This window comes from Pollachius pollachius, assembly GCF_949987615.1.
Source record: "Pollachius pollachius genome assembly, chromosome: 5".
Taxonomy (NCBI): Eukaryota; Metazoa; Chordata; class Actinopteri; order Gadiformes; family Gadidae; genus Pollachius; species Pollachius pollachius.
In genome coordinates this window covers 15,743,757-15,815,845 of record NC_136938.1, presented here as the reverse complement: position 1 = coordinate 15,815,845, position 72,089 = coordinate 15,743,757, and the positions used below count along the sequence as shown (strand labels likewise).

At 41.4% G+C, this 72,089-nt stretch overlaps 3 protein-coding genes across 4 annotated transcripts in view; 2 read left to right on the top strand and 1 right to left on the bottom strand.

Moving 5' to 3' along the window:
* Positions 1 to 14,053: 14,053 nt before the first annotated feature.
* Positions 14,054 to 66,577, top strand: itga11a (integrin, alpha 11a). 2 transcript variants are annotated; one of them, XM_079736794.1, is made up of 30 exons: positions 14,054 to 14,193; positions 22,061 to 22,175; positions 29,813 to 29,925; positions 30,473 to 30,564; positions 31,340 to 31,454; positions 31,577 to 31,704; positions 31,923 to 32,071; positions 32,617 to 32,761; positions 34,638 to 34,803; positions 35,000 to 35,070; positions 39,148 to 39,292; positions 41,619 to 41,767; positions 43,960 to 44,103; positions 48,803 to 49,006; positions 49,383 to 49,513; positions 50,373 to 50,539; positions 54,767 to 54,906; positions 55,965 to 56,075; positions 56,212 to 56,297; positions 56,537 to 56,747; positions 57,735 to 57,833; positions 60,702 to 60,778; positions 61,264 to 61,347; positions 61,648 to 61,738; positions 61,825 to 61,938; positions 62,391 to 62,474; positions 62,665 to 62,775; positions 63,165 to 63,260; positions 64,556 to 64,669; positions 65,113 to 66,577. In XM_079736794.1, the coding sequence occupies exons 1-30, from the start codon at positions 14,145 to 14,147 to the stop codon at positions 65,173 to 65,175; spliced, it is 3,564 nt and encodes a 1,187-aa protein (XP_079592920.1). In that variant the 5' UTR covers positions 14,054 to 14,144; the 3' UTR covers positions 65,176 to 66,577. The 2 variants fall into 2 exon arrangements, with proteins under 2 accessions (XP_079592920.1, XP_079592919.1); XM_079736793.1 differs by having other exon boundaries at positions 65,098 to 66,577.
* A 2,919-nt stretch (positions 66,578 to 69,496) lies between these two features.
* LOC307076185 (relaxin-3 receptor 1-like) lies at positions 69,497 to 70,657 on the bottom strand (the record flags this gene model as incomplete). The annotated part of the gene is made up of 1 exon (XM_079737079.1): positions 69,497 to 70,657. The coding sequence occupies one exon, from the start codon at positions 70,655 to 70,657 to the stop codon at positions 69,497 to 69,499; it is 1,161 nt and encodes a 386-aa protein (XP_079593205.1).
* A 1,165-nt stretch (positions 70,658 to 71,822) lies between these two features.
* Positions 71,823 to 72,089, top strand: part of adamts7 (a disintegrin-like and metallopeptidase (reprolysin type) with thrombospondin type 1 motif, 7) — a gene marked incomplete at its 3' end in the record, with an annotated part of 100,288 nt that continues 100,021 nt past the window's right edge. The window contains 1 exon segment of the mRNA XM_079736330.1: positions 71,823 to 71,932. Coding sequence (XP_079592456.1) covers positions 71,824 to 71,932 — 109 coding nt within the window. The 5' untranslated portion in view covers position 71,823.

Here is a 72,089-nt window from a genome sequence, read left to right as displayed (position 1 = left end):
GCAAAGGGCAAGAGACGGATACAGAATTACATTGTGTATTGTTGTTTGAATATGGTCAGAGCCGCTGTTAGTTCATTGTGGTTAAACCGCTCCCCCACTGTGTGGTCTTTCCCCTCCTTTCCCATGTCTCTTCCTATAGGAAATCTCAGGGCTGTCCTCTGTGTTTATACTTACAGTGTTTCCTGTTTGCAATAATACTGTTTCCTGCAGGCAGAATATGCTTTCAATTCAAAACAGTTGCCATTAAAGGTTCATAGATCCTATTGTAGCCTGCACAATCTGAAATGATTTCAATGTGTTCATTAATTGTACTGTTATTTTATTGTTTTATTTCACTGGACACTACACCTGCCCTACATGATTTATGTAGGGCCAATGGTGAAGGTCTTATAACAGTGATCATTGCTCTTTAGAATATACCTACTGAAAGTTTACATTACGTAACATTAGTTACTATGAAAATGTATAAAACGTCCCTCCGAAGGTATCCCCATTTGTGACCCCGCACTCCGTATTATCAGGTCTACTCCAATTGGAAGATCCATTATTTGTTGTAAAAGATTTGTGTCAACCACATTGAAATGTACAATTCTGCGTTACAACGCTAAACATTATTTGAAATTGAGTTTGAAATGGTGATTCTGACTGATTAATCAATATGTCAAATCACAATCCGATATCATTGCGATGGCGGACGCTGCCAGTTTTGATTTACACAGTAGATGTGTTGTATTTTGGTTCCCTCTAGTGGCTAAAGTACATAGTTACGTAAAATTAACTTGGAGGCATCGTCGTAGGACAAACACAGGTGTCGCTCATTACACTTATGGGTCTGTACAATGAACGTGTCGTGCACCGAACTACTGAAGATATCGCACATTGATAATGGACCATAAATCTTGGCAGTTGAAAGTTGCATACTATTTCTATTCTTTAGTTACACGTGTTTCTCCTGATGACCCCAATGTGAAAAGTGTTTATACATGGTCTAATGCCATAAATTACAATATTTTAGATAATGTGATAAATCCTTCACTATTGCACAATATCTTTAAGATTATTACAAATTTTCCATATAAATTACCATAACCCCTGAACTCAACCCTTTATATTCTAATACCCCTAAAATCCTGATTTCGATTTTATTGTAAGGGTCTACATTTATTTATTATTACAAATATTACAAATAAAAATATTTATTTTTGGTGTATCCATCCATCAACAGGAGGCACTAGCTTCCTGTGTGTAAAACACATTACTCACCAACACACACACACACACACACACACACACACACACACACACACACACACACACACACACACACACACACACACACACACAAACACACTATCATTCTACTGAGATATCTCCTCCCATCCCTGTCCTCACTGTCTATCCCAGTCAGTAGACAGCTGGCTGACAGCCAGCTCCCCCATCAACCACTTTAGCTCCCAGTAGAACCCCCCTCCCTCCTCTCCTAATCCTGCACGCAAAAATTGTTACCCTAGTGGAACTTTTAAAGATGTCAGGCTCAGATTTCCTCTTCCCAAGTGTTCCAGCCAGCCGCAGTCTGCATGCAAACCACTTCCTCTATCTACCAGGCGAATGAATCAGAGAGGGGGGTTTGGTGTAGACTACACGGGCTGACTTCTGTACCTCCACATATCAGCGTGGTTTGTCCCCCCACCACCACCTTACTGTCTCAACACCGGCCTACTGTTTCCAACACCACCCTGCTCCAGCCCCACCCGAATGACTCACCAATACCCTACTCTCTCGCCACCACCTTACTGTATCACCACGATTCTGAAATCTCACCACCACTTCTCACCTTTTTCCATTACCTGCAGTCCAATCCCCAACACCCTACTGTCTCACCACCCCCCTACTGTCCCCTCACTACCCCCCTACCACCCCTATACGTCTCAGTCTCACCACTACAACCCTACTGTCTCCCCACCACACTACTATCCCCATCACTACCCCTCTAGTGTCTCACCACAACAACCCTTTTGTCTCCCCAGCACCCTCTTGTCCCCTCACCACCCTAATACACCACCACCCTCACCACCCTACTGTCCCAATTACCACCACTCCAATCTCTCACCTCCTCCTTACTGCCCCCTCACCACCCAGCATTAAGTTTGTGAATGTCCTATCGAGTGTAGACCTTGGTTTAACATGCACTGGTTGGTTTTTAAATTGCTTAAAAGATGATCTATTCAGGTAACCACTAAAACTCCCCCTAATTGGTTCCCATGGGGGCTCCATATAAATCCAGCTATAAATGTGATCAAGCAAACCAGTGTTTGTGATCGTGTGTGTGTGTATGTGTGCCATAGAAGAATTGGTTAAATAAATAACTACGAGACCCAATCAGTGCACAGCCAAGTGCGAAGGACAGAAAGTAGACACTGTATTTATAGATCACATAGCACAAAGTCACTCCGCTATGAGTCACTACGTTTTTTTCTGCTCATTCTTAGCAATTTCTGAAGCGAGTGTATAAGCCCCCTACGCTCCAAAAAACTCTTTCCCTTCCGAGAAACTCGTATTTGATCTATTATTTCACCTGCGGGTTAAAGGGGCAGATTTATGGATTCTTCCATTGGGAAGAAGGAGAAGACCGAAAATAACATATCATGTCACCACACCCCCACTGAGCCCACCTCTTGTCCAAATGGACCTTGACTCATGTGAGAGAGAGACAGAAATTAATTTAAATTATTTTGTTTTTAGATGTATTTCAACATTTCGTCATTCTCAGCAGCCGCCTCTGTATCATGATGTCTACTATAAAAAAAACATAGTCAAAAACACATGATATGCAGATGTGCAGACTACTAACACACACAAAGCACAACACACACACACACACACACACACACACACACACACACACACACACACACACACACACAACACACACACACATACACACACACACACACACATTCACTGTCAATGACAGCAGCAGCATGAAAGCTTGACATGTGGAAGCATTTAGGAGTAGTCGTTCAAAGCAGTAGACCTAAGTAGAGGAAAACATTGGAAAAGCAGTTTGCCTTTGGTTGAATAGAGATATTTCTAAAAAAAAATAGATAATGGCTACTAATTTAAAAGTCCCTTAAAGGCCATTTCAAGTTACAATAATATGCTCCTGTCTGCTTGTGTTTCATAAGAAGGTCACCACTGGAAACAGCAGTTAAACTAAAAACCTTTTACTATCTATCTAAGATTCATGAGACTGTGTGAATAATTCAGCCAATAAACAAAGATAAATCATTGTTTGACATTATAAACATGGGCTTTTTGCTGTTTCTTTGGTTTTGTTGAGTAAACATGAGTCAGATTGGCTGATGTTTATTTTTTTCTGAATATGTCCAACACAGACTCCGCTCAGGAATATGTAATAGTATTAGAAGTGGTCTTGGTAACAGTAGCAGTAAGTATAGTCTTCATGTGGTATTCATTTGGGGCCCAATTGAAAGGGTGTGTGTGAGAATACCAGTCTGGTTATAGAAGGTTAACTCAACTAACGTTTTCGATTATAGCCTGGATTAAGGAGTAATGTAAAACTTCTGGTGATTTGGTTTCTGCAATTTACACCCCCTGTCTCTTGCTTGAAACAACAAAAACAGATAAGGGAAGGGAAAACCTTAAACTGGGAGTAGTGGTAGTGTATAGTGGTGTTGGTGTTTGGGGTGAGAATGTTTGTGTGGTCCGACAGACTTTTCACCTCAAAGAGAGTGCTGTCTTCAGGCTCCAAGTAAGAACAGCATACTTGTCTTGGGGATCCAAGATAAGTCTGCTGTTCTTACTTAAATTAGTGTTGCTCCTTTTCTGTGCTTACAAAGCTCCTGTTGAATCCAGAGGGTTATCAGTAACATTATAATAACTGGACTGGGCTTATCACATACAGCCCTGGAATGCTGTTGAATTCTTCTTCCTGGGGTCAGCCTACTGGTGACCCCACGACAATGATAAAAGTCCAACATGATAACAGGAAATAAGTGCCAGTGCTAAGAGGAAGAGATTTTCTGATTGATTTTGATTGTTGTTGCAATTAGAAAGGAGTAAGCTCTATCTGTTTGGTGCCAGCCAACTTAAACCAATGGCAAATATCTATCACACGAGCCAAGATAAATCAAGAGTTTTCGCCGTGGACAGATTTGATGTGGTGGGCTATGTTAATATTAAGTAAATCTGTATACTTGAATCAATATTTCAAATACTCTAGTTCTCGGCCAAATCCAAAAAGTGAAACCTTGCTTCTGCTTTAAAATGTCAAGACAAGCGTGAGAGATTCATTGGTGCCAAAACCTGCATCCCCCAAAAGGCACCATGTATGCATATTTGCAATGATGCATGGTTATCAATGCGAAAAAAAATCCTTTCCCTTTCTCAGTGCATTAAGGGATGCTCCACAGATTTTCTCCACTATTCCTCCACTATTCAGGCAGAGGGAAGTTAATGCCCTAAAAAATGTTTTTCATAATTGGCTGTTTTGCTGAAATAACTAATCACATATATCATATATATGGGTGCAAACTCACTTGACTAAACATGAATGCATACGCAATGCATAAAGACCATCGATTTCTGACAACTTAACCCCCTGTGAGCCTACATCGTATCCCTGGGGTTGTGCCGTTGTTCAGACAGTGTGTCATTGAACATAAGTGTGGGTCATATCAAAGCTATCATACAGAATGAAGGCTGCTGGGTGAGCACTGTTCAGAGACTAGGTAAACAGGATCAGGGCTCTACTTCAGACAACAGTAGGAGGTCCAGTGCAAAAACATTTCTTACAGTCTTTAGTAGATATTTCCATCCAAACATCTCATTCCTGGACACCGACTGTCTGTCTAGCCCTGCAGCACCATGCTGTTTCCGTTTTGATTGTTTTTGGATTGGCCTGAAAGTGCCTAATCTTGTTTGTTAAGGATTTCAGGAAGACAAATCATCGCCACGGTGACCATAATGTTTATTATGCAGCGTGTCTATTGCAGGATTTATCATGTCTGTGAGATCTTTCTCAGTATATATGTATATACAAAAAGGAACCCAGACCAGATGATTGATATTCAAGTTGAGGCCCACATACTTTATACAACCTAATGAAGAACAAAAATGATCTCATGCTATAGTTATTGTGTTATTGCATTTTATTATTATATTAATTATTAATTTTGTTCTCCCATATTCTACCAATAAAGCATTATACTTTGCTAGTGTTACTTGACTTTATGTTACAATATAGCCTGGTTATTGCCAGACCAACCTTAATCGTAGATTACACGTTGGTCTGAGGAGGCTGCTGTCATTTTCTTCAGCACAAGAAGATTGATCGACGGGCCTAGTTCAACTGACTCTGTACGCAATTGGTTGCTTGCCGTCGCTTCCCTGTCGTCATCGTGTTAAACCAGCCAATAGCACACCAGGGGGAGAAGCCAGCTTGGTGATTGGCTCCCGCAAAAATGTATTGGAAGCAGAAAGAATTGTATTGCTCTTCTCCAGACCCTTCTGCAGCAGGGCGAAATCAAATCATTGGGGCTCAATCAAATTTATATATAAATTATAAATTGTTGAATATTAATCACAAATGTTTTGTTTCTATGGAGAGTTGTCAAATGGAGGCCAGATTAATCAAACATTACCATCTTCTTAAAATAATTAGGTGACAATTTGTGGTGATATGTGTGGAATATCACTTCACGTTTGCATGATATTCTGTTTCAAATTGGGTGTACATGAACCTGTATTGTTTTTTTATTAATCTAAAGAGACTGTCCTGGAGGAGCTATCATTAAATACCTCAGAAAGCGGTGCCTTGCCCAATGACATCATGCACATGAGAAGAAACTCAAGGGGAAAATAATCTGTCTTTTCCATTGCAAACTTGCTGCCAAATCTGGAACAAAAATAATCAGGTTTCCGACCTCAGTGCTAACAGTAGCGGCTACAGTTTGGGAGAACAGAAAAACACTTATTCAGAAAGAGCTTCACGCTAGAAGCCGCCCTCCACCTCTGCGATGTGTGTTACTTCATCCCCAGATGACTTGTCACTTAAGAGCATAGTCCACAATGTTAATGTATATATTTAAAAGGGGCACTTGGCATCTTAGTCAGCAACCTGCAGCAGAAGCTTTTTGAAAACCTAATAATTAATTATAAAGAGTGTTTGTTTTTCCATTGCGAACCAAGAGGAAGAAGGGGCTAGAAAAAAATGACATTTTCCTCCAGCACAGTTTTTCCATCTGTCTGCAAACGAGCGTAAATGCAAACGCACTGAAACAGGAGTACGTGTTCCGCCACACTGATGACGTGACGGAGGTGAAGGTTTGTTTTAGACCACACTCCACAGCTCATGTGATCCACCGAAGGCCTGAAATGAGAACCTCAGTGCCTCAACCCTACTATACTATAGTAGGATAGGTATTATTACCATTATTACACGGGTCTTCTCAATGCCGTGGAACGCTCCGTTCACTTGCATGGGCCCTTCACAACTTCCGGCGGTGAATTATATTCGATAATTCACCGTTGCTGTGTAATTGACCGCTGTCAAGGAAAACAAAGGACTTTTGCCTCTAATAACGTCTTTGGTATCACTCCGCAAGTAGTCCGGTGAATTTTCAGCGCAAGCGTCTTCTGATGCTAAGCGACGTCAACGTCTTTGGCGGACAATTTCTCTGCTGATCAACACTACGAATGCTGGTAACAAATGAATTTTAAAAAGACACACCATGTGAAGTTATTGTTTCGTTTTGGCAAGTAGCTGTGTAATAAGCGGAATAATGTGAACGTCGCAGGTCATTATCGAAAATAAGCCCCTTCAGGGCGAAGCAAGACACCTCCGCTGCGCGTCGGTGTCCTGTTCGCCTTGTCGGGGCTTATTTTCCAGGTAATGGCCAGCGTTCTATACATTATCCCTTGCATAATAGTGCCATATAGGGTCGGTGATGCCACAGGATACTAGTGTGGTGACTTAGGTGTCCTGGCCATCCCGGCAAAAAGGTTCTGCTTAACTCCTAGTCTGTAAAAAAGTAAATAATAATTGTAGTAGTGGTATAAGTTAGTAATGGTAGAAGTTAAAGTAGCAGTAATAGTAGTGTATTCAGTTGCGGACACTGGATAAGTGCTCCAGCTACTGAAAATCAAAGCAACAAAACCTAAGACATCAGAACAGCTAAGTTAGCTAATGGTGACGTCCGTGTGAGGCCATTATCGGCAGCATACACTGACATGTGCTGACATTCTGGGGAAGTTTACATTGCGGTTGAGTGATCGGGAAACTGCTAGCGTCTGGCAGCCGGACAACCACCAAGGTGCCAATTTCTCCGGTCTCCTGTTTTGAATGTTAAGGAGGAGGCTTGAACCAGGTTGACCAGCCCTGCTGAAACACAGGTCACTCTATGGCTCCTAGCATGACTGCACCTCTCAGGCAAAAGAGAGGGTTTGATTGAGATTGCTACTACAATAAGCTATCTACGTTTGACAAAATCATTACTAATCTGTATATTTATATTGGCATATGTGTTGTGTCTCTTTTTAGGGCGAGATGAGTGTGTGTTGAGAGAAAAGGCTTTGCCTCTCGGCCTGGTTGTGAAAGAGCGTTGTGATGTTCCATTGTCATTCCTCTTGTGGTGTGTGGCTTCATTTTCCACATTAGTCTATATCCCACTATTGCTACTGGCACAACTCAAACTACAAAGTCCTCATCCAGAGATCTGGAAAAGTTAGAGACTCACACACACATGCTCACACACACACACACACACACACACACACACACACACACACACACACACACACACACACACACACACACACACACACACACACACACACACACACACACACACACACACGCACGCTCCTTCTCCTTCTAATATCTGCCTGTTAGTCCCATTTCACCGTTGATTACTGTTTGTAAGAGAAATATTGACTCATGACTTGTGAATTCACCAATTGTAAAGATGCTCTTTGATGGGCTCTTTTTAAGGGCTATACAAAAATAATGTACATGACTAGACTCTTCATCTTGGGATTTTACAAATTCATCCAAACAAAAGTTGACCCTGGAACCAGTTGATATTAGCCTGGGTCCACAATTCTTCTGAAGATAATATTCCCCTCATTTAGTAATTCTTATATTCCTTGGACCTCCACCCTTTGCAGATGGGAACTGTAGCCACCTCTCAAAAATGCAAAGCAAGGCTCAAGGAGGAAGATGGGTTCATGGTCCCTGAGTAGGCCTATGTAACAAAACATAAGGGAGGCAGGCACAATCAAATACAAAGGAAGTTAGTCAGGCAATTTTTGTGTATTTCATTAGTAATTCATTTAGGTTTTATGCAATAAACAATATAGACAAACAATATAGGTTATGTTGTTAAGTTGCAGGTTATGTTGTTTCCATGTTGTCTATGCTGTTTGTCTATTTTTTAGAATGATGAAGATTTGTGTGGATTATAGTACAGGTTGTGGTACTTTAACTTGGCACTGTAGTGCTTGAAACACTGCTTGTTTTATGAATTGTATGTACTCGCATGATTCGTGCAATATCTTGGTTGTATCTTGAATGAATGCACTTATTGTAAGGCGCTTTGATAAAAATGCAAGGTAAATAAATTTAATGTGGAATGGAATGGATTGGAATGGTAGAGGGATACTTTTACGTCTAAGACAGTTTAGAAAATAAGAGGAAAATTTATAACCGAAAATATAATGGTGAAGGTGTTGATAAAAAATCCAGATCCAAGCACTCAAGGCGGTTGACAATTAAAAAGCCTTTCATGAGTGGGCTGTTACATTAAAGAATACGAATTAACAAAAAATGATTGTTGTTAGTTGAAACTGTTGAATGGATGGATCCACTCACATTTAACTAGTTGCTACTGCTGGGAAGAACAATAGAATCCAGGACTGTTCACGTGTCAGCTCTAAAAAGACTTATGCATGTTTGTGTTTCAGCTTCCCAGAAGCTGTTCTGTGATCTCCACAATACTGTTTATGTAATGTCAACTATTGTGTATTTCCCCTTTTGGCCTTACCCTGGGGAATGGGAGACTCTAAGCGATAGATGTCACATTGAATTTAAGACCATGATAAAGTGTTTATTCTTCATGCCATCCTTGGGAAACATCTACACTATGCGCCCAAAACCATTTAAACACTAACTGCTGAATTCAGTCTCTTGTTTTGAAGCACATGCTGTACTAGATATCCAATTGGGAAGAATTACATCTTTTTTTTTAATTTAGGGAACTATTTGAGTTTTGGGTTGAGGATTCTGCTGGGTTCTCTGAGATGGACAAACTGCAACGTTCAAAGTAATTAGAATGAATATGAACAAATGTATTGGTGGAGCACAATTTAACAGATAACCTAGTTTAACCTAGTTTAGTACACTAATAAAAAAAAAAAGAGCGAACCACTGCTCCTTGAACACACCATTTCTCATGTACAGTCATCCACCTTGTCCAAACCCTATCCCTTGGCTTGTTGATCAAATGCCATTACTATTGGTTGCTTATCTCAACTCTGGTTCTCGAGGGATAAAGTCATTCACCTACACAAATCATTCCAACATCGGAGCATAAAGTATATAATGGGACTCTCCCATGTGAACCATAACTCTGGCTTAACCTATATCCATGATTGCACAGTTCATACAATAGTCATTGATAGCTTTTGATTCACTTTGGTTCACTTAAAAATATTTCCAACTGATATTTAACTGCATATCTTAAACATAGATTACTGAATGAAGAATGTGCTGTACTTGAGATTTGAGAGCTATTATTGGAGCATATTTGGCATAACCATTTGTCTGTTATTTGGGAGTGAAATGTGCTTTGAGAGTCTGTTTCTAATTCACTAAGCCTGCTTGAGACAATTTAGATTTTGGACCACTCCCTGCTTATTTCTGACCAATGAGGGGATCTCTTTCCTGATTGGTTGAGTGAATGAACTTGCCTATGAAACACAGGTTCATGAATGCAGCACTTCTCAAGGGTGGACAAACGTAGGGAGGTTTAATGATTTGGGTTCAACTCTATCCTGCTATCTCTCTTTAACTCTCAAATCTTACCTACAGCACCTTGAAGGCAAAGAAAAAATACGTTTGAAAGAATACTATGTATCTATTATTAAACCCAGACCAACATGCATGTTTACTTAAGCATAACATCCCTTTGTGGGCTTTTATATGCAGCAATTGGAAGAACCTAGCATATCTGGTTACATCATGTTTAGTAAATGTTTCCTACTGAGCTCTGCAAAAAGCCACTGGATGTTACTTATATTTATTCCAAGTTGATGATTTCTACAGAACCACAGGATGGATATGTGGTGGGATTGTCCCTTAACGTCCTCACAACAGGACACTTGCACTCACTCACACACACACAGACACACACACGCACACACATCACACATATATTAATATAAGATAAACCTTGAGAGAGCATGCAGTACTCCTGGCAATAATCTTAATTTGATTGGTAGTACATTTTCAGGAGATATACGCGGCAGGATAGCATGACATAAGCCGCCTATGCAGATGGCACGCGTCATGGTTCAGCATTTATAATGAGTTTTGAAGCTGGTTGGGTAATTTATATTGTTACAAATGCAGGGGTTAATACTAGTAGTTTATGTGTGGGATTAGGGATGCACATTGACTTTGGACTCACTCTTACTTACCAACTCATCTAGCCCATTTTTCTTGGCATGAAAAAGCCATGTTGACACTTAATGACAATCAATTACTGTGAATTAAATTGTAATGCGAAAGCAACAATATAGGAGAATGCAGGAAGGTGGTCACAGCCAAGCCATCTGTCATATGAACCCACATGACTTTCTGACTTGCATGGCTTTGGACCAAGGTCTCGGTAACTCTTGGGCCACTGCAATAAAGTCCGACCAATTTGGGTTGATCGGAAAAAAAAAAGCTATAATAAAGCGGCGGTAAGCCCAGTGCTCTCCGTTACACGTTCAAAACGGTTCACTTTTTAAATCACTGTTCAGGCCCATGTGCAGCTGTCTAACGAGTTGGAGCTCAACCACTGGACATGCAGCTCCCTCTCAGCTCTCATGGCCCAGAAGAAACAGAAGCAGAAGGCAACGGGAGGCCAGGCCTGAGAAGGTCTCTCTCCTGTCTCCACAATGACGGTGTTTCGAGCAGTGATGGATGTGTATCTCAACATGTGGAGGGCCCAGAACCTCCACAGAGCCTGCAAGCTATTTGTTGCTTTTCCATCTGCTCCCTGTGGACTTGACCCGCTGGCCGGCTTTTGCAGGAGAAAAGGGGAGAGGGTGGAGAGGATGGGGGGAGGGGGGGGTCTGTCCCTGAACAGACATCTATTTATTCGCACACTAACCCTTAATCCACAGGGTGAGTTTGGTAATTGTTAGCAGTCGCACTTGGGTGTTGAAGGGAACTCTGTAAAAGGTAAGGTAAGCGGATCATAGCTCCTGGGCGCAGGATCAGATTACAAGTCATGGTGAAGTATTGAAAAGGTATTAGATCTTAACTTTCCACACGCAACTCTACCCCCTTTATTTATCCTCCCCCGCCACCCCCTTTATCATTTATCTACAACCATTCACGTATTGCCCTTTCCTGAGAGAAAAAATATAGAACATTTTGGTCAGCAGAACAGGGAGAACTCTATCCCACCCCCTTTAGTGTATCCTGGAAACACTGACAGTAAGAAAGTCCAACTCCTTTGACTGCGTTGGCCCACCGCCTCCATTCAGACCTTATTCATTCTTCATTTGTCATGCAAGCTGATGTTTGGAGATTCTTAAGCTCCGAGTTCGTAACCCACAATACTAGGTAATGCGGTTCTTTTGAATTAAACGTACTGTTTATGCTCTATAAACTGTCATACAATTATTTTCACTGTAGATCTTTTTATAAATATTATGTTCACACATTTATGGATCTTATCCATCTTTATATGTACATATACATATATACTGATGAGTAAATCAGAAAAACAAAGATCAACATTATGCTACCCCAATGCTAATCTCTCTCTCTCTCTCTCTCTCTCTCTCTCTCTCTCTCTGTATTCCTCAGTAAATAGGTTTTATTGCATATGTTGTGTGAACACAACATATCTTTCCCCTGGACAGTTGCATTGCCACCCAAGAATTTAGACTTTTACAGTTGTCAACCCAGTTTGAGGGTTGGGACGAGGGGGTCAGAGGGTTGGGACGGGGTCCAGTATTAGGTGCACAGTTAATGTCCTGAGTTTAAAGGGAACAAGAGAGCCTGTAGTTTTCAGAGGAGAACAAAGTGATGAGGAGCAGCGGAAAGAAAACCCTCAAATGAGCTTTTAAGGACCCTGAATGAAAGAGAGCTTTGATACCTTTTCCTTGTTTTCCTTGTTTTTTTTTAGCTTGGTTATTCTAAATGTTTGGTTTTACTAATGTGCAGAAGTGTGTACATTAAAGAGAGACTTAATCTTCAAAAATAGAAAGAGGAGATTTCCGAAATGTCACACTTTGCAACTGGGTCAGAGGTTTATTTATTATAGAAATATTGCAATTATCTGATTCAAACCTTGATAGATAAAACAGACATCAACGTCTTCCTTTCTAATTGGACCCAATCATTTTTTGGTGCTGCTAAATCATGTAATCCACAATGTTGGCCGTCAGCCTTGACCAAGCCTCTCGGCTAAGGAAGGTAATATGCCTAGGTTAACATACATCTGTAAAGCCCATAAACGTGAAGAGAGCAGCACCAGTCTGGTAAAGCAATGCTAAGGCAAATCAACCATGTTGATTAGCCTCATGTTCAGCCACCGAGACGTTCCAGTCTTCTGTTGTATGTTTTATTGATTATTTTCCTACTGTTTTTTAACTATTGCCTCTGTTACTCTGCACTGTTGACTATTAGCGGAAACTACTGCAGCTAGTTCCTCTTATAGCTAACTTTACGATATTACGCAATTCAGATCATTATGCATAGTTGGGACTGGATGGTTGAACTGCAAGGGTATGAGGTAACATACAAACCTCAGATTTGAATGCCACTGTTAATATAGTGGTGGGGTTGTGGTCTAACCACAATGATGCCATGTGTGGTGCACAGCGTTTCAGCTTTGTAATAGGCCGATAGTTGATTGGCTTGATGCCGGACAAAGACTTACTTTGTTTTTAAAATATGGTTTGGCTCTCCCTTTGTATGTACTCTCTTCCTAAGGCACACAGCTACTGAGCCTGATGGATTTCAGCCTTGAATAATTTGTTTTGAATTTTACCAAGGTAATGAGGTAAGCTAGTTTGAATTCCTGATGCAAGTAGTTCCAGATTTATTTTGTATTGTATTGTATTAATTAAACTACGTTTCAGGTGTCCATTACGTATTTTTTATTAATACGGAACGCGCTGTTCTCGTCTCTGGTACATCCGTAAACACGCCTATGTTCAGATGTCTCAACCAAATGGTGCAAACCAAATCCAGACCACCAATAATGTGTCATATCCACAGCATATACCCTATTTTAACTCACTGTTTACATTCGCCTTGTAGGTGTCAACTAGAGCTTTTCCGCACCAAAACCAAGACTAGAACTGCTACATTTACTATTTGTGTGTGTGTGTGTGTGTTTGTGTGTGTGTGTGTGTGTGTGTATGTTGGATCTAGTTTCACACACACACACACACACAAACACACATACCCATACATATATACGCGCACACCCACACACACACACACAAATACACACAGACAGGGACACACACAAACACACACACACTCTCACACTGGATCCTGCATGCTGGGGTTGAGGGGACCTCCTTCTTCTCCTACCGCAGCCTGCCTCTCGTCTCCTCCTTCCAGCAGGAGATATAGGAGCCGTCTGACTAGCAGGGCAGTCTATGAGAGCCGGGTCTTTAACAGTGCATGTGGCTGGCTCTCTCTGTCTCAACACACCCTGACACACACATACACATACACACACACCCATAAATCTGCACTGCCCTTCACATTAACAAACGCTAACACACATACAGATACCCATACATAGAAACACGCACACAAATACATACAAACACACACACACACACACACACATTAATACTGTATATATAATTCGATAGACACTGGTAAACTTATGGAGTACAACTGCTTCCTCGTGTTTTGGATCTGCATTCAGCTGCTAGGTGAGTGACAATGTGTGTGTGTGCATGTATCTGTTTGTGTGTTTATGTGTGACTAGTTTTTTTGTGTGTGTGACAAGTTCTTCACTTGATCCTGTCATTTTGCCTTCTGTTTTTAACTAACTCAGTGTCCTCACATGGCACTCATGCCCACAATTATACATCCTGAATAATGGGTTAGGTTTAGGGTCAGAAAAGAAAACAAACAATTCAGTTTCAGTTTAGTTTTTAGTACTTCTTCTTTATGTGTTGTACTGTTTGGACATAAGGTCCAGATCAACCAAAAAATGGAAATAGATAAAATAAGACTAAGTCCTGAGATGTGTTTGATTTAAAAGAAACGGAGGGTTCGATTGTTGACTACTGAGCTTTGGGGCCCTTTGGTGGACACTGCAGCAGCCACAAATGTTTTCAGTGAAAATAAAAAGGCTGTATCTTCTTCACATCACCTTACACTGCCTTTAGCTCCTTCTCCCGACGCCACATTGGCGGGGGATGTAGAAGGCGACAGCTTGAAGGTGTGTTCTGCCTCTGCCTTGGGATAGCGTTACTCTGACTGACTTTCATTGAAAGCAGCCGTCTGATTCTGGCAGGAAAGTTGATGCTATCTATTCACAATCAGGCGGCGCAGAGTTTCCATTGACCGGGAGAGGATGGCATGTGTCCCAAACTGGGGTCAATTACCAGGGAAATCACAATAGCAGCAACACGTTGAGGGAGAGAGGGAGATTTTTCCATCAACCATAAAGTGCTGAGTATTAGAACCTGATACAGGACTGGGTGTTATTAAAAATGTGGTCCTAGTTTATTTTTTGGGTGTATTTCCACTTTGCTATACATTATCTATTGCTCTCCCTCTCTCTCTCTCCCTCTCTCTCTCTCTATCTCCCCCTCTCTCTCTCTCTCTCTCTCTCTCTCGCTCTCTCATTGGGGCTCTGGTCATATGGCATGTGTTGGCAATGCTATCGTCAGGAAAATATAAACGTTGCTTTTCTTGGAAATATAACACATTCTCAGCTTAGTTATCTTCCGTACAGTTCAGAAGAGGACTTTACAGATCCCAGAGAATAGAATTTCCTGGTCAAAGAAACACATTCATCTTGCCTTTGGACGTGTAGGACAAAAAAGTGTTTGAGGGGGAGAGTTCCTCCCCTGTTCTCAGGGGAGGGACACGTAAATATTTGTTTCATTTGGTGGAATTTCTTGGAGCAGGGTCCTCGATTTGCAAGATAGCTGGTCTGGGGTGGGAGAAATGTTAAAGCTCTGTGAGGACAAGTTGCTGGCTACAAAAAGATTGTATACACATATATCACCCAGTCAACTTTCCAAAGACGTTGCTCTCCACCTTCCGGGTTGTGACGAACCTGGTTAGGGATGTCTGATCCAGCCTTGGGAGGCAGGCTGGGGAGATGAACAGTCAATTTAACAGCTGACTCGATGTTAACTAGCTTTTAAACAAGCCCTGGGTCTCCTGCATTCATGGGACTATACATACTTTTTAATACAATTTGCCAGATGTATGTATGCATCAATGTATGTATCTAATGAGTTATATATTGATTCTTGAAAGTCGTATAAAATATATTTATTGATTTAGAAATCAGCCTACAAGAGTAGCAGGAGACATGACAGGGGATGCACGGCTCCATAATACAATTATTAAACAACAATAAAGAAATCTGCTGACTATGACGTAACGTCAAAGTCATCAATAAATCACAAGTCCAACTGACCTAAACAAAATTGTTGGTCCTCAGTGTCATCAAATTGTTTAGCTAGGTCCACTGTGTATATATAACAGCTGCTTCCTACACAGAAAGGAACAGTGGCATACAGCTGTTTGTGTGTGTGATAGCTGGCCCTTATGCAGTGCATCCTGTATTGCTTGGCCTCATTCACTATCAGAGAGCAACTGTTTGAAACACTGGGAGGGCTCTTGGATTAGCTAAAAGGGTTGGACAGCTTGCTAAGACAAGCCCAGTTGGACGTTTTGTATCAGGAACATCTGCTGTAAGAACCCCTCATGCATTTACCTTGGCCTTAACTATTGTATCAGCCTGCCAAAATAGTCAGAAGTATATTGTCCATTATGGCGTCACTTTCCAGAGGAAATTGTGCGACCGTAAACCCAGAATGATGTTAAATCAATATGAAAATACTCATCAGATTGAGGAATTAGAACAACATATGTTTGCTAATGTGAATCTTATGAGCTAATTAGCTCATTCTAATCTTTTGCTTGTTGCAAATACACACCTCTGGCTATCCACCACATTTAGTTGCTGCAACGGAAATATCTAAAAAGAAAGGAAAGGGGAAAACTGGCCAACTGTGCATTCTGCACACTGCCTTAATCCCGTAATTATATTCTGCCCTACTCTAATTCCCCATCTTGGCCCTCTATGTGTGGAGCTGGTTCTAAAGCAGCCGGGCTGCTCTATGTCATTGGGTCTGTGGTCGGAGCTCCTGGGGCTTGGTGCCGGGCCAAAGGCCGCAGTGGACCAAGCGTGGGTCGCACCAGCAGCCACCGGCCCTGAGGTTTATTTATCTGGGCACCGCAGCCAGTACACAGGAAACCCAACATGGCTCTCTGACCCAGCATCAGAAGCCACTGATATTACTTGGGAATATTAAATTGCTGTGCCACGTTAGGGTCTGGGATTGAAAAGTGGAAAGCACTCCATTCTCATGCTTTAAGCCCCTGTGCCTCGCTCTAGCCATGGTGGTTCTTCCTGCCCTTATTTTCTTTGTAAGACAAAATGGGTCTCCAACGTCTATTGCACAAGCCCCCATGCTTGAAAGTCATGGTAGAACTTTCTATTGGCTGAATACTTTTTGCTTGTTTGTGTATTTTATCTTGCAAAACAGAGTTCCTGAGAAGTTTTTAATTTTTTTTTTGCTGGGTGGAATCAGAGGCCAACTCGATCTGTGAACCATTCATGGAACAGGAAATGACCAGTGTAGAAAACGAATCAATATTTAGACTAATGGAATGCACGCAAGGTGGCCATGCCATGAATATAGGTTTTCATAAGGTGGAACAAATGTTGGATGGTTCCTTTCCACACAAAATATCCGACTAGCTGTTCATAGTCATATGATGACCAGTCAGATGACCTACTCTGCAGACTTTTTTTTTTACCAGAAGAGAAACTTGCCTACAAAACTAGGGAATATATATGGAATATAGATATATTGAGTTTTTTAAATACTAGTCATTATTTATAGTTGATTCTGAGTATATTCTTTGTCGACATATTCTCTACTACCTCTGTTCCTGTATCTGCGCTCCTACTGTGGGAGTATACACTCCTTGGTTCTGCAATTTTAGAGCACTCCGAATGCATCCCCTAATTGAAGAATGTGGACTACTTCTGTTTTCTGTTAAGAAAACCCTCTTCTCAAAGAAACAGTTGCTTCATGTAACACCAACTTTGTAGCTCAGAAGAGTTTTGGACTGAGAGACCGCACACAAATACCACAAGTTGTGGAATTTTATTTGCTGTTGTTTTGGAATGTATATGGGATTGTGAGGTCTTTGGGGCTTGTCAAATCATAGATGAGGTGAAACTGCATGAATATTCATGGGTGTTCTCAAAAAGTCAGGAAAATGTTTGAAACACTTATTATTTTCACATTTTCTATTGCTCTTTGCTTTTAGGTATTGTTTATTTGCTGACCAACTAGCAATAGTAACTCAATAAGTAAATAAGTAGATGCATAAAAAAGTAGAATCGATCTCATCACATTTTAAAGTTGCAGCACTTCCAAATGTAGGTACCCACTGAACCAACTTTGACTTGACCTTGTCTGTATGCAATTTTATCACAATCAAAAATGATGATTGTTGGTGGACTGTAAAAGGTTGTTGATCATTCCTCCCTCTTGTTGCTTACATTTAGCATAACATCTCCTAGCAGTGGGAACAAAAAGAGACTCACTTGACTTGTCTTGACCCGAGATCCTTGACACTTCAAAAGCTGCCCTGCTCCATGTTCATTTCCATGTCCTTCACAGTAGGCCTACTTGCAAGTTTCTACTTTTACACAAACTGAGAAACATAGGGCTAGTGGGTGTCATAAATATATTGCCTTTTCAGCCCTTTGACACCTGTGATTAAGGGGTATACAAATGACATTTATTTGATTTTAATATAATTTCAAAAATGAAAAAGGGGCATCCTTTAGCCATTATAACCATGCGTTCACACCAAAAGCAAATCTGCGGCGCGATTACATACAAAGTCAAGCATTAGCAACCTGGCCAAAGTAACAATATTGTAACAACTACATTTTCCGCCCGCTCGTCGCGCTCGCTCAACCTCCAGTTGTAATTATACCCATAGCTATAATGTGGAAACCCCATTCGATAATGAAACAAATTTCTGAGAAAATGTTATATAATAACATTTTGCCTATAATGTAATGTTTTGGTTCACCTATTTCTTAATGAAGCAAGCATAATAATTTCTCCATACGTTATGAAGCAAGCATAATAATTTTCCACTTATAGGCCGTTTTCACGCATGTCTTCCGCATTTTTGACGCATTTATATATCAGGAGACTCGACACTGAGGGTGTTTCACACTTGATGGTGATTCATGCTTTATATGCAGACATCCATGTCATTTAGACATCAGTAGAATCAACGGGGACTTAAGTTTGCAAGAGGCGGTATAAGTGCGGCCGCTGTCACTGTAGTTTGTTTTGGTTTGAACCCAGACAAAATGGAGGCAGAATGGGTAGAACTCATCCCAATCACCTTAAATGTGGCTAAAATGATGCATCATATATTCCGTTGCATCCACAAAATCTGAAGTATCGATCGCTGAAAGATTGAAGCATAAGTTAGAGACAAATAGAAGAAACGACGAAGAAGTAAGGTGTCGTGAACGACTGCGTTACCTGAGAAAAAGAGCGTATTTTTTTGCTTCATTTCACATATAACAAACACGGGGACAAATGTAGTTGATTTCTGTGCTTTCCTGAGAAAACAGGGAGTGGAAGGACTGAACCCTATAATGTTCAGCCAACTGTTGTCAATAATAATATATATTTTTTTATGTACGCGTGCAGCCGTGAATTCATACATTGTTATTTATTGTATGATGTGTACTTTTAGGGTTATGATAAGACTCATCTTTAAGCGTTCACCACGAATGACTCAGCAGCGCCAACATTTAAATATTTTTCAACCATTCAGTGAATAAAAGGCAACAGGCTGATTATCATTTAGGGGGCCACTCAATGACATGCAGAAGTGTCATCAACACGCCCACTTAAGTGGTGTGAGAAATACAGACTTTCTTCTCCTCATTCACATATAAGGTAATTTACATTTCCTAAAGAGAAAATACTATTTCATCAGTAGTATTATTGAGGAGATTATCAATCTACAAATGACAAGATATGTTGTTCACACATACGGCCCATCAGGAGAATAGCCGGAGAAAATCAGGATTTACACGTGTGTCTGAAAGCAGCTAGTGTGAGAGTATTTGATTACATTATAAAATTAGTCAATTTATGGGATACAAGGGTTGTTCATTTGTTCAATGGAAAGTCTAGTATGTGCATGCAAATCAATTATTCAATAGCTTTAATTGTTATTCAGGGATCAATGTGGTTATCAGTTGCTGAAGCATAACTTATTAGCCATAGGGTTACTTCACCACCAAACAAAGAATTATCAGTTTGAAAGTTTGTACTATTTATATTCCGGTTTATTGTTGCCAGAATATCAATCCTCATCATCCCTTCCCTGACCTCAATTCCCATCCCAATCCCGAAATGTAATACTTAACAAAAAGCCTTGAAGCCTCTTTGCGTGATTACATTTTATTTGATGTCGGAAGTCATTGACCTGCCTCCAAACATACACACACACACGCACACACACACACGCACACACGCGCACACACACACACACACACACACACACACACACACACACACACACACACACACACACACACACACACACACTCACACCTTAACTTGAGCTTTTATGTTCCCCAAATGTTAGTTGAAAAACTTGTGCTTATCATTGAAAAATATATTCAATAGAGACTTTAGTAGGACAAAACTAAAATATATATATATCGTCAAACATTCTGCTCATTACACTCGGTATGTTTGGCAGTATCAACAGATTTTCTTTCTTTATCTACAATCCACAGCTTCCTAAAAACAGGCAATTTATTCATTCATATTCCAGAACAAACCCTATTTAAAAACTACAAATGTCCTTGTCGTGGTGATTACAGAATATAATATGGTTACAGTATACAGTGCCATGATGTAAAATACACGATAAGTGGTACACATCCTCATGATTGCGAAAAGTGACTAAGTGACTACTATGAGTACTACGACTTTACTTTTCACTATGACTGAGTTATGAGCAGGATATTGGTATGTTTTTAGATAACAATAACGTCCATCTTTTGTATGTGATCCTGTTTGCCCAATTTCTGTCAAGAGGTTTCTGCTTGAATCAATGATCAGATTTTAGCTGCTGGCTGATCACCATTCAACCTTTAGCTAAGGCAATTATAATAGATGTCTCAGCAACCGTGTCAATCAAATTGAATGACGTACACCTTCTGCTCTGCAAAGATTTAGGGATATATTTGTATCCCTTCAAGGTGTACGTAGGGTCTGGGTGTGGTTCTGACCTTATGTGCATATGTGCATATGGGGTGTCAGAAAGAGAGGTCAGAGAGGTTACTAGAATTAGGATCTCTGCTACATATGTGTGTCTTCATGTGTAATATTTGTGGGTGTTTGTTATTCTAAGGAGCTTGGGGTCAGGTGTTAGGGCCAGACCTCCATTTAGAAATGGGGAACGTTATCTTCACTAAATTATTCCAACCTATTCCAACCAAAAAGGACATAAATGTTACGGATACAAAACATTGGTCAGGCATGATCCAGCAATGTGGGTCTGATTGACAGTTCAAACAGCAGATTACAACACCTTCTCCTCCAAATGTGGCGACTTCCAATAATGGAGGATATTGAGCAGTATTTGGCAAGTATTTTTGCCCTTGCTTTTGTAAAGCCAACTAACCTGAGACCCCTAATGACAAGCCTATGCACGTGGCCCAGGCTGCCAAAGATAAGTACCAGATATAGACTTGAATCAAAACAGTATCCTATCTCCAGAATGAACACATTTCTATTGTTCTGATCAATGATCGTTATAGCAGGCCTGGTGGCATTTAAATGAGAGAACACAGATGTTTCTGCCAAGCACCTAGAAAACATTCGTTGTCTAACAACACAATTTATATGCATTGACACTGTTGGAGAAAATAAGGATGTAAACTCTTTGATACGGCAGCCGTTTAATATGTGTGACTGGATTCGATTACTTGCGCTTGTCCCTGATGTACTGTATACATAATGGTGAGTGGGAACAAGGGTACCAGATTGACAGGTTTAACTTTGTAGGGAATACCTGAAGCCTCGCTTTGACTGTGATCATTTGTATGTCTTCATCAGTAGAATAATTTACACACACACACACACACGCACGCACGCACACACACACACACACACACACACACACACACACACACACACACACACACACACACACACACACACACACACACACACACACACACACACACACACACACACACACACAGCATGGAAGTAATTTTAATTAGCAGCTATTTGGGTGGCATATCCTATTTCTATCTATAGGTAGTGTGGTACTGTATCTCTAATGGTCGTTTAGGTCATAATTGGGCTTCAGTTCACTGGTCAATATAATGGCCAATCAGATGAATAGCTACATCGTAGTTCATCGTAGTTGCTCCACTAATGTGACTACGTTTGTCTGATTGCTTCTTCCTTCTAGGATTCCATGACTGCTTCAACATTGACGTAAAAAACTACAGGATCATCAAAGGTCCAAAGCAGGCCCAGTTTGGATACACTGTCCAGCAGCACACATCTGCCGGAGGAGAGAAATGGTGAGTGGTTTGTTTTATGACTTAAATCTGTCTGATAATTATCTGGTTAACAAGCAAGAAAGTTATCTTGCAAGCTTGCTAGTAAGTAAGTTAGTTAGCAAACAAGTTTGTTTGTTTCTTAGATGATATGCTCCCTAATTAGCGAGTTGATTAACACTTAGTTAAGCTAGTTATTTTGTTAGCTTGCTAGTTAGGTAATTCATTTTGTGAACTAACAAGCTCATAATTAGTTAGCCTATTAACTAGCTAGTAAGTTAGTTAGTCACCTACCTAGTTAGCTATTTGGTGAAATAGTGGGACTTAATTGCAAAGTCGTGAGTGGATCGGGATTCAGTTGAATAGCAGTTGGTTGGCACATTATCTCCCTGTGGAAACACTATGGAAAAAGAGGCCTTCTGCCATCTTCAATTTCTGTCAAACAATCATGGCTTGAGCAATTCAAAATGTTAACCTCAGGGTTACAGCTATTTAAGCACATGTGCATGAACAACACACGCACACACACACACACACACACACACACACACACACACACACACACACACACACACACACACACACACACACACACTCGCCAGCACTGCTGTCAAGTATTTTGCTTGGCTAACGTTAACAGTCTCACCTGGTTGTCACACAAAAATTACTATTGTTGATTTAATCAAATGTTCCAGTGAATGACTTCTCGTGCTGTCATCAAGATTAGATGCTTCAGCTTTGCTCTCGCAACATTCATCTTTGGTTGTGATAATTCCATATTTCACATTCAGCATATTACCTCATAGTGGGCCTCAGTCTCCTGCACACTATTATTAGTCCAATCGGAATCTTGAGGAGGCCAAACTGTGTTTCTGGCATCTCCAGTATGGCTGCTGGCCAGCACACGATGGAGCAATGCCCAGATCCCGCTAGGCTTCTGTGTGTTTGGATGTGTGAGGAAAATGTTTTATTCATTGTGTGTGTGTGTGTGTGTGTGTGTGTGTGTGTGTGTGTGTGTGTGTGTGTGTGTGTGTGTCTGTCTATGCATGTGTGTCTGTGTGTGTCTGTGTGTGTGTGTCTGTGTGTGTGTCTGTGTGTGTGTGTGTCTGTGTGTGTGTGTGTGTGTCTGTCTGTCTGTCTGTCTGTCTGTCTGTCTATGCATGTGTGTCTGTCTGTGTGTGTCTGTGTGTGTGTGTGTGTGTGTGTGTGTGTGTGTGTGCTCATGCTTACGCACACACATACACAAACCACACATACGATTCGACTTTACTACTTCAGTGGTAACAAGAACCATGCCAATGGTTCAGCCATCTAGGCCCTCCTCACCTCCGTGACAACATCAGCTCACGCAGCGCAATAAATTTCCTCTAAGGATACAATATGTGATACATTTGACGGACATAAGACGCACGGCCCATACAGAGACAGCAGTGTTTAACCTCAATAGAGTTCATATAAAGAGTGTTCATTGTCCTGGGCCAATGTGCTTCAATGTTCTGCTTGGCACCTTCTCCTACCTCTTCCATCCCCCTGGCGGTCTGGGATCAGCATATGATGCTCACCCTCCGTGTGTGTGTGTGTGTGTGTGTGTGTGTGTGTGTATGTGTGTGCGTGTGTGTGTGTGTGTGCATCTATAGAGTAAACTGCCCAAATGGGATCTTGAGACGGTTGTAGTTGGCATTGTCTATGTATAGTTAGTAGATTATGAGCCTACACATACAGACCCTGATGATCCATGGAAGCTTAGAAGCTGTAGGTCACTTCTCCACTCTAACTCTTTATGTATCTCTTTAGATCGCGACGGAGAGTTTTCTATCATTCACAAGTCATTTAATTAGGCACTATTAGGAAGAAAGAAGGAAAGAAGGGGAGTTTCAAGTTTTAAAATACATCCTAATTGTAAATGTATTCGATTTTAAAACTTTTCCTATTCATAAGCAACTTAAACATATATTAATACAGTTTTAATTATGTCTCAAACAACTCATTATCCAAGCCCCAGTTTTTTAAGGCTTTCAAGATCTTCTTCCATTTTGTGTGAGAATAGAGAAGAAAGAAAGGCATGAAAAGGAAAGCGGGGAAGGAAGTAAAAAAGACTGTGACATTGAATGGTCGAATTAGGTTGTTTCCTGTCACATCTTTAATTTTACATCAGAACGACAGTAAAGAGGTCATGCTCCAATCTAGCAGGAAGGAGAGTCACGTGAAGCTGCAGGGACACTGACTAAAATCCAGGCTTTATATCACGCAGAACTAAAACTTGTCAACCATGCTTAAGGATCCCATGGGCTGGATCTTAATGTGGCTGTCATGTGGGGAACAACAGCCCAGGGGAGATACTCACTGGTCCAAAGTCAATGTCCACAGAGAGGGGAGAAATTAAAACATTTCAGCACTGAGTACAAAACAGATTGTGGTTTGTTGTCAAGAGCGTGAAACCAATTAGAGATGTTGACTTTTGGCATAAATTCAAATGCTAAACAAATACCACTATTAGGCTTAAAAGCTATGGGATCCGTTCAGGAGAGATTCCTTGTGTCTCTTTTAACTAGATGTTGTTACATTTAAGTTGAATAAAAAGCTATTTCAACAATAATGATACAGCCCTGATCACTCACAGCAAAATTCTACATATCACATGAGCCTCAATCTTGTATTTTATTAATATTTTAAGCCCTTAATTACAAAATGGCTTACCCTAACTTACAATGTAACTTATCTATATTCAACATGACCTTGGCCCATACCCCACACTGTGTGTGTGTGTGTGTGTGTGTGTGTGTGTGTGTGTGTGTGTGTGTGTGTGTGTGTGTGCGTGTGTGTGTGTGTGTGTGTGTGTGTGTGTGTGTGTGTGTGTGTGTTAATGTGACAAAATAACAGTGGTAGTTTGTAAATTGTGCAGGCCTGGCAGATGATGAGAAACAGACTTCAAGGTCAACGCCAAGCGAGTTCTAAGTAGTTTTATGAACTGTTGTCTGTGTGCTCGATTCCCAGTTCATATGCATCCGTCATACTTGTCTAGTCCAAACAAACCTCAAGAGTGGTGTGTTTGTACGTGTGAGTCATATGGAAATATATGAAAGAGAGAATGATAAAGGGAGTGGGCGATTGAGAGGGCTACTAATGAGAAGATAAAATTCCAAGGGTGATTGTGCATCTGTAATTGAAAACCAATTTGGAATGTCTAAAGTTTCCTCCATATTGACGCAAGTAATGTGATATATTTCACTCAAGGACTTTCACCCATGAGTTAGCTACCAATAAAACTGAGATTTACATTGCTAAATTATATTGTCCATGTGGATACAGATATTTGCCAAGCAGCACCTTCAACCTCTGAACTTCAACTTTTGACTACCAGAAAAAACAGCGCTGTATTTGGATAGCAACAGGATCATTTCAAAATAGGAGCTCTTTATGTCCTGAACTCTGAGGCAAGACAGGCAAACCAAACTAACTAAGAGCAAAAACAAAACAAAAAGTGATGGGAAAAGCGGTCTTCTTTAATCCTTTCATCCCCGCTGACATTAACAGAGGACATATCCCTCTCCAGAGTTCTTCACTTAGCGCCTTAAGCAGCTCCTGATGTCTTATCAAGGTATTTTGACAGATGCTGTCCTTAAACACTAGAGCTGTCCCATCCAGCCAAAGGGTCAGCGGTGTGTCAACAGTATGTCACTGCCTTGCTGGTCCGCCTGACATGACGGGCTTCTAAACAGTCTGGCAGACGCTGTCTTCAGGGAGCCAACAATCCTGGACCCATTTAACCCCCCAGAGAATACCTGAATACCTTGACCACAAAGATCCAGCGACCACCTTCTATTCCTGCTCCCTTTTGTTTGTTTTTTCAGAGGGTCAGTTCTGGGTCCCTCCGGTAAAGCCCTGACCTTTTACTCCTCTGCACTGTCAAGAGTGGAAAACCAAAAAGGAGGAGGAGGAAGTGGTGGTGATGCTGTGCTCACCTGGTCCCAAATAGAAGCTGCTTCAAGGCTTACTTAGTTTGTCCTCTTGAACGGCGAAAAGCACTGTCTGCACCAAACATAACGGGGAGCAGCTCAGATGGAGTTTCTAATATTATATAATATAGTCATATTTTGAATTTAATAATTATATATACATATGAGTTATTTATTTTTCTTTGTTCATGCCATCGTATTATAGATATTCTGATTCACATAACCACACTTCTGACTACAAACTCTCAGACGTCTGGGTCGATTTAAGCCAAACTAGCACACATTGTGCAGTTGTCATACTTGATACAGATGGAAATTCCCTATGAAGAACAAAAAATGGGTAGAGGGGGCTGCAGGTGGGGGCTGGCACATGTCCTAATCAGACTGATTACCGTACAAAGGTTCCATTTCCCTAACGTTTTTCTATTTCGCAGCCAAGCGAGTTTCCTTCGAGTTTCCTTCACATTTCTGAGGTCATGTTATGCAACATTTTCTGTCAAGAGCTCTGGTCCAGACCTCAACCACGGCATCTTGGGGGGATGGAGGTCTACCGATGCATGATTAAATGGTACTGAACAGCAAAGCTTGTAATGGGGACTTTCAGATTGCATGGAAGAATTCTCCCCCTGTTGCTTTCTTTATTTCTATTTTTGCTTTTGAATGTGCATAAAATAACGAAGGATCACTGAGCTACAGCTAATGGGGTTGTAGCCGTCATAAGAAAATTTCTTCCTCTCTTTACCAACATGGAATGTGATGAGCGAGGCCCTAATGAGGCTGTACACACAGACCTGGGGTTTGATGAGCGGTTTTCTTTTTTTGGCCTGGATGTGGTTTCTCGGTGCCAGTGGTATCCACATTAATAACAGCATTGGATGTGCACATCCTCAAACCCTAATCCTCGGTAACCATGGTAAATAAAAATATTCACGCACCAATGTTATTTTTTTCTGTGTCATTACCATGACCTCAGCTCTGATTCCTGTTCGACCCTAGCGAGGGGAAAAGATGATTGTTTGAACAGATTCTGGTGAAATCAAGAAGGGCAACTCTAAAGAATAGTCCAAAAAGCAACAATGGTTTTCTTTCATGAAGGTGGACATGTCCTGAACTGAATTACTGTTCAAGTTTATTTTCGTGCTTGAGGAAATCCAATCAAAAGTACAGTTATAATTCAGATATTAATAGCTATGCAAATATTAATGCTGATGTCTGGGCCTTCAAGACTCTGAGAGATGGATACTGTAGGGTCTGCATTATTCGTTGTATGCCTTGATATAACAGGATGTGACTGCAATGACTTTGTGTGATTCAAGTCCACACGAACTGGAGATGACAAATGCTTCTGTCAAATAACTTTCTGATAGGAGATGTAATCTGTGCCTGACTTCTCCCTATCCAGAGTTAATTTGAGTCATACTTAAGTTTAATACATTTTTTGTTAAGCTTTCACAATCTATTTGTGTCTTTGATCACAACCACCACCACCTAACATGCTGTATGATTATCGACATGGAGAACCAAATTAATATAGAAGTACTGTGTTCTATGTAATGCTTATGATTTATATGGCCCTGATTGTGAATGTTGTCGTCAACTGTCAAATGCTGTTCTCTAGGCTTTATTAAGGGGGCCTATTTTAAATAGAGCCAAAGGTGTAGGGGTAAGATTTAGATACATTTTGAAAGCTTGCCATGCGGCGCCCTTAAAGCCCTCACTAGCGATTGCCGGGCGTCTGGTTTTGTTATCATGGTGTCGGGTGTTTCTCGTTTGGGGGAAGGAATTTGGTTGTTGCCTGCTACCACCACTTGTATGATTTTAGTTGGTGGTATTCCAAGTTGACCTTTGCAATGCAGCTGTTCAGGTACTGTATTGAGTCTCAAGATACAACTTAGAATCTGGTCATTTGAGCATGGTGACACAGTTTTTAGAGTTCTTCTATGGAAAAAAGTCTGCTTCCTCACGGAGTTCGATGGTTGCAAGTTCCTTGTTTCCCTGCCATACACACACTCATATAGTCGTGCACATTTCACAAAATTACTCTGCGCTGTTTACCCAAGCCTTGAGTCATTTTTCAACACTACTTGTCAACTTCTCTCATAACCAGACCGTCTACACATTGTGAGTGAGCGTAAGTTTGGTGTTGTATTGACTTCTTCTGTCTGTATCATTTTTTTTCACCACAAGCAAGCTGCACTTGAAATTTCTTGGAATTGGCAGTTTTACGGTTAATGCTCAGCATTGCTCCATTCTCAGTTCAAATGCATCACTCATACTAATCTAGGCCAAACCTCAAGTCAATGTGTTGGTGCGTGTGTGTGTGTGTGTGTGTGTGTGTGTGTGTGTGTGTGTGTGTGAGAGAGCATGAGTGTGTGTGTGTGTGAGTGTGAGTTTGTGTGTTCGTCTGATTGTACACGCGAGTGTGTGTATGTCTGATCGTGTGTTTGTGTGTGTCTCTGATCATGTGTGTCTCTTCTTGTGTGTGTGTTTGTGTGTCCGTCTGATTGTACACGCGAGTGTGTGTATGTCTGATCGTGTGTTTGTGTGTGTCTCTGATCATGTGTGTCTCTTCTCGTGTGTGTGTCTATGTGTGTGTTTGTGTGTGTGTGTGTGGACATGTGGCTCTAGGGTCTAACCCTAACCCTAACCCTGACTCTGTAATGATGAGGGCTCTATGATGGACACCAATGGTGTCAAGGAGCCTGCAGAAGTCAGCTAAAGTTAGCCTTTCTCCCCTGCAACTTTGGATGAGAAGTTACTCTAAAAATGTCATTTGTGGTGTGGCATAGTATGTTGATTACTTCAGTAAGAATGCTATCAAGAGACTTATGAGACCGACTATTAAGCAGAGTGCATATGAAGACCATTAGATACACTGATACGAAAAAGATGTAGACTTTGAAACATCTGCAACAACAACAACAGCTGGTAAACATAAAAAGACACAGGCCAGATTAAATCCTAAAGGAAAATTGCTAATTCCTTTGGAGGCTTCCATCGACCCCCAGAACTCTGAGGTAAACACTCGGGCAGTTTTATGTGCTCTATCACATCAAGTAAAACCTTATATTGATGTTTATACGCACCACACTGACCTGGTCCTAGTACACAACTACAAAGACTTCTTCCAAACAACATCACCGTACAATCATTTCCTAAGAGCTGCCGTTTCCTCTATTTGAGGAAAAACATATTGTTTGAAGACCATTAGCCAGTTTGTTTTGGATTAGGTTGTCTCCTGGGGACACAGGGTCATTCCCTATATGTCTATTTAACTCCTCCGTGAATGCTTCTGTGTGATGTGTATATCTGCATGCCTGTGTTGGTGTGCGGTATGTGGGTCGGTTGTGTAAAAACAGCGATGGCTGACCTTTAAAGCTCCCTATGGGATAGTGTGTTTGACCGAGGTCCTTGGCACAGCGGGGTACCATCCATGCGTTTAGTTTGCGTGTCACTGGAGGTAATGGACATCTGGTTTGTTTTCTGAACGGATATTTAACAACGTAGATGGCCCAGGCTTGCTCTCATTGGTAAACCTTTCTAACTCCTGTCAGGGATATTGACGTGTTCGGACACCAGGTCAGCTTCCCCTTAACCTTTGGGTTGTAATTGAATAGTCTTTGACTATTGAGTTCAAATCCTTTGTATTTTTTTGTTGATACTGACTAGTTGTATGTAATTATTTTTGATGTTTACTTTTGGCAGGTTATTAGTTGGGGCTCCCAATGAAATGAATGGACCGTACCAGACAGGGGATATTTACAAGTGTCCACTGAGCAAGAAAAACAATGGAAACAGCTGTTCCAAGCTAAACCTAGGTACAGTATTAACACTCTTGCACTCATCACACGTTTTTTTTAGAGGTGGAGAAATCAATATGCATGTGTACATTGATATAATATGAAATACCATTACCAATAACACAATTATATCTCACATCCCCCATCATTTGTCATATGTCCTTCTATCAACATGCATTGTTACTTTATTGTGTTTTTCTGTGTGCATGCATCTACGTGTCCCTGTCTGATTGGTTGCTTAATTGTCTTCCTGCGTTTTCTTCTGCATCCAATTTAATTCATTATGGTGAGACCAAAAGACCACGAAGCATACCGTAAATTCCGACCTATCCCTGCTATTTTCCAGGTTTATTTACACATCTACATCTGTGTTCTACCGCATCGCACCACCGCATGCACTATCAAACACGTGTGCCATATATTCATACACACATACTGCTCTGTCAAGTTAACTCCGGGATCTAAGGGAGGTGGGTTTAATCTGGAAACAATCAAGAACCCAATTTGAGGGGGTTTAGCTTTGTTTTACAAAGGGATGACACGAATGCTGTTGTTTTTCCTTAAGGAAGGATATCTCTGACCAATGTTTCGGAGCGGAAGGACAAGATGAGACTTGGCATGACCCTCACGTCCAACCCCAACGACAACAGCTTTGTGGTGAGTGCCCCCTTTGCCATTTCGTTTTTTAACAAGCCCAAAGTTGTTGAATGTCTTAATGGAGCCGACATGTTCAACCGAACGGGGGCCCACGAATCTCCTAACCTCATGATACACTGTACGCCTTTCCATGATCTGTGGCTGAGCATTAATCTGAGCACTAATCCAGCATGCTTCTAAATATTAGACTACAGTGGCCTATGGAACTGGGGAGTCCAAATGCAAAACACAGACAAGGGTTGAAATAGTTTGAATGTTTGTTTGATGGGAAAGGAGCAGCAGCTGGTGGATGCAGGAGGCCAGCCGGGTCAGTGTAGGAATCAGGAAGAACAGCGCTGCGGTAGTGAGATAGCCTGAACAGGAGCAAAATAATCTTGATTACAGGAATTAAGATACATAGGAACCAGGAACCCTACTAACGGAGTTAGGCTCTTTGACGATCTAACGATGAATGATTGAGAAGCCGGGGTATATAAACAGGAAGTGTTGATTAAGATGATCATCAGGTGTGTCTGGTTGAGGTGCAGAAAGGAGGACTCCGGAGAAGTTGAAGTCCGCTAGCTCCGCCCATAACTTGATAAACAAAGAAAGACAAACCACACAGAGTGATCCCAGCTCCCACTAGGATCCACGGCAGACACTGTAACAGATACGATATTATAATAATTTTGAGTGAACCAAAAACAAGTATGACATTGAGAAAGCAAAGAATCGGGACACTGACATGAATCATTTCTTTCCCCCATCCCTATGTGACACATATTTGATCTCTCAGGCCTGTGGGCCTTTGTGGTCCTACGAGTGTGGCAGTTCATACTACAGCACTGGGATCTGCTCCAGAGTGAACTCAAGCTTTAAGTTCTCCAGAACCATTGCTCCAGCCTTTCAAAGTAAGACCAAAGCCTTTGTTCTTTATTTTGTTGTCTGGGGTTTTGTGACAATGATTTTGGTGTTGTTTTGAGATGAAATTGTACTCCAGGCATTACTCCATCTCCATATTCTTCCCATTCAGGATGTGAAACCTTCATGGACATCATGATCGTTCTGGACGGCTCCAACTCCATCTACCCATGGTATGAAGTGCAGGCCTTTCTCATCAACATCCTGCAGAAGTTTTACATCGGACCGGGACAAATTCAGGTGTGTATGCTTAGAAAGGATTTCCCGCATTGGATGTGTTGCATTTAGAAAAAACTATAACTATTATAACGTGATTATTGTTGCCTAACTCTACTTGTAATTCAAGTTGTTTGCCTATCTGCTACTATAGGATAATTCTATCAACATAAAAAATATGTATTGTTCGAAAACGTTATCAAGTGAGAGTCACCTCAATGCAGCTGTTTCTCTACCGACAGGTTGGAGTTGTTCAGTATGGCGAAAAGGTGGTGCATGAGTTCCAACTGAGCGACTACCAGTCTGTGGAGGAGGTGGTGAAGAGGGCGCGCAGGATTGAGCAACGTGGAGGAGAGGAGACTAACACAGCTCTCGGCATTAAAGTTGCGCGGTAATGCCTTCCACAGCCCCCACAATCCCCTGCTAAACACCCACATCAATATCATTCATATTTATTCAGAAAAGACCATCATATATATATATATATATATATATATATATATATATATATATATATATATATATATATATATATATATATATATATCCTATCCTATAATGAATAAACCTATATATATGACTCACCTCGGTAAACAAGGGACAGCAGTCATACAGGCATTTTGATTTTCCTATTTAGAAAAATTCAACGTAAAAGTTGTAAGCCATTTTAAAAGATTGTTTATTATTGTCAGTGCTTTCTTAGTTTCGGGGAAAATTGGGGATCATTTCCCAGACCAGATCCTTGACCGCCCATCGGGTTAAATTAAGTAACTGTTGCCTCAAGTAAGGCTGTAAACCAGGTTTTGCTGGGGGATTGAGGAGTTGTCCGAAGTATATTCCCTTAACATTTCAAACTACAGACAACATACCCTTTTTTTATGTTATTCAAGATATCTACAACTTGAAGGTTGCATGTTTGAATATGTATCTGTACAGCTCGGAAGGATTCAAACAAGGCGGCCGTCGGGGTGCAAAGAAGGTGATGATCGTGATAACAGATGGAGAGTCTCATGACAGCCCAGACCTCCAGCAGGTCATCGAGGACTGCGAGAAGGACGGCATCACTCGCTACGCAATTGCCGTAAGTGTTCACTGGTAATGTTCTAATCACCTAGGCTACCAGAGACCTTTTTAGGGTCACAATCACAAGATTCAATGGTTGATTGGTTCACGAGCCTAGCTCTAGCACTAACACAGTTAGGTCTGCAGCAGGGGACTTAACGTCAGTGGCTGAGTATTCTTCTCAGTGCTCTGAGAAGTTCCGTTCACTAAATCCACCAGAAAAGGTGGACATATGCTGCAAAAGTGTCATAAAGCCATAAAGCTACACCGCAGTAAAAGCTGTAGCTGCTCCAGACCACAGTTGATGCTTGCCATTCAGTATGGTTAATGACATTCTCCGTCAAAGCTGCTGGTGACGTTGGTTTATTGGCATCTAATAAGTGGTCTGAAGTCATTTTGTTGGTGAAACCAGTGGAATTGTTGACCGTATTGACATGGTGCCCTTAAATGGCTGTATCAAACACAGAAATAGTCTACGCATACCAGTGTTGGTAATAACGCCGTTTTAAAGAACGGCGTTAGGTAACGCCGTTATTTTTCATTAACGGGGTAATCTAACTAATTACTATTTCCGTCGTTACGAAAAATGCCGTGCGTTACTATGAATTGATTGAATAAACTGCGTAATCCGAACGCACCCCTGGCTCCAAACACAAACCGCTAGTGAGGAGGCCGGGTGGGTTAACAACGAGATAAGCGATTATGATTGGCTAAGGCAGAGTCATGTTTCATGGTAGCCAATCGGAGCCAGTGTTTTTACACACAAGCCAGGACACGCGCGCCACACATGCGCAAATGCACACGCCAAACAGATTCGATGAAGCAGCAGAAATGGCGAGTCCGAAGCAATCCGATGAAAAGTTGGCATTTTCTGTAGTATTTGGCAGATGTTCCACAGCCTTTGCAACCAAGCAAAGTGAAATTCAGGCCCGATCCACACTAACCCGGGTAAATGTTCGGAATGTTTTGCATCCACGTTCCACACTGAAATTATTTTGATTAACAGTTGTTATGGTTACGTAACCCCGCCACGCCTCTCTGTTTGGATTACAGGCGCGCGATCAGCTGATATTTACAGTTGATCAGCTGTTAAATCATTTTCGACCCGGTCTTGTCCAGAATTGTCGTCTTTCGGTTTTTTTTACCATCACTGAAGAACATCAAGTACAGCGCTCGACTCCGACGTTGGAGCAACAAATATGTTTGAGCAAATATGTCGAGTTGTTTCTGCAGATAAATTAGTACATTGTACAGAGATCATCATTTGCATTTCACCTGCCATTTTTTTGATGAGCGTCTCGGTCTCGAGCGCAAGCTTGTGGCAGTGTCATGGCAGTGTCATAGCAACCGAACGTCATCGTTTCTGAAAGCCTCCGTCTACCCTGTCCACACTACAACCCGAACCCAGCGTTTTCACATTTATCCACCTCAGCGATTGTTTTCGGAAAGCATCGTTTTCAGTGTCGGAATTCTCGGGCTAAACGGATAAATATTTATGCGTTTGTAGATTTACCCGGGTTAGTGTGGACGGGGCCTCAGTTGGAAGCATACCAGGGCCTTGAATGGGCAGTTTAACCATTTAACACATTAAGGCCAAGTGAAAACTGCTCAGAAAAATCCAAATTCTTTGACATATAGCAACTTTATATATATTTTTTTACAGTAACGCAAATAGTTACTTTCCCTGGTAATTAGTTTATTTTATTATAGAGTAATTCAGTTACTAACCCCGATACTTTTTGGAACAAGTAGTGAGTAACTATAACTAATTACTTTTTTCAAGTAACGTTCCCAACACTAACGCATACAAACAAGGTACTTCTTGTGATTGAAGATAGCTGACAGTAAGGATATATTATATGGATTGGAATTCACCTCTGTATTTTTTTGGATAGGTTCTTGGCTACTACAACCGTCGAGGAATCAATCCTGAAGCCTTTCTCAATGAAATCAAATACATTGCTAGTGACCCGGATGACAAACATTTCTTTAACGTGACGGATGAGTCGGCCTTAAAGGACATCGTGGATGCTCTTGGAGAACGCATCTTCAGTTTAGAAGGTATTTGCAATGTATTTCCACAATGTTTCTCGGAACTTAAGCATAACATTTAATAAAGCACTATAAGCTACCGTATGAAAACGCCAATATCCCTTTTACACATGGTTCAAGTGCACTTGTGCTGTCATGTGTTTATGGGAGTGAGGAATTCTCTGTTCTTACTGCTAAACTTCCAAAACCTGTTGGGTTTCCTCAGGGACCAGTAAAAATGGGACAGCGTTTGGTCTCCAGATGTCCCAGGCTGGCTTCTCCTCTCACAACATAGAGGTAAGGTTCATATCTGCCACCACATCTCCACATACCAACTGCTAATAAACAACGACAAACAGCATCCTCCATATGTTTTACTGGCTTTTCTTTTTTCTATTGAAGTAAATCTGTCTCATCGGATTTTGAAAATAAAAAGTCATTTAATTTCAATCACTAAATATTTATTTATTGAAATAATGTTTCTGGATTTTTTGCAACTGAATTTAACTCTTTCAATTTTCAACAAATCATTTTCACCTTTATTTTTCAATGTTAACTAATTCAAAATCAAATATTAAACATTAAAAAATCCAATGTGCAAAATTCTGACGCAAAATTCAATGTATACAATTTTACTTAAATATTTTCAACATCCCTAAATTCGATTCCTAAATTGTATGAAATTCAGTGTTAACATCCGGGACCCAAGGAAGAGCAATCAATACTAGATGCCTGATGGATACTCATTGGATACCTGACTTTGATGCGGGAAGGCATGTCCTAAGCAGGTTTTAGCTATGTCCAACAGCAACGGCTGTGATGATGGGTCTTTCTTTCTTGATACAAACACTAATTCTAAACAGCAATTTACACAGTAGCCTATAATAGGAAATGCTAAAAGGTAAATCAACGTCATTAAACACTGACTGTAGCTTTTTATGGGGAAAGAAGCAACGACGGTAGACCGTTCTAAGCGCCCTAGCCATTGTATGGGTCTGTAAAATGCTCATCAAATCAAATTTATATTTATGAAACATGTTCAATAAAAAGGAGGGGATCTTATGTTTTATTTATGTTTTTGTTATAATGCACACTGGGTTTTTTTTAACCCTTTTACCGTAGCTTATGAAATAAACGATGAACTTATGTCTGTATGTGAAATGTGCGTGTGTGATTGCAGTGACTTGGCTGGATTTGCATGCAGCGTAAGAGTAATTGAACGAGCCGACAGTATTGTGCACTGCGTGGCCACTGAAGCGGCAGCATCCTGTAGTTAAAGTGGAAGCACGGTATGCCTCAGGAAGAAGCATCCGACAGCAACCAGATTTTAATTTGTCATCCTCATATCTGTATCATGCCACTCGGTGAGCCACTTAACGTGTGCCTGGTAAGAAAAATCGAGATACGTTATTTCAATGCATAAATATTCAGTGCTTAAAATTCAATTGCTTTTTTGTGTTCATAATCCAATGAGGCAGATTTTCTATTTTTCTACATTATGACTAATTCACATTCTCCTCAAGACTATGGCCTCGTCCACACGGAGCCGAAACGGGCGAAACGATCCGGTTTCGTTTTATGCGGTTCAGGAATATCTCCGTAAGGATGGAGTCACTGCGAAATCGCATCGAGCTGTAGAAACGCTGTAGTAAATATACAAGGCGCTGGTTCTCCACAGAAAAAAGTGGAGAGCATCAAGCCTGCGCGCATACAGCCTGCGCGCTGTATACAAACATTCAGTCACGACGAGATTCAACCTTTTAAATTGAGCAGAAATATTTTTAATGTACAGTTAGTAATTACATTTATCAAGGGGCTTATTTAAAGCTACAAAAATGATACAAATAAAATAGTAAATAAAAATTCAATGCAACTCTGACGTCCCCCAGCTGGTGGGGGAATCGAATCCTAACACGAAACCGCATAGGTCCGGATAGATTTGAAACCACCTCCGAGGGTGGTTTCAGAAATGTGCGGTTTCGGGCACCGGATTCACCGACTCCGTCTGGACGGTCGGCCGAAACGCACAAGACTTATGCGGTTTCACCAAAACATCAGCTTCGTGTGGACAGGGCCTATATTGTCTCTCTCTCTCTCTCTCTCTCTCTCTCTCTCTCTCTCTCTCTCTCTCTCTCTCTCTCTCTCTCTCTCTCTCTCTCTCTCTCTCTCTCGCTTTCAGTGCTTCAGGTCATGCTGATAATGATTTCAGAGCCCCCTGGCAGTAGATCCACCACAGTATTTTCCACCTCAGCCACCCAACAAAGAGGAATAAGATACAGTGGTATCCCCAGGGAGAGACATATTAGTCAGATGTTGAGAGACGCTTGAGACAGCGGCCCATTTCACTTATTTTTGGTTCCCAGACTATAGGCATCTTTTTCTCTACTTCTTCTTCTTCAGTTCTATGATTCTTTGATGCTATCCCAGAGTGGATCTCTGCAGGTGTGTTGGCTTGCAGGCTTGCACTGACACATCTTAAGCAGAGCAATATGACAGGGACACGTTGAAGTATACACAGTGTACTTCTCTCACAAATTCCTTATTTTTTATGACTCCCCCCCCTTCCCCCTCCCCCTCATCCATTATTCCACAGTTGACTAGCGCTGATGCGACAGCTTTGATATTTTATTTCCAGCTTTCCTGCACAGCGCTACTTGTCTAGGGAGCAATAAAGATATCTGGTGCTTTAGACCAAAAACAATAAATAGAGACCAGAGGTTGCAGCTGGGTGGCAGGAATGACTGGAAACTCCATCCTCAAGGCTGCATTCCAGGGATGGCGCTGGAGAAGCTTGAAGGCTGGTGTCAACCATGAACTTGGAGTGTTGAGAGTAGGATCAAATGTTATTTGCCAACCAAAAATAAAAAGTCGGGTCTTAAATAGGGAAAAGCATGCCATCACAGAGCCCAGATGGTTTCGTTGAATGTGACATGTGCCAGCTTCGGAATATTGCTTATGTCATATATCCAGATGTGGCATGTGTCTTAGCAATTCCTCTATGTACCGTTTTACTATACCCACGGCCCCTCAAGAATAGTGTTTAACATTAGCTTCTGACCATACATGTGGACTACTGATTTTATAGAGCTTTGTATCTAATAGGGTTTGATTCTTTCATATAACAAAGACTTTACGTTGAGCATGACTTGGATTCAATAGGTTACTGGGTGTACCCTGTGTGCATTTCATTATGCTCATTCATGTTTCTTGGACTTAGCTATTATCTCCCCGCACTGATGTCAAATTGGCAACCGGAAAGGCCTCTGAACCACAATTATGGCCTGCTCTGAAATAATGATGACTGAAAAAAGCAAGCAAGGACATATTGTAGAATTGCTCGGTACCTTAAATGGCAAAATAACTGGTACATAATGTTGTTTTGGAAGTTGATTCAATTACCATAGTGACCAATTGCGCCAAACAGAGAACCACAAAACCTTACATTGCTGACAGACATTTCACGTTGTGCTAGAGCAAGTTTGGTAACAAGGCTTTTCCATTTCTTGAGAAAGAATAACAAGTGATTCAACATATGCTAACATTGGAAAATACTTTCTCTGCATATTGTGATCGGCATGAAACTGAGCCGATTAGCGACCTTTTAAAGTTTTATTTTCATGGATTCAAAGTGTGGTTAATAAAGCTAACCACGTTAGTAATTCCATTCTACATCTCCACCAGCAGGCAATTATTTACCAAACTAATAAAGCATTCACTTTAGGGAACTCAAGATGATGTTTCCCACGAGGTTCATATATTTGCCTCTGATTCTTTACAAATGTTTTTATTTTCTGTGTGTCTGTTGATACTGCCCAACTGCTATTATATATTTCATCATGACATTGTTATTTAAACACATTTGGGAAAAGGATGTAAGTCAGAGTCAGTAAAATGTGTTTGTTGTGGATGCATAAAGTTAGGTTCTGTGTCATTTAATGCTTTAAAGCAAAGGCTGGCAAAAAAGGGGCACAATCATTCAGCCAATGTAGACACATGTCTTGGTTGCGTAGTAGCACCATCGTCTACCCTGGACTGGTTGGCTCTTCTCCAACCGTGGAGACCATGTAACTCGTGATGGTGGAATGTTGCCAATTTAAGCATTTATGTTAACATTCCAGGGATAGTCACTTTCTCTGATGCCATTTGTTGCTTTCATGATAGCCTTCAAACGACTATCTTTTGAGAAAGCTGTCCCATAAATATCATATACAATTAAATAAACAAAACAATAGAACAATAACAGCAGACCTTTCCCAAGATGAGTCTGCATACATACAGTGTGTGAAGGTGTATGGCGGCACAGCGTCCCATGGACTAGCTGTGGTATCTTAACACAATGTAGTGTCAGCCTTTCATCTGTCTCTTTCCCTGCAGGACGGCATCTTGGTGGGAGCCGTGGGGGCTTATGACTGGAATGGAGCTGTACTTAAGGAGACCCGGCAAGGGAAGGTGATCCCCCCTAAATCCTCCTACACTCAGGAGTTCCCTGAAGAGCTGAAGAACCACGGGGCCTACCTGGGTGAGTAGGAGGGTTGGCCGGGTCCAGTGAGACTATATCATGGGTGGCACTACTAAACAAAAGGTATTGTTGTGGGACAGCCCAAAGCCGTTGTCGATGTATGCCTATTGAGTTGAGGACTGGAAGTCCAACCTAGTGTTTACGCTACCCTGGGCACTGCCAACAGCTACTATTCTCCACCTTGGTGCTGTGCTCAAAGTTCAAACCATTTCAACATGACCCCGGTTATCGCTGACCTCTCGAACATTGTCCGATAAGGTGACAGGTTTGTTTGACATTCTAAAACAAACAGAATCTGAACGCCAACAGCTTTCTTTAGTTCTAAACGTAAATACATTTAATGAGTTAAAATTGCTGAACACACCTGTTGGCTGACTATAATCTATAGCAGATTGCTGGACACTCATCATAGTGAGATGATGAGGAGCTGATGCCAACTAACTCCTAGAAATACCCAAATGGAAATGAATTAGCAGAGTTGGAAATAAAGGGAGGGATCACGGAACTGATATCGCTGCATAAAAAGAGCAGTTTCTTACACTTTTTGGGTTGCATCTTCATGGTTGAATGCATTTATTGTAAGTCCCTTCAGATAAAGGTGTGAGCTTAATAATTGCAATGTAATGTAATTGCTAAAGATTACATCTTGTGACCCTTCAAGAGGCAGCTGAGGATAATATGTTTTATTAGCTTAATACATTGAATATCCCCATATCCTTGGGCAGAAGAGAGCAATATTTGTTAACTAATCAACCCATTCAAACTCAACCCTCCCACCCTTTATTTTCTGCACCAATAAGAATATAATGCTGTATGCGCTAATTTGATTGACAGACCAGATGGATTCCCTGATTGGTTTGGAATGGCCTAAAAACAAAATGGTCTCATATAGAAACAGGCACCGTGATCTCTAAACAGATATCTTCACAGTATAGCTGATGGAAGACTATGCCATTTCAAACTATATAATCGATATAACGTCCACAGTCTCAACCCATTTTGCCTATATGACCATTTTGTTATTGTATAACTACCATACGGCTATCATTAGGTGGATACCATTAACAGTGCAAATTTTCTGATCTGTACTCTTTTAAGAAAGCCCTTAATTCTCTTGTGAAATGTGTGTTTGGAGTTTTATTGATGGTGTGTGCTTAACAATCGACATTTTCACCATGTGAATGAGGATTCACGCAGTTCAGGAATGTCAGTGGATCAACGGGATAATGCAGTGTACTGGTGATCTTTAGGTTGAGAGTTCGAATCCTGATTAGAGCATTATGAACAAGCTGAACATGACATTCTGTCATTGCCACTCATTTAAGAAACACAACATTGAACAGCACCTCAAAGTCATCAGGCAATCAAAATTCTGGCTCATTAGTTTCCAAGAATCTGACTTCCAAGACACAGTATGGCATTAAGGGGAACTTCTTCATTAACCATTTTTCCTTCATAATTAACTCTGTCATATTTATATTTCTTCCGTTAGTGTTCTTGAATACAAATGTTTAATTTCCCCAGAATTTCAACGATTTTTCAGGTATATGCTTTGAAGAAAGCCCTTAATTCACCTGAGAAATGTGTGCTTGGAGTTTTCTGGATGATATGTGCTTATCAATAGACATTTTGACCATGTGAATGAGGCTGCAGTTCAGGTTTATAAGTGGAACATCTTCCCTTAAATATGACAATTATATGTTATATTTATATATCTTCCATTAGTTTGTTCTTGACTTTTCATTTTGCTCGGACCCCGTTAATCACCGCTTGCGGTTATATTTTATTTTATTTCTGCGTACCACTGCTGGTCTGTTTTTTAAATGTGTGGATAATATACATTATTCTTCACCTTGAGATTAACACTCTGCTTTGGGGATTGCTTATATCATCTATGTATAGTATATTTGGCAATTACCAATGACATATTTATGCATCTGACATTGGGGTCAAAGTTAGTCAAAGTGAGTACCATGAGAATGGTGCTTTAAATCACTTTAACATGTGCAGGGGAGAGAATACGGCACCCTTTTTACTGTTAAATAAACTTACCAATAAATATATATTTACATTTTGGGATTATTGCTGTCATTTTAATAATGCAAAAGTTGTAAATTGTAGGTATTGAGCTATACACGTTCCATCTTTCCAAGAAGAGAAGCATGGAAGAGTATTATAGGGCCTAGCAAGAGGAAAAGAGATAAACCCACAAATACCTTTCCAATAAATTATGGTAATTGTACCATCACCCATAAAAAATGCTTTTAAAATGTCCATAGTGTGTTAGTTATGTTGGTCTTAAAGTGTGTTCTCCCTGTACTGCCAGGTTATGCAGTAACATCTGTGGTTTCGGCCAGAAGTGGTCGCCTGCTTGTTGCTGGAGCCCCACGCTTCAACCACACTGGCAAAGTCATCATCTTCACCCTGAAAAACACCGGAAACCTCACCATTCTGCATTCACTCAAAGGCCAGCAGGTATACTCTACATCATTTTGATGTTATACTAAGCTAAGTGTTTCTCCAGCAACATTGTACCACTATACAATATTGTGAATGCTCCATGAGAAAAATGAATACTGTTTTAACATTGTCCCCGCTGTTACATCTTTGAGATCCCTGTGTTAGAATCAAGCTAACTACTGCTCTATGCCAATAGGTTCCACCGCACTCGGTTTAGGTACTCATGAGGTCTGTACTGTCTGACTTAGTTTATTTGGCATTGGGGGATATACAAACTCTGGGAATATTCAGACTACAGTATGTCCGTCTATGTCTATTCTCTATCATAATATAACCGTGTTCCATTGGTTCCCATTTTTAACGATTGTGCCTCAAGGATATCTCTAATAACCCCTTAAAGATGCCTTTGAACCACTTTCTCTCCTGCACAACAACTAAATGAACCCCCTCTAACCAATACCTAAACGTAACTACTACGAATTTTTTCCCTAACACTAACGTGGAAGTGTGAACCCCATTCTAAACATAAAAAAGGGCACATCCCTTACCGTTACTATTTTTGCTCTAATTACCCTCAATGCAATAACTAAACCTAGCTAAAATAAATTGTTATGCAGGTTCAATCCTGCCGTTGTTATCAAAGGCAAGCATTCTACCCAACTCAACATCTGTGTGCCCTTATTTTTACTTGTCACCGTGGAGACCAGTTACCAAGCGACTACATCTGGCAGTCTTCAACGGTTACACCACACGCTCATAAATGTTTCATAATCACATTTTGCCATCCAAGGACACTGAACCTTCTGTGAAGGTGTCCATAACAGTCAAACTTGACATCGGAAACTTGACATATAAAAACTTTGTTTTTATATCCCTCTTGATTTGGCTCTCTTCAGCAGACCTTTTTATCTGTTGCAGTTCAATTAAATCAGTTTTTCTTCATAAAGTTACTAGTAATACAATTTTAAATTGAAGACGCTTCAGTCAGTATAAGAAATTGTATTGTAATGAGGCCACAAGGCCCAGACGGCCATGAAGGTTTTGGTCCAGGCCCTTCTCATCTCGTGTCTATACTACCGCAACTTCCTTCTGGCTGGTGCCCCTACATGTGCCATTAGACCTCTGCAGCTCATCTAGAAAGAAGCTGCCCTGCTGGTCTTCAACCTACTAGTTCTCTCACAGTACTCCACTCCTCCGCACCCTGCACGTGTTGCTGCTTGATGTAGATTTACTACAAGGGTGCAGCAAACCTCACTACCATGCCGTTAAACAAAATATTGATTTTTTTCTGGCCTGGCTCCGCCATGATGGATTGGGCTCCCCACCGACTTCAGGACAGCGGAAACGACTGAAAACTCTTCTGTTCAAACTGCGTCTTGACCCAAGACAAAAGCAACAATTTAAGATGCCTTTCTCTATCTCTTGATAATGTATCTATAATATCGCACTTGAAGCTGTTGTCTTCTATGACTAATTTTATGTATTTGTATGATTCTTTGGAATTTCTGAGCTGTATCTTCATGGTTAAATGCACTTATTGTAAGTCACTTTGGATATATGTGTCAGCTACATAAATATAATGTAATGTAATGATTAACAGTTTAGATTTAGTTAAGACAATAGACAATTGTATATGAATATATATGGATATATATATATATATATATATATATATATATATATATATATATATCAGCCTACTGCTACTAGAGCGATGCTCAGCACTGTCAGCAGAAAGGCCTTGTCTCCGAGAGTTTATTACATCCCATCCAAGTTATTGCCTGAATAATTTTATCCTGCAAAAAAGGATGTTTCTACACACAGCTGTTTCCTGTTTGGAAGGCAGTCACTGACTCTCTAGCCAATGGCGCTCAGCCTTACTGTAGCGTCTAGACAGGCCTCCCACGCTACCAGCACAATACAGAACCGTATTTCACCTTCCCTTCCTGACTCTATTCGTCATCAAACAGCTGATTAGTCAAGCATTGAGCATAAATGCTTTGTTTTTACAATATGAGAATAGGCCATACTTATAGTGAATTTAATTTGCCATTCATTTGGCCAGTAATGGATGGACTAACTACTATACAGTGCAGGGTTAACACAGAGGCACTTAAAAAATGACTGTGTGTGTGTGTGTGTGTGTGTGTGTGTGTGTGTGTGTGTGTGTGTGTGTGTGTGTGTGTGTGTGTGTGTGATTCCTGCAGATCGGCTCCTACTATGGAAGTGTGATAGCTCCTCTGGATATAGACGGAGACGGAGTGACAGACAGTCTCCTGGTGGCGGCGCCCATGTTTTTCAGTGGAGGAATGGAGAAGGGAAAGGTCTACATCTACAGAGTCACAGAGCTGGTGTGTATACGCCACCCTACAGACACACTCACACGCAGGTGTGCATTTACACAAGCATTTGAACAGACACACCTCTAGCACATACAGAACTTCACATTGTTCAGGTTAAGCAAAAGAAAAAACATTAAAAAACCAAACCAAATTGCTTCCCTTTGCAAAATAATTGCCACGATTGATTGAAGAGGAAGCATTCCCACAAATACCCAAAAAATAGATACACATGTATATATGTATATAAACCTATGCACAACAAGCAAAACAACAAGGAAAATGTGTACATTTTTTAACTATGTTGGCAAAGTAAGGCACACATATGTATGAATGTGGTCAGAACCTGTGCAAACATACGTTCTTGGGCCCTCCAGTTCCAGACACTGGTAGAGACCAGCAGGCCCTGATCAAGTGTCCTGCGTATTGTGAAAATGAGTGAATCAGACTGCCTCACTCTATGTATGGGGCAGTCTTGATGTGTATGCAATACACACCAAGACAAACTCCTGGTGCCTTCCAGGTCACCAGTGAAATACTCTGGATCTGCAGGTAGACAAACCGCTCCAAGTCATGCAGGTCTGATATTCTTGCCAGTTGACACAGTGCTAGTTGACATGCTTTATTATACTTGTATGAATTGAGAAAGGAAAGAATTCACCTCTTTGAGGAACTCTTCCAACCCTTTTAATTCAGGGTTGGAAGAAAGGAGTTTTTTTAACACAGAAGAAATGTCTGGGCTGTCCCTGCTCATTATGAGACATGAATGTCAGTTGACCTGCTCCATTACTCTTCAGGTTTCAAAATACTCCCAACGTTGGCTCGATAGAGCAGACCAGCTGCTTGGATACTATCATCACTGTACTACCAGTACAGTCCACAGTATTTAGTTCTCCTGCAGACACAGACTGACAAGCAGAACTATGGTTACAGGAAAAATACAAGGACTCAAAAAGCAAAGAAACAATGGGAAACAATGATCAATGATCACTGATAGAGATTGATTATTCAAATTATTACAATGTCCATATCCAAGTGGAGGTTGTTGCACTTATGCCTGCATCATGATTAATAAAGTAACATTCACGTTTCCCTAATTTTGCATTGAAATGAAAATATGCATGAAAATATTTGCCATTTCTCATGGAACATGGATGAGTAAAACTAGCTTTTTTCTTTTAAATAGTGCAAGGCTGCTGTAATCCTCATGTGTAAACTTTGAATACACAAAATGTCATTCGAGAGGGTAACCTTTTTTATTTACTTATTGGAACTCATGAAGTGATGGTGATATTCTCCCCACGTTGTCATTCTGGCAGGACAAATTACTCAACCTACTATCTTGTCTGACTCCCTCAACCTCGATGTCTCGCTTGACCACACAACCATCAGATCAGTTTGCTCTCTGCATCAGCAATTTCCTTTCGAAATCATGGCCATTATTTTAACTTTATAGGCTGCTGAAACAGAATTATTTTTGAATAAATCATTATTGGAACACCAAGTAGAAAATTGATTTCCACAGTCACACGCATAAGATTCTAATTTCAAATACAACTTCATTCTTCAGAGGTTTACTATCCAACCACATCCCCCAAAGTCGCTTTATGTTGGACATGCAATAAGACAATCTTTATGGAAATCCAGCGATTTTCCTTTGATTCAGCAACAGCTCAGAATAGCTTTTACAATCACAGTGAAAGACCGTAAAATTAAAGATTTCCTCTGGTTGAAACAAAGGAACATAAAGCAGGCTTAGGCGCTCATTTGATCTCCGGCTTTCATGGCTTTTGTCTATTGATGTAACAAATGATTAGCAGACTGAGAACAAATGCAATGAGGAAAAAGAAACAGCTGAGTTTGATAGCTGCTAAAGATTTCAGGACAGCAGTCAGAGCAGTTGTTTAAATAAGTTGATTTCAAGAGAAGACGCGTCCGTCAGCTGAAACTCTGAAGAAAGCCATGGAACAAGGAGTCATAACGCACCCACAACCGGAACTCATCTCCTGACCATATGTGCCAGCTTGATAGACTTATTTTATCTTCTTGTTGCAAGATCTCTGTAGTCTGAACATATTGTTCATGTTTATGGCCGATATGCTGAGTTTGTATGTGCGCATGATGACCAGGTTATGAAAGTTGTGCAAGGGGTCCTGGGAGTGTTTATACCTGGTTTTATGAAAGCTGTCCCGAGCACTTGTCCGCTTTGATACTGAGATTGTTGAGGTTGAGAAGGGCTCAGTTGGAAAGATTAAGGCCCTGTCCATACGGAAACGATTCTTGTGTAAAAAATCAAGTCTTTCACATTTGGGACGACCGTCCAGATGGACCCGGCGTTTTCGGTGCCTGCAAACACACTTTTTTGAAACTAGGTCACAGGGTGAAATAGAGAAAAAGAGAAAAATGTCTCCCTGCGTTTTCGTGTTAGGATTCTAAAGGACGCCATACGCAAACGATGATGTCGTTGCCCGCCCTCCCCAGGTGGGCAACGTTAGCTTTCCGTCTAATTCGTTTTTGTTTGATTTGATTTGTATTTTTTTGTAGCTTCAAATACAGCCCCTTGGTAAATTGAATTGCTAACTGTACATTCAAATGTAGTTTCTGCCCAATCTACAAGTTTGGGTACAACTGCTGATGTTTGGTTTCTCCTCCTCATCTGTATGTTTGTATACAGCACGCAGGCTTGATGCACATGCTCCGCCTCGTCTTCTTTTTTTTTTGTTGGAGAATCAGTGCCACATATAGGCCTGGATTATGTACTACAGCGTTACTACAGCTAGATGCGTTTTTGCAATGAGTCCATTATTAGGAAGAAATAATGAAATGCTGCCAAGGAAAACGGATGTGAAAAGATTGTTTTCATCCGTGTGATGTTGGTCATCAACAAGGTTGTAAAGTAGTCACTTCAGGCACATCTGTCAACATAAAAGTTTTTTTCGATCTGTTTACGATCTTTATTCATTCATTGCGCGGCCGAACTGACAGCGTTATTCTCAGATATAATGAATCTTAAAGACTGCGTCGGAGGAGCTCCGACGCCGGACTTCCTGGCAGGCAGTCACATGGCATGCAACATTGAAATGTGTTAATAGGCTAGAGAAAAGTAATTTCACTTGTTGTTGTTGATTCAGATATTCGATTATTGGAGGTGATCCACAAAAACCTATATAGTTGGAACATGGGATGTCGGAGTAGAGGGTAGTAGGACCCTCTACTCCAACACTGGGCAGTAGGACCAATGGGAATATTTCGAGTTATTGAGAGTCCATGGAGTGTCGGAGAAATTACATGGACCTGAACTGACAGCTGTCTACTGACAACATCTTTCTCAAATTAGTTTGTTGTTGCTGTTGAGTAAGAGGTCAGCCGGTGGCTCTATTACCACTAGTTGAAATGGGTACAGCGCCACCTATCATACCGGGGTATGACATGCTTCGGCCAATGAATCGATTTTCTCACCGCCATGTATAGTCGAACTATGGCTGTAATCGGATTAAGCGGTGCATGTAAACGCAATGACTGACTTCAGTGCGTTTACATGACACTCAGGCCCCGTCCACACAGAGCCAATATTTTGGTGAAACCGCATAAGACTTGTGCGTTCGGGCCGACCGTCCAGAAGGATCCGGCGGACCCGGTGCCCGAAAACACACTTTTCTGAAACCAGCTCCCAGGGTGGATTAAAATAAAAACTGACCCATGCGGTTTCGTGTTAGGATTCGTAGGGACGCCTGAAACGCAGACGATGACGTCATCGCCCCCCCCCCCACCAGCTGGGGGACGTCAGAGTTGCGTTGAACTTTTATTTCATTTTTTATTTGTATTCTTTTTGTAGCTTTAAATACAGCCCCTAGTTCAATTGAATTACTAACTGTACATTAAAAAAGTATTTCTGCTCAATTTCAACTCCTCTCCTCCTCGAATGTTTGTATACAGCGCACAGGCTGGATGCGCTCCACCCTTTTTTTCTGTGGAGAACCAGCGCCTTGAATATTTACCACAGCGTTTCTACAGCTCGATGCGTTTTCGCAATGAGTCCGTCTTTACAGAGATTTCCTGAAACGCAGAGGAAAATAACATTTTTGCACGTGTGGACTTTGCACTCAGTGTTAGTTGAAAGGCAAATGATGTGAATGAGTGACACGTGTAAGTGTCCCTCAGGATGTAGGCATTTGTTGACCTTTCCTTCAAATGGGCCAGATAATATATTAATAAAGTGTTTAACGTTTAGCTTTAATTGTAACAATACTTACAATCTATACTTATATACCTATATAACCTTAATATCTCAGTGCACTGAGAATTGGACTGAGTTCATTGACTAAAGAGGGATCACTCCTTCAGTGGTCACCTCACCGGGACCCTAGGGCCAGCTCTGAGGAAGCATGAGATAAGGGGCTCCCCGCAGAGGGCTGTCTGGGGGGCTCAGAATGGAATTCCCTTGGAACAGGGCCCTTTGTTAACTCCCACACAGGTTTCAATCATGTGGGCAAGATGTTTCTCATAGTTTCTTTAAACCTCAGTAATTTTCTCCCATAAGTTTGAATGGAGGTAGCATATGATCATGGGACTGGTCAATTTAAAATAACTTTTTTAAAAGCCGCACACTTGCTATGCCCTTTCCATGTTTATTTTTCAGGTTAGATTAGACAAGTCATAGTAACGGTGTCTGCACTCGTTCTCTCCCTTCCTCCCTCCCTTCCTCCCTCAGAACCGGTTCATCCTTGAGGGTGCGCTAGAGATCCACAACGGTGGACAGAATGCTCGCTTTGGCTCATCGCTGGCCCCTGTCCCTGACCTCAACGGGGACGGATTCAACGACCTGGTGGTGGGAGCCCCCCTAGAGGACGACCACAAGGGGGCCATCTATCTCTTCTTCAGCCAGCAGAATCGCATCCTTCGCAAATACAAACAGGTAAGTTCATCATAATCACTCTGAGCAATGGTGCTGGGTGGAAGTTCTAACTACCAGGATTTTTTTGGGTTTGTTTACGGAGAGGCACAGTCCAAAATGTAGTGGAGGTTTATCAACAAAACGGTAGTGGCTGTAAACATTCACAGTAAATGATTGAGTGTCATCATGGAGTATATAAGCTCTGAAACCAATTACGAACCTCATCAACTAGCAATGCTGTTCTAACAAATAACACCTGTAGTAATTCAAGGAATATTATAGTACAACGCTCCATTTTCACCGTGGACATCCTCTTGGCAATATTGGGCAGGAGGACGGGATATTTAGAGTAATGCCATGTGTTCGTCCTGTCCTCTCCCTCGCTGCTGTGGTCCAGAGGATAGCGGCTGCTGACCTGGCACCCGGCCTGCGCTACTTTGGCCAGAACATCCACGGGAGGATGGACATGAACGAGGATGGGCTGGTGGACCTGGCCGTGGGCTCCTATGGTGCTGCCGTTCTTCTCTGGTTGGTACTGCCCCTTTAAGTCCAACCACGGCACACGGATGAAGCTATTGTGCTTGTGTGTGTGCGTGCGTGCGTGCGTGCGCGTGTGTGTAGTGGCTATTGCGTTTTATATATAGAAGCAAAAGAAGAGACTCCTTGATTGTTGATCCATCCAGGGTGCGCTATTCACTTGGTACAGCATTGGCCTTCAACTAAACATAACATAAAGTAACGTATTGTTGGCCTACAATATAACCCTGTGGTATGTGTTTTGGTGTACAAGTTCATAAATCAATTTAAAAAAGTCATAATAAATTGTGATAAATGCTAATAGATGTAAAGGGTTAATCTGTGCTCAGATTTTTGAAAAAGTGTGTTTAGCTTATCTCTTCCCAAAGATAGGACCTCCATTTCCCTTCAAACGCTGCCTCACTACCTCTTATCTAACACCTTTGCTATGGCTGTTGCCAAAACATTGAGTCAATTAATAACTAAAGATATGGGAAGTCCTAATCTCCTACGATATTGAGAACATTTCCACCAATAAACCTAATTCAAGTCAAGTCAATTGTACGTGTAGTTCTTAAAGGGACTACCTTTCCGACTCAGAAATTCCTTATTATTACTGACCCCTCTGAATTCAACCAATCTGAAGTCAGGGAAGGGCTAATTATTTTGTGAAATGGAAAACATGTTAAATGTTTGAAACGACTTATGCATGTCAACATTTCCCATGCAGTCCCTTTAATTAAGTCCCTTAAATATCATGCAAGAAAACAAGAAAAAAAAGGAAGGTTCTCAAGGGAGGGTTAGGAGTGCAATGGGTGCCATAATGGACAGACACAATGGTAGCTTAAACAACCCGGCTATTGATCAACAGGTCACGCAGCGTCGTGAGGATCAACGCCACCATCAGGTTCGAGCCCAACAAGGTGAACATCTTCGTGAAGGACTGCCAGAGAGGTGGCAAAGATGTGACCTGCATGTCGGCCATTGTTTGTCTCAATGTCACCGCCAGGACGGCCTTAAATCCCATGCAGGAAATCGGTAAGAAACATTAATCCATCCCCCTCCCTCCTCCTAGCCCCTCACTCCCTTGCCTGTACAATTTTAAAGCCTATTTGGACTGATGCCCAAGAGCAGGGACATCGAGGGATTTAGTCTGAAATGTAATGGGTTTTGCTTCTCTCTCTTCAACACATGACCCAAAGTGGTCTCTTGTGATGTTTAATTCAGTGTTTTAGAGAGGTGTCGTTCTTGCATCAAAAGTGCCACTGACATTCATTTATTTTCCAAGAAATGTGGTTGTAATTTGGCATTGACATCATATAAGACTTTAGAGGGATTGATTCTGTATTAGAAAAGCTATAGCACCATATAAGCAGTTTTTCTTGTTACTGGCATCTCATCTATATCTCTCATCTTCAGGTGGACTGGACTTGTGTATTGCAAACTATGATTGATCTGTATGTGTTCATCTATCCAAGCATGGCATTACAGCCAAAACGTGATGGCCATGAGGAGGGATTTTAACCCAATTTACACCTTCTGCTACTTAACAAGATGGCCACTCAATCCCTCCAGAAAGAGATGTACACCACTCCTTACTAGAATTAGGACCTGGTTAAAAGAAGATCACATCACACATAGGTCTGCATTGAAGACCTCCATCTATATGTTTACACTCTTACTCCATTACTGACGATGGTCCCACAACTGTGCATGGAGTCTAAGAGATGACAGGAAGACCAGGCCGTCTGTATACAATAACAGTGGAATTACTCACATTTGTACAGCATAATTATCCCTCTGGACGAAAAGTTGTGAAAAGAGCAGAGGAGAACCGTATTTAAGGCTCCCTCCCTCCCTCCCTTAGGTTTATACGCCGTTGAGAGGGTAACGCTGTCTGCACGCAAGTGATTGACAGGCAAGATGGAGATTCCCCGATCAGGGAAGAGATGCCGTTATTGGTTAGAAATGAGTTGGAAGCGGCCTACAGTCAAACAAAAGAGATTTGGTTGAGCATTTGTCTCATGGATATCTTACAAATGGCTTTGGCAATTCTTACAAATTACATTCAAATAGAAGCTGTTGAATCTAACACACAGCACCTTTAAATTAGTGGGTTATTATTATGGTTTAATCACTGGGAGACTATACTGATGTGGGCCGTGCAGGTGTCCCTGTTGAAAGCAGATTGGGTGACGCTGCCTGCGGCCGTGGACCACACCTGCAGGGGCCTCTCTGCTCCCTGTTTGTTTGAATGGAAGGGAGATGGGACGGCGCTTAGGTTTCATTCGTGTTTCCAGTGAACCCCCGTCAACTCAACATCTTGATGAAATCCATGAGACGAGTGTGTGTATGTAGGGAGGGGGATGGGGTGTTATCTTTTTCTCTGTGGCCATATCCAGTGGATTAATTTCATTCTCCCCTTGTTAGCCGTGTGTGTGTGTGTGTGTGTGTGTGTGTGTGTGTGTGTGTGTGTGTGTGTGTGCACGCTTGTCTGTCTGGCTGGTAATGAATGGCAGATGTGCTGTTGTTTGTCGGCTCTCTCTTGTATATGAACTGAAACTACAGTCTCCATAAAGCACCTACTTACCTCATGCCAATGTCCTCTCGGTTAAAAGCTTTTTCTGCATCAAAGAAGTACAAACGTTGACTTTATTATGTGTAAATTGAACAGCAAACTGGCAGGTGATGTTCTCTGTGGCCATTATCAGTATCACAGGGACTGTTCATCTGAAGTGCTGTCCTACTTCTCCAAATCCTTAATGTCTGACCTAGGACAAATGCCTTGTTTTATACACTCCATATTGCCTTCAACCATCACCTGCTCACCTTACAGTCAAGCAGCAAACTAGGTGTTTAAGTGTGGAACAACTTAAGGTGAAGTTTCATATACTCTTTAACATAAGAGTTGGAAAGGGATTCACAGTGCCCCATTAAATGACATGTCTAGCATTTAAGCATTTTATCTGGCATTTAAAAGGCATTTGAGAATCCTATTTTACCAATCAATGATTTATTTAATAAATAATTTATTGAAATAGTTTTACTTGATATTGTCCCATAATGTCAAGGGTCAGCTGCATGTCATTTGGCAGAAAAAGGTTAAAAGCACCTTGATTTCTTAGAGGAGACATATTATGGTGTTTTCCCCAGCCGGAGCTGCTGGTCTAAAAAATCTTAGCTATGCTGTTGTTGGAGTGGGGTGGGGAAGTGGGAGGTAATATTCATGTCCCCCCTTCCTACGTAGGAGGAGAGACTTTTTTCAGTTTGTATGCGTGTGGGAGCGCCAGAGACCCAAAACAACACCCCAAATCCAAGGAAAAGTGTTGTTTTCATAATATGTCCCCTTTAAGCCTTCATTGAAGTGTTGCCAACACACCGGGTATCACACAATTTCGTGCTCATGCTCACGAAAAATTGATTGAATCGTGTTCCAGAGCACGATTGTCCGACTTCTTTCGTGCCAAACAGAACGAAATGTAAACCCATACATTTGGAAATGGAGTGTTTCTCTGACTTTTTTGTGCTACACAGAAAGAAATGTTAACCCATGCATTTTGAATGGGAGTGTTTTTTTTCTAGTTAAGAAGGTGCACAGTGTTATCTAGTTATCTACCCTCTAGTTATGGATACGTCAAAACCACAATCTGATTCTTCCAATTATTGCAGCAGACCTCCTCAGAAACTGACACCAACCACTTCCCTTAAACCCAGTCTCACACCAAAATGTAGTGTAACTACGTTATTGCACAACAGAAAACGTAGTAGTTTTGGCCCGCCAAAATGAGGGAATTTGGCCCGCCAATGAGCTCAGACCGTGAAAGCGCCACATGTGTGTGTTTGAATATACACAAACTGTAACGCAAGTGTTGTACACTTCTTTGTTATTTAGATAACCGTTCTGCTGTTGGTGTTATGACGCATAACACCATAATCCCGAGCAACAATCGCAGGCAACAATCCCTTTCTCCTCCATGTCGGCGATGGTGCTCCACCGCTGCCGAGATAACCCCAACTACAAGTCTCGTTGTGGAAGTACCGGGAGCCCACAAACGATAACCCCCGCTACGAGTCTCGTTGTGGAAGTACCGGGAGCCCGCAAACGATAACCCCCACTACGAGTCTTGTTGTGGAAGTACCGGGAGTCCGCAAACGGCAACAATCCTTTTCTTCTCCATTTCGCCGCTCAGTCTGTACTTCAGATTGAAGTACAGACTGAGCGGAAGTGGAAGAACCAGAGGCGTCGAAGAACCCGACGCAGTCGTTTGAGATTCATAATATTTAGATATAGAGCTCCAGGACTCCCGCCGGAGCACCCGAAGTGTGCTAGAATATTTACACAACATGGCCAAAAGCTGTGTGGCCTCCGGATGATATTATGAATCCGAGACATTGCGATGCATCATGCAATGTAAACACTAGTGCATGGTACCGTGGCCGCAAGCTGCTCAGGGCCACAAACCCACCCTCCACCTTGACCCGCCTCTAAAAAACGGAAAGTTTGTTGAAATCTCATTGTGGGACTGGCTCGTAGTGGCTGTAATTCTGCACCAAGGCTGAATTTCTTGAACGTCTTCAATCGTATCCCAGAGCACGGACAATCGTTCTCTGGGATACGATTCAATTGATTAATTTTTTGTGAGCCTGAGCACGAAAGCGCGTGATACCGGGTTGTGCCCACAATAGTTTTGATGATGGTTTGGCACCAGTCCCCACACAAATGTGTCTTGTTTTAAATAAATGTAATATAAATCCATAAATATATTAATTAAAAAAATATTTGCAATTTTCATAAAAAATGTATTTGGATGTTGTTACACTTATATACAAACTGTAAAACTTGAATTAACAAGACGCTTTTCATTTGTCAACTTGTTTGCATTTGTGTGTGAACTGGTCTGTATTTATATGTGGATTTTTGAGACTCCTGACGTGGCTGAATTCACAAATGCATTTTTTTCGACAAGGAGGACTCTGTAGCCAATCAGATGCCCCCCTCGTTTTCAGCTTATCAATAGACATTTGACCATGTGAATGAGGCTACAGTTCAGGTTTATAAGTGGAACATCTTTCCATAAATATGACAATTATATGTTATATTTATATATCTTCCATTAGTTTGATCTTGACTTTTAATTTTGCTCGGACACCGTTAATCACCGCTTGCGGTTATATTTATTATTGTTTTATGAATAATGAATGGTATAATAAATAGTATAAAGTTATGCATTTACTTACATGCTTTCTGTTTTTGTTGTCAATTAGCGATCAAATACAACGTCTCTATTGCGGAGCGTCGTTTCAACCCCCGCGCCATTATGGACAGCCTGGAAAAGCTGCAACCTCAGAACCTGACCCTGCTTCCTGGGAAAGAGACCTGTGAACACATCTACTTCCATGTGTTGGTGAGGCGACCACCCTTTCTAACCCTTACCACTTATTATCTAACCGCATTTACCCTTCCAGTGTCTGGCAACCACCAGAAAGCATCATTTGCAGGCATTCTACATCAGTTGAATGTAATTAGCTAACCCTGATTATAGTGAACTGATCTTTTTCTCACTATTTAGCTTATCGATTTGAGTAAATAATGCATGGTTTAGAAAAGACGATCGCTGTGTTCTGATTGCATGTTGTGTTGATGTGCTACAAACTGTACTTAACAACATGTGTACTAGTAAATTCAGCATTATAAAGCATTGTTCTGACACGTTATAGAAAAAAAAAAGCTGAGGATTTTCTAAATATTGAACGTACTAATAAGGCATGATGAACTCCAAATATTGCTGCAATTCATGATTAGGTCAAGTATTTAGAAAACATTAGTTACACTTCTTGTGTGAGTTCTTCTTGGGATTACTATACATGCCCTAATCTTCTGCAATGGTGCTTGAGGCATTTCCAGCATTTAGATGTAAATTATAATTGCTAAGTAAGGCATAGATAGTCCTCACATAAGATTAGCTCACAAAAAAGACTTAACTAATGGATTTAACTACCTGAATTGATTGATCCAGCCTTTACATGTCGTTTATGAATGCTTAGGAAGGCAAAAATACTTTAGATAAGCTCACTTGAAATCCTTGCTTTCTAACTACTTAAACTATTCAGGAAGGACAGCATTATTAAGTGTTCATAAAGCATTATTAACACATTGCATATAGATAGTAAATCATTAACCTACCCTTTAGAAATTATCTTATAAACCACTATCAAATTATGTTGATAATAATTGATAACTGATTATGAACAGTTTACTAATGAGAATTAATGAATGAGCAATGCTTTATAATAAGGAATCCACTTTTTACTAATGCTTTATTTATGCTTCAAAGTTGCGGTTATTCAAAATGTTAACCAATGTTTCTAAGTGTGCTAATAAGTGCTAATAAGTTCCATGGACAAGGTCTAGTGCACTTATGTAATGTTTTTTAAACTCTTTTAACAAGACTATGTATTTTAGGAGACTACTGACTATATACGGCCTATAGTCTTTGCTGTACAAGTGGGGATGCAAGAGCTAGACCAAGGCCCTATCCTAGATGACACTTGGCCCACTGTTTCAAAGACTGAGGTAAATTAAAGCACTCTTTTACTTTAATGTATTAACATGTTATGGCTTGATTGAACGGGTCTTCTCAAAATGTGAAATTCAAAAAACGATCAATAACGTATTCAAAATAATTCAGAGAAATGTGTTTCTGCTATAGCTTCCTTTCTGGAATGGCTGTGATGAGGATGATCGGTGTATACCTGACCTGGCACTGCAGAGCGTCACGGATCTGATCACTCCCAGGTAGCTATACACACACACACGCACTCACACACACACACACACACACACACACACACACACACACACACACACACACACACACACACACACACACACACACACACACACACACACACACACACACACACACTCTGTCTCTCTCTGCTTCTGTCCGTCTCTTTGCCTCTTTCTCCTTCATCTCTTCTCACGTCTTCGCCCTCGTTCTCCTTCGCCGTCCATTACCTCGTCTTCCTTCACAGGAAGTTCTGCGACCAGCCGCTGCCCTCCAGCGGCGCTTTCTGCCGACGCCTGGCTGGCGGCAGCACCGACCCAGCGGTCAGGGTGGTGGAGAGCCAGCGGCGGAGGGTGGTGGTCGACGTGCGTCTTGACAATAAAGGGGAGAACGCCTATGGGGCTCGCCTCAACATCTCCTACACACAGAACCTGCGCTTCTCCAGCCTAATCGTCAAGGTAACGGGGTCTCCTCTCTGGTCAGGTCGACGTCCCAGCCTTCCGACCATCGCTGCTGTTTTACTTTGCTGTAGGGCAGGGCTCAACCGTGAATTATATCTCCCACTGACCTGGTACGGCCAGTGGGACTGGCCACTTTTACTGGGCACAAACCAGTGTCGTTAGAACATATTGGAACATAAACCAATGACTTTTGGTACTTGACATGGTTAATCATATATTTAAACAAATACAAACACCTCAAAACAACAATCCCTTTCTCCTGTTGACCGCCATCTCTGTTCAACACTATCTGGGTTTCATATAGCAACAGGTGGACCCTCAATGCATAAATAGAGGCGTTCCCATAACCATTTCCATTTTATAATTAAACCTTTTTTAATTTTATATGTAGCCCATCACATTCGTTAGCACTGGCCCCAACGGGATAGTGAGTTGAAGTTGAACCATCCCAATGTAACTTTTATTGGCCTGGGCCATTCATTATTTTTTAACCCTGCTGTCGTTTTACCATAATAAAGCCGGTATTACTTCAGGTACATCCGAGTACATATTGTGTGTAATTGTTACTGGGGGCTTCACCACTCGGATGTGGCCACACATCCCTTTGAGGTAGAATAGCAGGATGGTATAGTGGCTAGACTGTCTACTCTCCAAGGCAAAAGGTGCCGGTCCGATCCCCAATGTCCGCAGCCTAACCTGTAAGCATCCTTGAGCAAGAGGCCCCCTCAGCCCTACCTGCTGCTAAATGACATTAATCTGAATGTTAGTCACTGCATACACTGCGTGTTTTGCTAAATACCTAAAAGCAGTGCATTCAGGGCATTAGAATAAATACTGCATAATATGGGGGATTTCTGCCAAGAGTAAAAGCACATAAATCTGGGCATCTCATGAATTTAATGTAGTTCACTATATTATTGTAACGCATGAACGTGACTGAATGTGTTCCCAAGTGGTTCTGAAGAGCTGTTCTCCTCCATGCAGGACAACACAGACATTCGTGTGGAGTGTCACAACGAGGCTCGGCTGAAGAACGTCAAGCTCTGCAATGTCAGCGCACCGTTCATGAGAGCCAAGACCCAGGTGAGTGCCCCCCCTCAAACCACCCACGGACCACTCACTCCCTCACGGTCACTGGTTGTCCTCACCGCGGCTGACCTGGAACACACTGGAATAAATATTACCTGTTGGATTTTCAACTTGAATATACAAAGTTATTTTTCAGCAAATAACCTACATTATCTCATCTGTTCATTTCAACATATCCATCATCTGTTATGGAATACATTTATGCAGCGAGAGAGGAGAGCGACGAAGAACCTGTAATTACTGATGCTTGTCAAGGGGTCGCCATGGCGATGCATAATATATGTGATGGCTAATATCACCATGAAGCCTATATATTTTCTAGCTATACAGCAAGCATGCGAAGGAGAGGCAGGGGGAATTGCATATACAGTGCAGAAGAGTATCAGATTAATTTGAATAGCCCTCTATATTTAATTTATCAGAAGGAAGATTAGTCAAATCTGTCATATTATTGTTTGGCTGGATCTTTATTCAGGTACCAACCCACGATCAAGTCAGAGTGATCACAAATCTAATGCTTGGGCCGCTGTGGACAGGAGACGTAGTCTCACAAATGATCGCTGAGGAGTTCAAACCTGGGTGAATGTGGCATATTTTCTTACGCTTCATATTTGTTTCAACCAATCGTGTTGCTTGAGGCAGGGATCTGTAATCACGCAATTAGCTATTGGCAATGAACATTTAACACTAACACGTAAAATAACACTTAACACTCCTTCCGAAGAGAATAGAAGCAAGTGAGTAGAATGTATCCTTAACAAAACAGGAAACAAGGCATAACTCTGACCCTTGAAGTTCTGTGTGCCTTCCCCCCAAGAAATTCTGCTAAAGTAGGACTGCTGGATCCGAGATTGCACTAAAGTAGACCACAGCTTCCTAAAGTCCACAGGCTTTTGCACTTCAGACCAACGTGGTTAACTCAGAACCACATGGAAACAACCATTCGTTCTGGTTCATTAGAGCTCATTACCTTTAATTTGGTGATGTCATCGCCTATCCTTCTGTCATTGGACCACCATCATTGGCGTCGCACATACATCCATTTGTTGGTTATGCAGTAAGCTTGTGGCAACAGCAGTGTTAAGGCTCTCTGCAGTGTCCTTGTGGTGCGGCACACTCTAGCGAAGGTCAAGGCGCTTGGAGGGCGCCTTGTCCCTGCTCAGACACAACGGCTCTGCCGTAATGATGGCATGGTGGAGAGGAGAGAGCTTTGACAGGAAGTGGGGGGTGATTGAAGGCGAGGGTGATAGAACGGTCCAGCTTCTCACTGCAAACAACAATTATCCCCTTGACGACAAAGTGCCCAATATCAGCCTATTGAAGTGGGCTTGAGTCCCCCTTCAAGCCTTCGAGAGCCATAGTTCATCACTCACTATAGGAACAAAAGCTCTTAATACTATATATACAATATTTGAAGGTTGAAGAGTCTTTTAGAATAGAGCAAAGAGTCAAGGCAAGTCAACTGCAGCTGCCAAATGGGCAATTATTGTTGTGCTTGCAGGAAAAAACAGGATCTCTGGCCGAAGAGGACAGTTAGTTTATACCGACTAAAGCATACAAAATAATGTCATCTCTCTGTTGGCTTTTATAATGTAAGAGGTTTACCGAGCGTTCTAATGCCTAGAATGACATACTAGGGTACCCCATCAACAAAATACTGTTCAAACCACATCCCTTATTTCAATTAATTAATAGATGTTTAATATTAGGGATAATGTAGACTGCCCATCCCTGTGCTATGTCCCAAATGTGCCCCCCCCCCCCCCCCCCCCCCCAACTCCTGAGGATCAAAAACAAAAAAAGCCCTGTTCTGCTATTTTTCTCTATAAACCAATTCAAACTAGTTTCTGCCCACATTCTTAAGCACATGCGTTTGTCAATACTGTTGTACACACAGGTGTTTTTGTTTGCTACTGTGTACGATGTGCATATGAGTGAATGTGTGATAATGGGGAAAAGTGTGAATAGAGCATGGTGTACGGTGTATGTGTATAATATGATGATGCCACAAGAGTCTTAATTTCAAATGGAAGCAACAGTTAACCTTGTTAGTTGTGGTTCTGGGGCCAGATGGCCTCCATTAGGAATCCATTACAGTAACGGCGCTTGGGGGATTTTAAACAATTCCCTCCACTCCATTTGTTCAAATGCACTTTAGTTTTGCATTCATCTATATGTTTCTTCGGCTCTTGTCTGTTCTACCTACTTGGTTCTCGCAGATCATAAGGTCATCCCCTGAGATTTGATCTAATCCTTTGTATTGGGTTAGACTTTAATTAGCATGGAAATTTGTTTCAAAGGCTACATCATTTGCCTAAATTAAGCAATTTCTTTCAATGGTGGGTTTTTAGTACAACAGTACAGAGTATTGCTGGATTCACACCAAACTCACTGGACAAAAGTCAGACTTTATAAAATGTATCCTGATATCTAACCGTTTGTGGCAGGGGTTGATAAGGTCCGGCCTCATTGATTCATATGTTATGGTCTTGCCTTTCTTTTCACAGCTACTGGTCCACTATCTTTGATACCTTATCGGGGGTACTTCGGGTGCTCTTTCATCCAAAATGAAAAGGGCACCACAAGCTTTCTTTGGAGTAATAACAGATACAGTGGCCCTGCCAAGAATTAAAGCTGACCTTGAGGCCTTCCTGACCTTATTGGCTAGACGACTGATATTACTTCGTTGGAAGTCATCATCTCCTCCATAAAACATTTGTTAAAAGTCCCTGGACTTCTTGAAATACATCCGGCTATTCCCCCAAACCGTGTGCCATTCAATTTGTGTACTTAACAAAAAGGCGGGCTTACATTGAAAAGACAAAACTATAAAGTGACCATCACTTTGGTTCCTCTGTTTAGGTGACATTTCGACTGGAGTTTGAGTTCAGTCGCTCCATCTTCCTGGATCATGTGAGAATCAGCCTCCAGGCCTCCAGGTATGATTGCTTTAAACTAAGTTAACATTTAAACACAGATGTGTATAGCTCTCCCATGTCCATTATATCTTAGTTGATGTTACAATTTTACCCAAAATATTGGAAACCTTTTTTTTTCGTCTCCTGATTTTGTCAAGAGTTCTAGTCCATTAATTGAAAAACAACACTCAGTACGGAAATTGTAGCAGAGGATAAGGATAATTATTGTTTGTTATTCATGGTTACTTGCTTTGCCTGTCGAAAGCCTGTCGTAGCCTTTTTTGTATTTTTCATGATGTTGCAAATGCTGTTGCTTTGATGCAAGAAACAATTCAGACATGTACTTCAATAATGTATTTCAGATTATATAAACAATATGATACAATTTTATTAATCCCCCTTAGGAGAAACAATGGCATAAGTCCAACAATTTACTTATCTCAGATGCTTTCCACATCTTTAAATAACAGTATTCAATATCAAATGTCTCTGTTTTTGTTTCAAAGTGATGGAGAGGAGATGAGCTTGACTGACAACCTCAATGACATTCATTACTCACTGAAATACCAGACAGACCTTCTGTTCACCAGGTGTGTCTTTTGCATAGATTTTCTTCCTGTGCATTTCCCTTGGCTCTACTTTCTACTTTTACATTTTTTGGAGAGAGAAGCCTTTAGTGGTGTCTGTTGCTGAGTTATTAGCTTCTACTGTTCATGGGAGTTGACAACATGTACATTCCAGATCCAGCATAGAGGGCTCCGCACTAATGATTTGTATAATGTGCACTTACAACAAGACACTTAATATCTAATGCCATGAAATTGAACCCTCTATTATATTTCCCTCTTGCTATCTCTCTCGCCCTGTATCTCTCTCTCTTTCTCCTGAAGGGATTCTTATCCGAGGCGCTATGACATCAAGTCAGACCTGTCTCTCGAAGAGCCTGGAGTTGTTGGTCCGCCATTCAACTTCACTTTCCAGGTGAGCTCCGACTCCCCACCCCACCTTTCAATGCGCTGCAACTCATGGGCAATGTTTGAATACACTCTACTGTTTATTTTTACCAGATCCAGAACTTAGGCTTTTTCCCAGTCAGAGATCTGCAGCTCAACATCGAAATCCCGGAAATGACCAAGAATGGTAACCAGCTCCTGCGGATCGCAGACTTCTACATTGACCAGGTAGGAGGTGTAGCTAGAGCTGGTTCAACGTCAGCACTAATCTTCAATGTCTCACTCTTTAAGGGACATTGCATGAACTCTAGACACAGACTACACATTTTGTTTAGACACCTTGATCTACTTCTGTGTACGTTACCCTATAATTCCTGTCCTTCTATAGGTCATGTGTCATGTTTCTCTTTCTGTCTTTGTGTCTGGGGAAGAAAGCCTCAGGCTCGTTGAGAAGGATATACATGCAACCCATAATTGCAATAATAATCACATTGGGATTGTTATGATCCATGGTTTATAAACATGCAGAGTGAGCCAAAGCTTGCGTTATTTGGCACCTCACTGTTCCTCTCTGTTGTCAATGTGGAGCCGAATGTGAGGGCCTAGATAGGCTGGCGACGTGCTTGCTGACCATAGACCGTGGTGGTGGCTGTGGTTGTGTGTGTGATGTCTCACCCCAGACAGACGGTACCCAGTGTGTTCCCCCCCAGCACGTTGCCCAGAGCCGGGCCTCCCCGGAGGACCTGTCCCGCTTTACACGTCTGGTATACATAGTATATATTTAATATTTATTAAATATATTCATTGTATTTATTTATATATTAAATTAGATCCACCTTCTTTCTCATTGACAAAATCATCAACACACATCTCTACATCGTTTCATGGTGTAACTTGAATACCTCCTTGTTTGTTCTTGTTCCTCTTTGGATGACGTACACGACGCCTCAACAGAACCAGTCCAACACCCTGATTCTGCCCATCCAGTGCACCGTCCACTTGGACACCTGCCGACAGGTTGATGTGAAGATCTCCGGGGTGCTGCGGATAGACACGCTGCATGCGGTGAGCAGGATCACAGAGCGACGGAGCTCTTAGGCCTCCCTACTCTCTCTCCTTATATTGCCCATCTGAAGGTTGCCAGATTGGAAGAGATGTACAGGCTTGCAGGTTGACGTGATGTCATTGTTTATTGTCTTTCAGTAGCACAAAAATTATACAATACACTGTTTTCTTGTCTATATTAGAATCTTTTTTTTTTTTCAAGCAAAAACTTCAGTGTAATAATCATCATCACCAGATAGCCCCCTATGGGATCCATTCTGAAAGCATGAGTACACGTGGGAGACCCACGAGAGAAACAGATGCCAGAGCACTAATTATGCTTTATCCAATCTGTTCATGGTAATGAGAATACATTTTTCTCTCGCTGGGTTTGTTGTTTTCTCCTCCAGCTGCAGTTCAAAATCCTGGAGCTTGTGACAAGTGCGTCCGTTGTGCTGGACTCAAGCAGCCCGCTGTTTCTACACGAAGACAGACCGCTCAGACATGTGAGTCACCAACAACAACAACAAATACAACGACCTCAGCAGCAAATCAATTCTGGTGGTGCTTAGACTTGTACACCAGCTTTGATTCAAGCCTTTCTGGGAAACGGCAATGGAGAGACTGTTAAGTGTTTGACGATTAGCTGCTGTTTTCTCACTGCACTACAAAGCTTGGTTTCACCAAAAAGCCTATGCTATGGGCTATGGCTTTGATCTTGTTTTGATTAGGTCTATTTTAGAATATACATAAAACTGAGAGAAATTGCATTGGTAACATGTTGTTACAATAAGGGTACAATATATCACAAAACATTACTACACTACTGCATGAAGGATACTGCATATACATTAGTTTATGCATTAGTAAGCATTAACAAGTAATAATTTGCTCATTGTGTTCATGTTAAAAAAAACATGTTAACTAACCCACTAATGCTAACCATAATCCTAATCAGAGTTACTTTATCCTAAAATAACTAAACTACAAAAACGTAGCCCTAACCACAACTCCTATGCTACTGATATATAATAATGCTTACTACTGCATTAACTAATGGTAATTAATGGTTAATGAATGTACCCTTATTATAAAGTCTTACCGTATTGTTTCTGCTGAAGATTTCTTAGGGCTACCACAGTGGTTGTGGTCACTGGCTGGTATAGTAAGGCTTTGCATTGAGGGGTGATCAGCAGGATCCCTGTGTGCTCATGTTGCTATCGCAGCCTACGTGGCTGTGTGGTGCTGGGGGACCGAAAGGACCAGCAGTGCTTTCCATTTGTACATCACAGAATGGGGCCAACACGCTAATGTGTGCTGCCATCTATTGGCCAGAGTTATACAACCATATCTGGCACGCTGTTTTTTGTGGGTAAGCAGTTTGCTAAATTACTCAGTTGCTATCGGAAAACTTAAGTGCGTTGCCTCGTGGATTTCGTTGGCTTTTTTTAATATCCGTGTTGGAATGAACATTTTCCCTAAATCAAGTGTAATTTAGACCACAGAAAAACTCTGAATTCCCCAAGTTTTAGCCTTAACCCTCCAGTCATTTATTATTATATTATTAAGTGTGCATTATCATTGAAAAATATCTAACTTAACAATGACATTGACATGTCATTATCTCTATCTTTCTTTATCTTTCCACTGCTTGGAAATTACCGCTTAATTACTATTCCCACAATATTTTGGTTATTTGATAATTGTGTGGTTGCTGTGATACTAGTCTAGTGACTGGTGGGGTCAGAATAGCTGCAGTTGCGTTTGCCAACTGTGGCTCTGTCTCTGTCTCCCCATGTAGATCGTGTTGGAGATCAGGAAGGAGGGAGATTACAGAATCTCCATCTGGATCATCATAGGAAGCACTTTGGGGGGCCTGCTACTGTTAGCCCTGCTGAGCCTTGCATTATGGAAGGTAAACATGACGTAACTCAACACATGCTCCATGATACTTCATCCCAACTGGGATTAATCTAATGTTAACGTTGCTCAGACAAAATCCAATTATATTAACATTTCGTCAGTATGCAGATGGTTTCATTCAATGCGACTTACAGTGATTTCAGATTTACTGAAGAAACAGTAAATGGGCTAGGCATCTCACTCAAAGTGGCCTGGGGATCAAACCCAGTACCTTTTTGTACAGGGATCAACTAGCCACAATATTATTGACTAGTAGTGTGCCTTCATTGACTTGGGCTTGTTTTAATCGGGTGACAGTGACATCATGTGTTATTGCTAGCGCCATGATGGATCATTTCTCCATGGCAAACAGCCGATGGTGTGCAACGCGGCTGTTATTGTCATCGTAATGGATGTCCTCTAACCATCTCTCCCGCCCAGCTGGGCTTCTTCCAGAGACAGAAAAGGAAAGACGAGGACCAGCACCCGGTGAACGGCAAGGTGGCGGAAGAGCGATAACGTATGCAAGCCTCCCTCCCCCTCTTACCCCCGCAGGACACCCCTATCACAGGGGACCCAAAACTCAGGGACCACAGTCTCCCCTCCCCCTCCACGCCCCCACAACGATCCCAGGACAGGGGCGCGCAACTCTGCATGGGCAAGATGCACTGGATCCGTCCCGAGCCGATCAGCCCCGCCTTGAGACACCCATGAGGACGAACTGCGGCGTGTTTACCCAGCATTCCTGCACTGTTACAAGGCCCAGTGGGGTCCTAGTCTCAGGAGCCTGGGTTGCCAGCCACCATGTTTCTCCCTCAGTAGACCTTCAGGGCCCTTTGGTTATCAAGTGGCCAGCACCCGGGATTCTGAGTACAGGATTAGTTTGGTCGGTCGGTGAGTCTGGTCAATTTTTTGGAGCTTGAGAATCTGCTGCATTGCGGAAAGCTCAGTTTCCAATCCTGTTTTGTATTTTACAAATGTGTATTTATTCACCGTCTTTATGGATATGTGCGAGAACCTCAAGGGTGTTGGGCCACCCGAATGGTACCATAAAGTGTTAAGCCATTTTACTGTATGTGGCCACGTAATTGGAAGTTCAAAAGCGCTTTTGAGGCATTAAACTGGTAAGCCACCTCATTATTTATGAAAGATATCGAAATGTCCAATCTTAAAGAGGCCTTTGTAAGATAATTCCTATGGCGTGTGTGCTTCAGAAGATCTTGTATAAACAGTCTGTATCACATCTTGCAAAAAACATTTTCTCTTTCTGGACTTTGACCTGCGTCTTTCCTTTAGCATTGTCTTGGGAACACACAGAGTGATTATCTTTTTCCATTTCTGATGCACTTTTATGTAATATATAGAAATTAACTTGAATTTTGTACATGTCTTTTATACATTATCACATACAATGTTGTTTTGTAAGTATTGTATTCCCACCACAAGTAGGGTGAGCGAGCGGGTGTCAATCACGTCCAACACGTCTCAGAGTGGAACAAATAGCCTTCATTGAAAGGTGCATGTGTAAAGTCTACCACAATGTCCACAGATGTGGGAATAAAGAACAATTGAAGTAAATAGAATGAGTGCCAAGGTGACAACTAAAGATGTTGAATCACTTCCCAACCATTGTGTAGACTTAATGCTGCATAGCTGTGTGCTGTTGCTGATCTCCACATCCTGGTTTCACCCAATTAAAATGTCATTGGCCTCTGTGATGAACCAGGAAACGGGAGGTAATACACCTAGAGAATAGAGCCTTTAATGTGCTCTAATGTCTTTGGGTGGGAAGTCGATCCGGTCTGGGATTCTATTTGGTTTGCTGTTGCCATAGAATGTAAAGCAGAATCATTTCAACAACTGTTTGAAGTGGCAAGAGTTTAAAGGGGAAGGGTGTGTGTATAAACACAATATTGTTAAGATAATGAGACTCATGAAATAAAGTTTTATTTGCCAAATGTTTATATTTATGTTTATGTTCTGCATATATGTATTGATAGAAATAACTCTGCTGAATAAAAATCAAGCTGTCCGATCAAATCAGGCTTCTTGATCAGTTATAGACTTGTGTAATCAACTGAGAAACTTAATATTAATCACCTATTATAAAAAACAAATTTATTGGTAACACTTTATAATAAGGTGCCATAATAAATAGCGAACTAGTCATTACCTAACCCTTTGTTAATATTTGTTAATTGTTGCTAAAATATCTATTTGGCACAAGTTAATAGTTTTTTTTCACTGACCACAAAGTGTCGCTGGTTAGGGTTAGGGCCGTGTGTTAGGGTTAGGGCCGTGTGTTAGGGTTAGGGCCGTGTGTTAGGGTTAGGGCCGTGTGTTAGGGTTAGGGTTGTGTGTTAGGGTTAGGGCCGTGTGTTAGGGTTAGGGCCGTGTGTTAGGGTTAGGGCCGTGTGTTAGGGTTAGGGCCGCGTGTTAGGGTTAGGGCCGTGTGTTAGGGTTAGGGTTGTGTGTTATGGTTAGGGTTAGGGTTGTGTGTTATGGTTAGGGTCGTGTGTTAGGGTTGGGTTAGGGTTATGCAACAACTAATATTTAATTAATGATGAAAGAATTATTAGCTTGTGCCAAATAGATATTTCAGTTAATGTTAATATTTTATATTAACAAATATTAACAAAGGGTTAGGTAATGACTAGTTTGCTATTTATTATGGTACCTTATTATAATGTTTTACCAATTTATTTTTAATCAGAATTCATGACATTTAAGAGCATCTAATTTTTTGGAGTATATTATTCTACCAATGTAACAAGAAAAGTTTGTGTGCCAATATGGTTCATATATGGCAAGCCCGGTATACTCAAGAGAAGGGATAATTGTTTTCACAAAGTCAAGTCAAGTTGGTTTCAAGGCAGCATACATTTGAAAAGACACAACACAGTGTAGCAACAATGTGTAGCACACAGATAAAAAATAAACAATTTTCCCACATATACAACATAACAGATAAACCCTCTTCCCACATATACCACAGAAAAACATGTAGACAGAAATAAACATTACATGGACAATATACAGTGATAAAAAAAATCTACACATAAAAATATTTAGATTTTTCATATTCAGTGCTATGAGGGCTGAGGGGACAGAACTTCTTTTAAAATGGGCTTTTTTTTCTCCAGTCTAGTACCCTATATCTGCGTCCAGATGGGAGTAATTTGAAGAATTGGTTAAGGGAGTGTTCAGGGCTGCTGACTACCAGACGTGCAATATGTGCAATAGCAAGTTCATTTGCTTCTGACAGGCTGGGGTGGGGAGGTTGATTATCTTGAATGCTGTGTGAAAATAAGTAAAGCTGGAAGGTTGGGTCGTGGAGCACCTAGTAAAGTATTTCAAAAACACACACACAGCCTTTTCCCCGTGAAGGTTTAATAAAGAAACAACCAGCATACACACGCACACATGCACATACACACACACATCACTGCACACATTACAGATTACATATATACTCAGATTTGCTTGTCAAAATCTTTCAAATTGTTTTACAAAACAGCAATACAACACAAAAAACAACAGTATTTCTAGAGGTCACATTTATTTTTATATGCAGGGGAATGGTCTGTTTCGTATAGATGTGAGTCCTTGGCCCTAATTGGATTACACCAAGTGGGGCTGAATGGAGGGGGATAGAGCAGGGATCCAGGCTATTTTGGGAATTTGTTTACTGTATATTTGCTTTGGAAAATTGTGAATGGAAATATATTGTTTTTCTCAAAATACAATTATGTAATCAGAGTGTCAGAGAGTAAAATAGTCAAATCAATCTAAATGGAGGCACCCAACAATAATTATTTATGGCACAGGCCGAATCTTTTGTATAGGAGAAGCTTAATGCAGCGGCTGGTTTGGCGGTTGGCAGGGGTTTATATCCTCACTGTGTGTCATGCCATCAAGTGGTATACAATGTGTAAGCTGCCACAGTTCTTTCCTCCCCCACCACCACCTACACTAATCAGGGTTCTCCATGCATTGATAAATTGAATTGGAGATGCATTGATCTTATTTGAAATTAATTATAAAATTGTATACGCTTGCGTGCCTACAATTCTCCAAATATCACAACATGTACAAAGACATTACCAGATAATATGTAGAGGCCCATATTATGTTAACAGTATAGAGGTCAAAACCTTAGGGACCCTTATTTGAGCCATTTCACATTTCATCTACCCTCTAGTGTGTCGCTAGAGGATATAGTGAAATGGCTTGAATTGGCTTATCAACATCACAACTGGTCGTAAAGTAGGTTGGTGCCATTTAAGGTGGACATAAATCAAATGTCTGTTGGTCTTGTCCTCAGACATAATCTTGATAAATGAATGTGTATTTTACACTTTTGGTTTCTTTATGTGTCAAGTATTGTATGTTATTTTTTTGTGTACATTTTGAAGTCTACAGTGAAAAAACAGTGCCGTGTAGACTGTTGACATTTCAAATCAACTAATTGGATGTTGGAAGGATCATTTTCTTTTAATCATTCAAACGTATATGCACTTTGAATATTTTTGTAATTTAGATGTAAACTGAAATCCAAACAGACATACTTAACGCCACAACGGGGTGTTGATTCCAAGTTGATGAATTAAGTGTAACATATAGGTCGAAATGGCATATAATAACGGTGTACAAAGATTTAAAAGACACAAAGAGTAAACCTAGACAATATGCCTTTTTTTTATTAGAAAGTGCTTTTCAAAAAGTACTTATTAGGAACCCTCGAATGGCAACATGGTATATTTAAAACAAGGTGAACCACTTAAAAAGTCCTTCATCCCGTTCACAAACAACTCGCAAGTCTTTTTCCAGTCGACAAATTTCAAGTGTTGGACGAGTTCGAGCGGGATAAACCTTTTCTGTCTATGATGGACAGTTGGAACTGTCCGTTGTCCGTGGCGTGCAGCGGAATAACTTCGTGGGTTTCCTCGTACGGCGCGCGGAACTTCCCTGACAGCGTGCGTAATGCACATTCTTTCTTTATGGACGGAGTTTGGAGTCTCCAGAATAGATTCCGTAAAATCTTACGAAACTCGGGTCGGATGAGGCAATACAGTACTGGATTCAGACAGCTGTTCGCATGCGCCAGGCAGACGGTGACCGGGAAAACGTAGGTGTGCACCATGTAGTAGGACTTATCCCAGTTGACAGCGTTAAATTTCACCAGCACCCCCCAAAGTGTGATGGCGTGGTTGGGCATCCAGCAAAGAAAGAAAGATAAAACCACTATCGTGACAGATCTTGTGACTCTAGACCTTCGTTTTGGGTTGTTGTTGCGCATGGTTTTCTGACGGATGAAGCGTAAAAGCATTAAATAGCTCACCGTGACCACGAGCATCGGGATGATGAACGCGACCAGGATCTTCTGAATGTGGTAGAGCGCCAGCCAGTCATGTCCTTCTGGAAACCTGAGAAGACATAATTTTTCCCCTGCTACGACTGTCACGGTGGAGAAAATGGTTGTGGGCGCCGTGGCCACTGTGGCGGATACCCAAAGCACGGCGCACACCCACTTGGCGGATCCAGACGCTCGGCAGCTTCGGTTTTTCAGGGCTGAGGCGACAGACCAGTACCTGGTCACACTCATCGCCGTTAGAAAAAAGACGCTAGCGTACATGTTCATGACGGTGACCGAGAGGATGATTTTGCACATGGCGTCGCCAAACGGCCAGCTGAAGTCCAGCGCGGTGTCCACTGCCCAGAAAGGCAGAGTAAGCACGAACTGGAAGTCCGTCACCGCCAAATTAATAACGAAACAATTTATACTGGACTTCTTCCGACCTTGTCTTAACCTCATCAGGAAGAAGACCAACAGGTTCCCAACTAAACCCACCGCGCAAACCACAGAATACACGATGGAGATGACGATCCGGAGGATAGGGCTCCCGTCGGCAGTCATATCAATGTCCTCGAGACTGCCGAATGGATCACCTCCGGGTGAAGTTCTGTTCATTGTTCTACTTTGGTTAAGCACGTCGTCCATCTCCTAAGATAGAGCAAATTGTTGCCAGCACCTTGACTCTCTTGGCGTCTCCTAATGGCATGTCAACATGGTCCGCTCATTTATGAAAGACCTAATTAATGTGATCCTGGAATTAAAGGAATAAGCCGCGTTGGGGCATCTTGCCACTTCACTTCGTCTGCATGGTGCGTCTCTTAGTGTGACAGTCTGGATTTATACAGGTGCTCGCCAAGTGACGTGGTTGCACGGTCTGGATTGGTGTTGGTGCTGAGAGACGTAAGTTGTTGCATCACAGAGGAGAACAAAATGTGATTTAATGTAAATCTATTGTAATAACAATACATGTTTCCTAATTTCTTTGTTATTTCTCCCCATGTTGATATATTGAAATATTGATGGACGTTAATTTGCATATACGGTATATTTGTATCAACGATTTACGCAGGCCTGTTTTGACCTTTATCAATGAGGTCTGATTCTCGAACAGAGCTGGGCAGCCGTCATCCTATCCTTCCACTAGAGGGGGTAATACGATTGGACAGCAGTTTCATATGGAGAACAGAGTCCATGCCCATTGCAACTTGTTTATCGAATCCCGCTGACTTTGCCAGCAGGAACAGAAGTCCACGGGGTTCCTTTTAAATCGTCCCGTTCCTGAATGTAAAACCGTGTAACTGCTAGTATGCCTACATCATTTTGACACGCCCAAACTGTGTCTCATGAAAACATTGTATGGGCCTACGTGGCCAGCTCCAATGGTATGATAAGAAGCCTGCACATAGTATCATACCGCTTTAAACTGCGTGGCCCCGAGAGACGTCCTGGTGTCCTAGGTCCTCGCTCCCTCCCTCCCTCCCCTCGGTGGGGGTGGCTCTTCTTCTGCAAACTTTTGTTTGCAAAGGAAAGTTTATAGCTGTCAGTCTGTCGGGAGGAGACTGATGGAGGGGGGGGATGTGAAATGGTAGGCTACAACTGCATGAACTGAAAGCGAGACATTGGCAGCAAAATCGAAAAATATCAAACCATCTCCACGGATTGATATGGACTACCCTCGAAAACGGAGACATCTGATATATCCGTGAATTTGTGAACCTTAGCAATACGCAGCCAAACATAATTCATAGTTCAGTTAAGGCTACACGCTTGGTCTTAATGTGATCTTGTTCAGATGTGGCTGACGGTTCGACATGACGATCTACTTGAACACCGGGCTTGGACTAGTTTTTTCTCTCATTCACCTTTTTGTCGCACTTGGTCTTCTTTCGGTCGTGGAAAACACCAAAATCCACAAATCAGGTAAACCAGACCGTCCTTGGTCAATAAAGTCTAATTTGCAAACATGAATGGACACTATACTATACATACATGGATGACAATGTCAGGGCGGAGCGGAGAAGCAGATGCACACAGTCTGCACATCTGCACTCAAACTATTCCAAGCTGGTTTTACACT

What these genes read in the sequence shown, in the direction of transcription:
- itga11a (XM_079736793.1), top strand. Translation starts at nt 14,145, where the DNA reads ATGGAGTACAACTGCTTCCTCGTGTTTTGGATCTGCATTCAGCTGCTA. An exon ending in GGTGCTGCCGTTCTTCTCTG is followed by an intron (nt 49,514 to 50,372) that starts GTTGGTACTGCC and finishes ATTGATCAACAG; the next exon opens with GTCACGCAGCGTCGTGAGGA. An exon ending in TCTCCAGCCTAATCGTCAAG is followed by an intron (nt 56,748 to 57,734) that starts GTAACGGGGTCT and finishes TCCTCCATGCAG; the next exon opens with GACAACACAGACATTCGTGT.